The sequence below is a fragment of the Ascidia mentula genome, chromosome 2, assembly GCF_947561715.1.
Source record: "Ascidia mentula chromosome 2, kaAscMent1.1, whole genome shotgun sequence".
Classification (NCBI taxonomy): Eukaryota; Metazoa; Chordata; class Ascidiacea; order Phlebobranchia; family Ascidiidae; genus Ascidia; species Ascidia mentula.
This window is the reverse complement of record NC_138567.1, coordinates 19,148,353-19,220,441: the sequence shown is the minus strand read 5'-3', so window position 1 is coordinate 19,220,441 and position 72,089 is coordinate 19,148,353. Positions and strand designations below refer to the sequence as shown.

Sequence of the window (72,089 nt, the reverse complement as noted above, 5' to 3'; positions counted from 1 at the left end):
AGTGCGGTACCACAAAGTGGAGATTAGTGTGCCTGCTAGCACAGACCTAACGGGTCGAAACAGTGCGTGTACACACCCTGTCTGCAGCTTTCGAATAATATGGCTTTTTGTGCACATATACTTCCGTAACACGAAAAACGTAGTCATTTCGCCACAAGCTGTTTCAATGTTCACATGCCACTGTTCGATTTCTTTAATTTACTTTTAGCAGTGTTTGATTGTTGAAATGTATATTTCTCTATTTCCCAGGCACTGTGTTTTGTCGAATATTTGCACTGTTTTAATGAAATCGAAAAACGTAGTCATTTTGCCACGGCAAGCTGCCAGCTTCACTGTTGAAGTAGTTGCGGAAGTTGTCACGAACAGTATGTGCATCAGATAAACTTCTGCCGCGTAATGATGCAACCGGCAAGAAAGTGTTTTTGCTGAGAAAACGATTAATCATCAGTTTCAGCATGAACAGATTCTACACCTTTTCGCAAATAGCCATACTTCGGGGTCATCCGGATGGATCCCACCTGAAATCATATATTTTGTCGTTTGATTCATCTCCCACGAACACAAACGGCATATCAGGTGGTACCTGGTAAGTGCCTTGGGCTCAGAAACCATGTAAAACAGCTTTAAAGATTTTGTGAAGACCCCAGCATCCCCTTTGCGGCCATAAGTTGTGATTGGCAAAATGATACAGTGTTTACCTGAAAAGGCATATATCATGCACCAGCTTTGTTAGTGGTGCCTTTATGGTAAGTCAGTTTCTTGTAGTAAAACTGTACAATGAAAGTGTGGAGTATGATGATGTATTTTTTTTGCAAACACAATGAAAGCCCTGCTACTATTGAAAACTATTATTCTGGTGAATTTGTGAAATATGTAAACAATGATGGTTCATGCTGTAAATTAACCAACAATGTTCTTCAGCAAAAATGCGAATGTCTGGTGCACTTTAGTTACATATTTTCTGAATTCATCTCTTGGATTAAAAAAATGTGGAGGTGGGTTACACAGTTATACAAAGGTTACTTACCTATTACCATAATTCATAATTTGCACGTTACAATGACCTATTTACATTTGACACATGTCATTTGATAAGTATACACACGGTCTCCTCATCTACAAATTTTACTTTCTTCTTCAACATTCACAGACTCTCCTATTCGTTTAATACAATGTTTCACAACCTTCTGTAGTCGATTTTGTAGATAGGTGGGAATGTTTTTGTTGTAATTGCTTGATGACCGGCAGAAATTCCTGTGTAAAATAGTAATTAGGCCAGACAGTCCTAAATCTGACATTCTTTCAAAACATGCTACCTAACTAATTTGACAGGTTTTTGTGCTACATATTTGCACGATTTCTATGATCACAATTGCCGATTGACTAGAACCGTGCCTGTATGCCACAAAACGATTCCAGGTCTACGTCACAATTGTGCGTCACTGTAGCGCGTGTTGCATCACAAACGACATTGTCCTGTATTCTCACTGCAAGCTGTAATTGGACTTATTGTCGAGCATTTCGCCTTGCATACAAATGCCGAGACGTTTGAGTGTCTCTAACGGGATTGTTCCAACAAGGTAAAAACTTTATTTTGATTGAAATTGCGTCTAAAAACTTGTTTCATTCCAATGCGGTACTAAAGGTTGGTAAAAAATAATATGGAGTGAATTTTTAAATGTTTGAAGGAAAAAATATGTACTTACTACATCAGTTTAAAGGGTCATTTGCACTAACCTTTAAGACCACCACTGTCAAATCATATGGTGAGTTTAAATCCTTTTACACATTCGGATTGCTATACAAAAAGTACACATTAGGTTTACCAGATGAGTTTGGATATAACCATTTTATGAATAATTTAGAACAAGAGAACAAAGTACCATGTTGAGAAGACAAGTAAAGCAATTCGAGAAAGTCAAGTTTATTGCAGAACACAAGATATGTAGTTAAGTTTGTAAAGACTGAATTCAATCCAGAAAATCAATTCAATGAAATGGTTTGTGAAGCTGCTTGTTCTTTAAAAAAACTTTTATGTATATGTGGTATAGTTGTTGGTTATGGATCAAGCGAACGCCTTAGTTGAGAAACAACTAACAAAATTCATTTCATTGTCAAACAAATCTTTTGGTATATATGAATTTTACGTTATTGCTTTTGAGAGTGTTCTATTTGTTGTGTCCTTTTTCAAAAAGTCACATACATTGGGACAGCTCATTTACCCCCTACATTATTGAACAAAGCAAAATATTGGAATGTCAACATGCAAAAGATACAAGCAAAGGCGTCAAGCCTCCATTCCTGAGCAAGTATAACATTAGTATGAAGACAAAACAATGTGACATTTTTGAATGGTTTCAACTTTTAAAGTTGCAAGATCACCCGAACCCTTGTACAAAAAAAAAAGAACTGTAAGTGTTCAAGTAAAATGAACACAGTAAGTGCCGTTATTAGAGATTTGCTACAAAATAGTGATGGGAACAAAAGGAACAAGCTTGCAGTATTTGTTTCCCAAAAAAACGAGAATCATGCCGGCCATGTTGTAGAAGTAAGCATGTTGTAAAAGTCAATCAATTTTACTGTAAACTCAAACGTTTGTAATCATTCTTTTAAGGCGGCTGGATTCCTTCAACCTGTTCGCAGGTTAATTGCCAAAATAGATGAACTGGTTACAGAAGGTGTAAGCAGCATTGACGAAATTCAAAGAGGTCTGAGACACTATGTCTCCTATGAACTATTAAAGCATGAAAAACCATTGCCTACTTCGAATAGAAGATTTTTCCCCACTAAAAAGGACATTCAAAGTCATTATCACCATGCATTTTCTAAACACAGACTTGCAAAAATTGATCAAGCCAATGTCCAGTGCTTGGTAGATGAGTGGGTCAAGACTGGAGATGCTGAAGATAAAATATTCTTTCGGCCGTATTTTGCTGGCACTGAAACCAGTGTAGTTGGTGGAGAAACAGCACCTGTCATTCAATCAAAACAAATCAGAACATGCTGTTCATTCATCAATTTGCGTGGCAGCGAAATGTCTAATGGATGCTACCTACAAGACATCCAAATATGCACTCCCGCTATTTTTTCTCTGTGTTTTATAACACAGAATGAACGACAATTAGACATTAAGGAGGCACTGGCCATATTAAAAGAATGGAACCCATCATTTTTTATGGTCGATAAATGTGACGCAGAGATTCATGCCATTGAAAGTGTTTTTTCAGGTAAAAGCATTACATTAGACACTTTAAGGTTAAATGACATAATGCTTATTATTCCACAGATACCCATGTCCTTATTTGCGATTATCACCGGGAACAAGCATGGGAACGATGGGTAAAAAAATCTGAAAACCAATTTGGCTCAGACAAGGATGAAGTTCTTAGTCTTATGAGAGAGGTTGCTAGTGCCGAATGTGAAAATAGTTACAACAGGGCACTTCATCTCCTTCAATCAAGCTTGGTTTGGAAAAACAATTCAAAACTACAAAAATATTTTACAAACATTTGGCTCAAGGAAAAAGAATTGAATTCTTTTTTCAAGGATATCTTGATTTCATTAAAATTAATGCACCCTTTCTATAGCGATGGTTGTGGCTCTATAGGGCAGACAAGTTGAAGGTTTTGATTCGCACCAATAATGGTGTTGAGAGACAAAACCGTGTGCTGAAAGAATGCCATGTTCGATTTAGGACAGACAAGTCATTATCTGGCTTGATAACAATTTTGCACAAGGATTTTTTACCAAATGCATATGAGAAGTAAGTGTACATCATTTGTCAATTGGAATTGTTTAATATATAATTTTTTTTAGATACAGGCAAGAAAACTTGAGATCTACTGGAAATTACAGAAGTTACAATGCAGATATTCCCAACTTCCTTCGAAATCGACCAAAAAAGTTGGTAAAACATTGCATTAAACGTTTAGGTGAGTCTACAAACATTCAGACAAGTTCAATTTGTAGAAGCAGTTCATGTTCAGAAATATACAACATAAAATTTGGCAATGATGGGGATTTTCCAAAATGCACATGTCATGATTTTTTGCACAATTTTTTACCATGCAAACATATGTTTGCAATTTTTACCAAGTATGCAGATGTTGGATGGTATAGTCTGCCGGAATGGTACCACAACTCTGTTTAAAATCAAATATCGGTTGAAACTCTTCCTGATTCTGTGGTTGAAAATGAAGAAATCAATATTAAGAATACCACCACAAGCCAATTAAATACTCAACCTGAAAAAATAAAGCACTTGACAGACCTCTCTTATGATGTCAGTTCCAAGCAAGTTTTGGATGAAGGGATTTCAAATATTGAGTCAGTTATTACAAAATTTTCGAAAGCATGTTCTTATGATGCTGGTCTTCGAATAACTCGGCCCCCTGATCTGAAGTCTTTGAAAAGGAAGCGAAAATCAACATTCCCTAAAAAGGATTCTCATGATGAGTTGCCTCGCAAGCGACCCAAGCCAAACCCATTTCCTTCTCGAGTCGGGCAGTTTGCAAACCTCATGCGACTACTGCATCAAGTAACCACTTTGTTTCCCATACCCAAGAAAAAACAAAGAACAATAAAGGCAACCATCAGTGAACAAGCATGTGAAAAGCCGTTGGTGAATGATAGGAGCAAAAAATCAGGGGTACAACAACACAATACAGCTTCCAGTAAGGTTTTGCAAAATGGCCCTCATTTCCTATCGTTGTTGAAGTTAAAATCCCTTGACGACTCATTGCCGCCACAGGAAGTTTATAACTTGAAACAATTTGACGGCAGATTTAAAGTTGGTTGGTTTATGATGAAGTTATCAACAGGTATCTATGGCAATTAACAAGCATTTAACCACATACCTTGTATGTTTGTTCTAATGTGGCTCAAACATTGCAGAGGAAGGCTTCAATCAAAAAAGTTTGGAAGGAGTAAATTTGCAGGCAAAACAAGCAATTTTTATACCTTGGAACCCCTCCGGTTTTTGCTTGTTGTTGACATCTTTAGCCGAAAAATGTTCTACATAGACCCATTGACAATGCCTTGTTTGCAAACCGACAACAATGTTAAAACTGCAAAAGCCATGGTCAACTATTTGCTAACAACAAAATATGGTTGGAAAATTACTACTTTGGAAAGTCCACAAAGAACAAAACAACCTGATGGATCAAGTTGTGGAGTAATGATTTGTATGTATGCCAAATGGCTAGCAACTGGTAAAAGTCTCCAGGCTAAAACCAATAGTGCGCTCGCTCCAGTGGTTCGTCGTCTCTGTTGTTCGGTACCTAGTATAGGGTACCCTGCAGATCGACGTTGACCGAAAGGTGCCACAAAGTGGAGACTAGTGTGCCTGCTAGTGTGAAAGCTAGCACAGTGCCACACAACAGCTGCACTGATGAGACCTTACAGGTCGAAACAGTGCGTGTACACACCCTGTCTGCAGCTTTGCAATATTATGGCTTTTTTTGCACATATATTACATTGGTGTTTTTTGCCTTTTGCACTATCGGTTACCAAGCAGTTCCGTTTGGCCATAGTGCGCTCCACAGTGGTTCGTCGTCTCTGTTGTTCGGTACCTAGTATAGGGTACCCTGCAGATCGACGTTGACCGAAAGGTACCACAAAGTGGAGACTAGTGTGCCTGCTAGTGTGAAAGCTAGCACATACCACTCAACAGCTGCACTGATGAGACCTTACAGGTCGAAACAGTGCGTGTACACACCCTGTCTGCAGCTTTGCAATATTATGGCTTTTTTTGCACATATTACATTGGTGTTTTTTGCCTTTTGCACTATCGGTTTCCAAGCAGTTCCGTTTGGCCATAGTGTAGTTTTGATCAAATAGTGAAAGTTTGTGGTGTTATGGAAAAAGCCTCATTAACGGGATTTTTATGTTAAGGTTGTTTTGTTAGGAATTGACTAGAACCGTGCCTGTATGCCACAAAACGATTCCAGGTCTACGTCACAATTGTGCGTCACTGTAGCGCGTGTTGCATCACAAACGACGTTTGTAGGGTCTTGAAACAACAACTTGCTTTGTCGCATAAATTTGCTGTGGATGCAATATTGAATGTGTAGAGAAGTAATGTCTTAAATTTAACTTTACGGACGAATCCGGTTATAACTGTGGCCTCTTATTTTTCTAACAAATCCCGGTTAATCGCTTAATGCCATTGCTTTGAAAGCAATCCCGTTTCGAGATTATTTTCGCAAATTTATCAACTTGTGGTAAAAGCTTTTAGATTTGTTAATGTTTAATTACGGTCAAACGTCGTGCTATTTCAAAGCCTGCATATCAATGTCAAAATACGCGATCGACGTTGACTGAAAGGTACCACAAAGTGGAGACTAGTGTGCCTGCTAGTGTGAAAGCTAGCACAGTGCCACTCAACAGCTGCACTGATGAGACCTTACAGGTCGAAACTGTGCGTGTACACACCCTGTCTAAAGCAATATTGTTTCATTCACAAACAAAATATTACAAATTTTAGCAAATATTGGTTCATCATCAATTACATCCACTAATCCTTGAATGTATTCTCTGATGCAGTTTAGCAAGCATTGAAAAAGAATTGTGCGTTTATTACTTGCATCAGTTGTTGCATGTGCAGGGTTGCACGTCTCACGTTTGCGAAATGAAACACTCCTTGTATCTCGACTCTCAACCACTTACAACTAACTATTTTTCCGATATTTCGCATATGTTATGTTGTTTTCGTGGCATCAACTGTATTTTAATTAACGTCGAATAATAATCACGCCCTGAACCTGTATCAACTCATTTACGGCGAGCGTGCTTGTTACAGCGAGAATTTAACGCTTGGCTGATTTTACCTTTCACCGTGTTTTGTATTCATCCGCGCATGTGGCATTGTACTGCTGTTAGATTTTTGCTGTTAAAGAGCTAACTAAATTTTATCTGGTTTATAGTCGAAATAAGGGTTAATACGTTATAATATATTGTGAATTGAACGTTGATGAAACCACTAGCCGCAGGCTAATACAGACCTGGGTCACCCCACAGTTGGTACGTTTCTTTTTCCATGTGTTTTGAACTTGTGAAGTGCTTTGACTCGGCGACATAATTTCCGAGTCTTGTATATTTGAAATGTTAATGATTAACGTAGATACAATTTGTAAACTGAATAATGAGGCGTATGTTTGTTGTCCATAGTTTCACTACGTATATTGTGACGTGGCAATCTGCTATTTATGATTGTTGTGGTTGCAGAAAAACCGCTACGCAACCGAATACACAAGACGACCAGGAGTGGGTTGTCCTGTTGGTTATAAAGTTGGGTGGGCGGGTTTTTGCCTAGTGGGACGACAGCGCAGGACCAGGCTGCGCACAAGCGGTCGTAACAGTGCTATTCATTCGTTTGCACGGAAGACAATCGACAAGTCGAATTGGGGACCGCCCACACAGTCCAAACAGTAATACGGAGTACACTGCATACGTGTCATCTCGTAAGGAACAGAATATGAGCCGCACAACTAAACCTGCCGTGTTCTACCGAAGGTAATCAGATGTGGATCCGTTCCACAGTCAACGGCAAACGCATAGATTTCCAGTGGGATACTGGAGCTACCTGCTCAATGGTTGGACTAGTAGGATATCGCGAACTTGGATCACCGCCATGTTGTCCAACGGAAACTTCTTTGAAGGTATATTCGGGCAAACAGTTACCGCTAAAAGGCCAATGCTTCGTTTCCGCAACTGTGTCTGCTGGTGGTCGACGACGAAATAGCCACCAATTTGTTTGGTTTTACCTGGAGTGATGGCTTTGGATGGTTTCACAACAACCCAACGTCGCCAACGCAGCTTTCACAAAAAGCCATCGGATTTTCGTCTCTACGAGGTTAATATGTGTGCTTCCGTAAAGCAAAGCCCGACGGCAAAAGAACTAATTCGCCGTTATCCCAAGGTTTTTGCTTCCAAACATCTAGGTCTCTGCACGAAGATAAAAGTGCCAATGCGTTTAAAGCCTGGCACACGGCCGGCTTTTTCAAAGCATAGACCAATTCCTTACTCGAAGAGAAGCTGTAAAACAAGAAATTGAACAAAAAGTGAAGCTTGGCGTTTTGCATGACGTGGATTACAGTGTTAGCAAACCCAACGGTTCTGTGCGCATTTGTGGGGACTTTAAAGCACTGAATAAACAAATTGAAGTGGATCAGCATCCTCGACGAGTTGTTTTGAGAATTTGGTGTGCAGCTCGAGCTCGAAGAAAATGCAAAGAAACTTTGTGTGATCAACACACCTTTTGGGTTGTTCAAGTACAATCGCATGTGTTTCGGGGTGGCCTATAGCCCCGCACAGTTCCAGCGTTGCATGGACACTGTTATTGCTGGACTATCCGGTGTTGCGGCATACTTGGACGATCTCATTGTTACAGGTTTGACGGAAAATGAACACGCTCAGAACCTCGAAAATCTTCTTAAACGCCTGCAAGAATTTTCGTTTGGACAAATGTGAATTCTTCAAAGATTCAGTGGAATATCTTGGACATATCATGGACAAAGACGGAAAACGTCCGTCAGATTCATCAATCGAAGCCGTACGTGAGCTACCATGTCCCAAGGACCTTCACCAACTGAAGGTCTTCCTCGGGAAAGTCAACTATTATGGCCGTTTTATTGCAAGCCTCTCCGAGAAAGCAGCACCCCTATAAGCTCTCTACTGGAGCAAAGCGTGCAACGACGCCTTCCGACGTCTCAAGAACAATGTTGTCAATGCAACGACTCTTGGTCACTATGACGCATCAAAGCATCTCATCCTGGCAACCGACCTATCGCAGTACGGAATAGGTGCCGTGCTGATGCAGGAACAGAACGGAATCGAGCATCCGATCGCTCATGCGTCAAAGACGCTCAACGAGCATCAAAAACGGTACTCACAAATAGAAAAAGAAGCGCTCTCGATAATTTACGGTGTAACAAAGTTCCATCAGTTCCTGTACGGAAGGAAATTCACCTTGGCCACCGACCACAAACCGCTGCTGGCTATTTTCTCGCCAGACAAAAACATTCCCGTTCTCGCTGCGCAAAGATTGCAGCGATGGTCGATAAAGTTGATGGCGTACCAGTACGACATTCGATACAAGGCAACGCAAGAGCATGGGAATGCAGATGGCTTGTCACGTTTGCCTGTTGGTCCGGATAAAAAGTTCGACGACATGGACCGTCTACAAAATGAAGAAATTTCGCATGCTGTGGAAGATTCAATGGATGGCATGCCGCTTACACTTGAAACAATAGCAAAGAGCACCAAGCTTGACGCCAACTTGAATAAAGTTGCAAAGTGGATCTCTACTGGGAACTGGCCAGAACGCTCAACTACAAATGACGAGCTAAGTACTTACTATAATTATGCTCAGTCGCTTTGGATCCACGACAATGTGATTATATTGCAATGAGACAACAACACCCGAGTGGTTGTGCCAAAGGTACTTCGTTCCAAAATATTAGAAATGTTGCACCAAGCACATTGGGGCATTTCACGTATGAAACAAATGGCCCGCCGTTACGTCTGGTGGCCGCGTATCAATGCTGATATTGAGAATCTCGTGAAAGGCTGCACACCTTGTGGACAAGCAGCAAAAGCGCCAGACAAACAATACAGAAGTTGGCCGAAGATATCCAAGCCCTGGGAGCGCATACATGTGGATTATGCCGGGCCTTTCTTGAACAAGATGTGGTTGGTGTGCGTAGACGCGCACTCAAAGTATCCTTACGTGTCCCGATTTCAGTCCGGCCACACCACATCAGCGCACACCATTGCCGCACTGAAAGATATTTTTGCCATTGAAGGGTTTTCCACAACCATCGTAAGCGACAATGGACCTCAGTTTACGTCACAAGAGTTTCAAGATTTTTGTACCAAGTTGGATATTCGTCATGTCACTTCAACCCCATTTCACCCCGCTTCGAACGGAGAAGCAGAACGCTTCGTGCAGACATTTAAGCGGGGAATGCAGAAAATTTGTGTGGGAGGGAAGACATCAGGAGATGATCTTACTGCAGCAACACGATGTCTCATGACAACGTACAGGTGTACGCCCCATCCGACGCTGGAATTTAAAACTCCAGCAGGAATTCTACATGGGCGCCAACCGCGAACTCTGCTATCACTTTTCGCACCTCATCACAGGCGAGATCAATATACGCCAGAAATGAAGCAAGCCATCGGTCCGCTTGTGTATGCACGCAACTACTCGTCAAGACCAAATGGAAAAATCGTTGAAAAACGAGGAAATGTTCTCTACTTAGTACAAACCGACAGAGGTGTGTGGAAAAGTAAACCAACTTCAACCACGATTGCCGGAGATTTCCAGCGATACAAGTGACAATGCTGGTCAGGACCACCCAGAAACGTGTCCTAGTGAGGATGCCCAACAACACAACCGCGCTGGACGTTATCCTACACGCGAGCGAAGGCAACCCGATTTTTATTCTCCGCTGTAGTACTAAATTGTGCGGGAGGAATGATATACATCGCCTATAATACTATGTTTCGAGTTTTGTCCATGTATTTGGGCCATGTGACCAAATATGGAAGTGACGCAAATGACGCAGGCCGAGTACTTGGCCAAAACGGCTGAATTTTTGGGCCATCAAAATAGGTGGTCCTTAACTGACTTTGGCCAAGTAATTTTTAGGCCATGTAGTAATTGCAGCAAGGTTTGGTAGCTTTTTGCGCAGTAAACAGTAGTTTTTCGGATGTTTTGGCGCAGTTACGTATCGCATGATACAAGCAACGTCGTTGTCTCGTCGCAGACTGCACTAATTGCTTAATTTACGACATTAGTTTGATTTAAGTACATCGTTAAGTAGTAAAAGTCAAAGTATGTAGCTTTATTCCAATTAAATTTCCTGTTTCAGGAAAACAGGTTCACTACAGGCTTTTTTTGTGTGCCTGCCTGCCCTGTATTGCTGTGTGAATGTGTTGTAGCATAGCTTGTTGGTCAGCTCAGAAGTTCAATAGCTTGTTGGTCAGCTCAGAAGGAAGTGGAGACAAAAACAGTGGTTAAATGTGTTGTTGATGCAGTGATGATAACTATGTTAAATGATGCAAAAAATAGACAACTACAAAGAATTTTATGCATGTCGATGTTAGAAGATTGTCATACCAAGCAGCAGCGAAGATTTTGGATGAGAAACAGGTTGGCAATGATAATAATTTTGTTTAGGTTTTGTTTTAAAATTGTGCATAATATAGATCAACAGATTGGTGGCCAAAATTTAAAGTTTCAGTGTCTGACATTGAATGGATGGAAAGTTTTAGGATGAGAAAATCAACTTTTGATGAAATCGTGTCGTTGGTTGAGGATGATATGAAACCTGGTTAGTTTTAAGAAACTTCCAAAAATAACAGGGTGATGCATATACACAGTAGCCTATAAAATATATGTTGTGTTGCAGATGACTATTGGGTCAGAAAACCTGTTCCTGTTGACATGAGAGTTGCAATTGCAATTTTTAAATTAGCCTCAGCCTGTGAATTTAGAGTGGTTGGATCTTTATTTGGAGTTCATAAAACTTCAGTTCATCGCTTTTTGCACAGGTGTGTTAAATACGTTGTAAACATTTGCATAAAATGCCTAACCATTGTATGTTGTCAGTTTCTGTCAAGCACTTGCAAGAAGAAAAGAAACTTTCATAAAAATGCCCAATCAATCAGAAGCAAAACAACTTGCTGAAAGCAACTTTCAAAAAACAAGTTTTCCTCAAGTGTATGGGGCTATTGATGGTTGTCATATAGCAGTCCGTGCCCCAAGTGAAGGATCGAGGGATTATTTGAATAGAAAGCGATTTCATTCAATAGTTTTGCAAGCAGTAGCAGACAATCAGTACAGGTAAGGAATTAATGATGTTTGGCAATACTCACAAAAAATATAATGTTGCTTTCATTAATTTAAGGTTTAGAGATGTTTCCATAAAATGTCCTGGAAGTGAGCATGATGCATCTGTTTTGAAAAAATCATTCCTTTACAAAAACTCATCTAATCTGCCAAAGGTAATACGTAAATATGTCATTATGCACTGATTTACTTCATATACAATAACATTCTGTTGTTTTTTTTAGAGTGAGATTATTATTGGTGCCCAGGCAATCCCACTAATGATCTTGGGGGATGCAGCTTACCCAATGCTACCATGGTTAATGAGGCCTTACACAGGATCTACACTAACGAACAAGCAGGAAAAGTTCAACTTTCACCACAGCAGTAGCCGCATTGTTATTGAAAATGCTTTTGGTAGATTAAAAGCAAGATGGCGTTTTTTGAAAAGAGCCCTTGATGTTAAAATTGATAAAGTGCCGCTAATAGTTGGTGCATGCTGCATACTACATAATATATGTGAAGAGGCCCAAACGCCTGTACAAAGGGATGTTGATGAAGAAAATGTCCCCTCACAAACACTCTCTGACACAGCATCTGATAACACAATTAGAGCTACAATTGCCGATTATCTGTATAATATGTCGAACTGAGAAATGTCATGTTTTCAATAAAATTCATTGTTGCATTTTTGAGCATTTTATTTGAAAGGATATAACAATGAAACACAATTGCTTAACGGTGAGTGGAGTCTATAGTATCCACTAATCGTTCCAAAATGTTCAGCATTCTGTCTACTTGAGCACTTGATCTTGCCTCCACCTCTCTGAAGTGTGCAAGCAATTCTTCATGTCTTGCCTGTGGACTTCCAGTATCTTAAACATATATGTTCACAATTGATGTACTTTGATTTAATTATCCAAAGTCCCTTACCCTGAGCCCTAGTTGCTCTTGTTCTCCGTTGAAATGATCTCCTTGATGTTCCTAAGCAAAAAGAAACAATCAACAACAATACTACAGAATGTTGAAATCATAACCTACCTCTTGTTACTCCAGGGGTTGACTGAATGCTATCTTCTTGCGTTGCTTGTAGGTTTGGAACATTTTGTGATTCGACAAATGGCGGATCCACTCTGCTTGAGCTGCTTGCCTCTTCAAATCCCTGTCTTGCATTTTCGTCTAAATTGTCCTCTGCAGTACAAATGTTAGACATTAACACAAATTAATGCCCTTTATAATCACATGCCTACCTAGCAAAGTTGCAAAAACATTTTCTTGATGTTCTTGCTCATTTTCCATCTCTAAAACTTCTTGCAATGGTGGCCTATCAGAAGACTCAAATCCAAATGAGGAAGCTGATGACTTAACATAAACATTAAACTGTAACAATTAACATTATGTTCAAATTGATTATAAGTCTCACCATGGAACGAGGTCTCGTACCAAACAATTCATCCATTGGTTCAAAATATGGCCAATTGAATCCTTTTGATGAATGACCGGATGTTCCAAGACCAATTTTTATTTTATGATAATCACTTTTCAAGCTTTTCCACTTTCTTCGTACTTGTGAACTACAAAAAAACAAAGTTTTAATGAAAATTGCAAAGTAGACACATATATACAATAATATCTTACATGGTGAAGTTGTAGCCCTTTTCGTTCATCTTGATCACCACATCACTTAATAGATCTTTGTTTCTGCAGGATTTACTGTCAGACTTTTCTATTAACTTAACCTCCTTTGCAACTGAAATTAGGTCTAAAACCTGCTGTTTACTCCACCTTTGCCTTGTGTCCTCCATACTTTATAAACAAACGTTTTCTGATACTTGACAGAATCCTCTATTTATGTTCAAAAAGTGTCATAAAACTGTCTTTTTGATGACTAGACTGGAACAACACTTTTGAACCCTTTTTTTAAGTAAACTGGCCATTAAATACATAAAATGCAATTAACCTCCATACAACTGCCATATGGACCGTCATTTCACTCCTATTTGCCTGTTTTGGTGACCAACAGAGGCGATTTGCCAGGTTTTCGCACTTACACAAACCCCGGGAATTGATCAGCGAAGTGTGAAACACTGTTATGCTTGAATGCGTATGCGACATGGAAACACGACCCGTTTTTGGCCAAAAACGTAAGACATGGACCAAATATTTGGGCTAAGCCAAATCGCGACATGGAAACATAGTATTAGGAACTTTGGAATTAAATCATGTCTGCTTAGATCAGTGAAGTTTTTCAATTTGTGCAGAAATTTTTGGTTGATTGCATATTCATATGTGTATTCTTGGATAGGCCAATGGTGATTTTGTGTAACCTTTAAAAATACGGCCATATTTTAATAATTTCTGTGTCGTCACGTGGTCGGGGATACTTCGGTTCGGACATCAAGAAATCGCTAGAAGAACACACTTTTTGAGTTTTATCAAAAATTATCAGGTCATAGAAGAGAATATACAGAGGCTGGATGAAATGATCAAAGTTTGGCAGTAAAAAAAAGCCCCAAAGATAAAACATCGTATAAGTACACGAGTTACCCAAAGCATGAATGGCCACGCCCCGATTCCTGAAAGCTTGAATGATATTATATGCGCTAATGCCCCAATGGTGATATTGCGCCAAGTTTGATTTCAGATATTTGTTAAATAAATAAAAAACGTCTGTTCAAAACTTGCCGTCCGGTCATGTCCGATGTTACCCCGCTACCGGTTCAGCGTATACTGCTGGTGACACTCCCTGTTGCTTCATACTGACATGTCTACATCGCAGAGTTTTGTTTCAGATTTGAGATATCAGCGTGAGCTTCTTTAATCGTGTAATGGGAGCTCTCCATCTTTTTGATAAGCTGTGGCTGGATATTGACCGAAGACTCAAAACTTTGCAACACCATCGCCTTCAAACGAATTGACATTGTGGCGCACTTCCACGAGGTTCTTGGCGTAGTATTCTACAGCATTTAGCCACGTTCCCCAGCGAGTGAGCACTGGCTGTGGCGGACGCCGGCGCTTTACATTGTTTCTTTCGATGTCCAGCTTCTTGAGTGCGTCGTCAATCTTCATTGCCACTACGGTGGTTCACTGTCTCCACAATGCTGCAGTCTAAGATGTATGTCTTTTCTTGCACAGCAATGTCGCCGATGAGCATACTTGCTGCCAACAACTTCGCTCTCATCAACTTCAAGAAATACGTGCTTGCCATAGAGGCGCTCCTTGATTAGCATTACCTCGTTTGCAGCTTACAGCTGTCTGATCTTTAAGTTATGTAGCTTGTGCAAAGGGATGTCTGCCGCTAGGAAGGACCCAACCAACTTGCTCTTAAAGTCCTTCTTTGAACATTGAATGGTGGCCTTAAGTTGGCAGTCTTTGATGTTTTGCCGATCTGTAGATAACAATAGCGTTGGTCTGTTCGCGGTACTGCATATATCGGTAATAAACAGAGGGCCTTTTTTAATTGGCAAAGAGAAACTCCAAAACAGAGTATGAAGAGATTTCTGACAGTAGATAAATTAGACGACTTGCACGTGCTGACGGTTTCAAGGTTCGGTCCAAGGCCTTTCAAAACCGTTGTTAGTGCTTACTGCGAGAGTAATGGACATCCTACGTACAATGTGGCCAACGCACAAATTTTTCACGTTTTGACGTGCGTTGAGCATCACACCATATCAACCTATTTATTTCACTTAACAGTATAAAGTAGGCTGTAAGTGAAATGAAAAGTTTTACGACACCACAACAATGCAGTTCGTAAACAATTTTGACTTTTTTGACAAGTCAAAAAATAATCGTCCCTAATTATTAGGCAACTAAACAAGACATAATAGGTCGAAACAGCAGTCATCTGTCTGCAGCTCAAATGAACATCGAAATCCGTTTAATGCAAAACTATACTAAACCAGTTTTACAATGTTCCTAGGCCTGCTGCCGGCACTCGCACGACCAAAGCGCCTTTTATATTGACTTGTTTTATTTTAACGTGTCACATGCACTTTAATTACAAACAACAGAAAAATCGGAAGTCGGCAAGCAGACTGGGTCCCAAAAACAAGTAATATGCGAAATGTTTGTCCGTTTTGGGGCAAACATGTTTTCCAACTATCCGGTAAAATTATTATCTGGTGCAAGACAGACCAATCATGGCAAAGAAAGGTGTCAAGGTTTAAACAAGCAAGTTGCAGATTTGACTCGACAATGCTTGCAATGCTAACGTTGAAAAATTCAAACACGGGTACGTTCTCCTCTTTACCGTCATGAACTTCCAAAAGCACGATTGTGGTGACCTTACAGGTCGAAACAGTGTGTACACCTGTCTGCAGCTCTCATATACAGTTAGTTATTTTATTAATTCGAAGCATAATATTTGCACTTGAACGTCCCTCCAAAATGATATAGCACAGTTCTCACTAGATCTGGCATTGCTGCCAGATGGTGAAAGCTCACCAATTGCAATAATTTCAGAAATAATGTGTGATCAAGCTTTCGTTTTTCCAAAAACAATTCTTGGAAAGATATAGGTGCCATTTTCATTTTTGACCGTAGGTCAATCGAATTTAAGCCCAATTTGAACCTGCAAATTTGCCAAAACTTACAGTTGCATATAGTTAACAAAGTCTAATTGGTCCCTTAAGCGATCCTCACTGTAAAGTCTGATTGCCGAAACAATTCTTTTCTGTTTGTCTTTCGCAAACGTTGGACAACCACTAGTAATCTGTACTTTTCAAAAACAATACCACGGTTGTTTCGCTGAGTTTCCGCATCATTTCAAGTCCAAGTTCAATTGTTGTTTCGACGAATAATAACCGATTAAATTTTCACGCATATCTTGTCCAGTGTTTGCCCTTGGACTTTGGGTTTTCAAGGATAGTGTAGCAACTGGATAAACTCGAATTAACTTACCTTGCGGAATTTTCACAAAGCCTCTCTGTTGAGGTGAAGCAAAGGCCGATGTACAATTGATGTGAATCTCTGGTGTCTGGTTCTGAACAAACAATCCCATTGTTTAAGTAGCAAGCTGAAATGAAAAGTTTTAATACAGTGGTTCCCAACCTTTTGTGGTTAGTGACCCCCTATATTGATTTAAACTAACTTGCGACAATCAAAGTGCATTTATTGGCAATCACTTTGCTCCATAAGACGGCTGACTTGCAACTTCATAGCCAAGTTTGAAATCCGTGGTTGAGTATTTGACAACGCTAAAATCTGAAAACTACCTCCCAAGTCAAATCTCCGACGTTTCAAACCGGCTTCGTGACGTTTGAAGAATTCCTAATCTTTTTGTCACGTGTTGTGGGTGCATGGTGTGTAAATGGCGGTTTAATTTGACGGCTTGATTCAGCACAGCACCACAGCTTTTCAGTGCAAGTGCAGATTATGCGGGTAAATCCAAACTTCAAATATTCTTCAACATATTTACGCTTCTTCTCCATGACCAGAGTTAAAAACTACTTACAACTGCTACTTACAACTGAACGCTCTAAACTGCTTTTTGATACTTTCATTGTTGATGACAATAATTGCTGTGATGTTTCAATGACAATGCCTGTGCACAATGTTAGTGGCACATAGCCTACTGCTTATCGTCCCTGACAAGACAAAGCGATAGTAGGCCCAACTAGTTGTAGCCTATGTGTTGTAACAAGTTATAAAAACATCACATATCTGTAGCGACCCACAGATAGCCTTCCCGCGACCCCCAGGTTGGGAACCACTGTTGTGGCCCGAATAGCAGAGAAAAAAGGTTCCTCATAAACTTTGCCTCCATCGTAAACGTGTGCCAACGCATCTGACACAAAGGTTTCTTGGTTGATTGAGAGCTTTGGAATCGGAATATTTGTATTACTTGAATTTTGCAGCAACATTTCGCCACGTTTCCGAGTATTGGTGTAATAGTTTCGGTTTCCGCGAAGTTATTATTAATTTGGGACTCTGACACCAGAAAATTTCAAATCCAAGTCACAATAATATATTTTATGAAGGAAATATTAACATGTTCGCTTCAACTTAGTATAATCTTGTGAGAAATGATGCAGAATAAAACTTTAGTTTTAATAATTGTAAATAGCGCATATTAGTGGTATGCCAGTTGGAGGTAAGAGAAATGACCAAACCAAACATACCAAGATTCGTTTATTAAAACATTATTGGACGAAAAAGGTCCAGCTATAATCTTCCATATTATTTATGTGGGGATTAGAAATGGGGAACTTTCTAATCATGGCAATTGACAAAATGGTGACACGCCATGATGATGATCCTTATTTGTTTGCTCACGAAAAGTCAGTTCTAAATGCCAGTGGTGTCACATCTGGATATACTATGTGCCTTTTAATGTGATGCCACAAACCCTTCTGTTCGCACTTATTGACCAAACAAAAGAGCAACTGGAAAAACTAAAGAAATCTTTAAATTTGCAATGCAACAAAGAATAGGCCAAAAGCATTTGTTAGAACTTCGAATCATGGCAGGCCATCAACATTGAAGGATAATTCCAAATTGGCCGGGCAATTTTCAGGATTATAAAATCTTTTTATAACTTTCACAATTTAAAAATTTAGACCAAAATAAAAAGAATTCATCCCAGACTTGTTTTTGATGTCAATGGGATAATCTAAACCAAGCAATGTACGACAGGTGGCTGGGAGGTTTGTATGACCTTTTCTTCGCAACAGTTTATCTTCAGCTTTGTGTTTTATCTGAAACTGATTTATCCAAGTTACCAGTTCAGCTTTTAACGTAGTTTTAACATCATTTACATCAGAATCTGATGAATCAATATCGGAAAAGTCACAACTCATTTTTGAGACCAGAACCATCACTAGTTGTCTCGCTGCAGCTCCGTCTGTGTCCTTTCCGTCTGGCGTTCCAGCGTTTAAAATCGGGAAACATGCCTGTTGCCCCTACTTGTGAATATATAGTTTCTAGCAAATGACCAAGTGTTCAGGAAATTGGTTGCAAATTCAGGTTTTTGGCAGATACCTCTAACTGAGACTTCGAAGCTGTTGACTACTTTTATTACTCCGAGCAGGCGGTTTTGTTTTAACAGGCTGCCATTTGGTATTTGCTCCGCACCAACGACAGATGTCGGCTATCTTATCCGGCATGGGTGGTGTTGTGTGTCCGATGGACGATGTTCTGTTCAAGACAAGAGGAGCACAACCACCGTCTCATACATGTTCTAACACGTTTGCAAGATTCAGGTCTTACTTTAAATGACAAATGTGAGTTTGCAAAATCAAATATTCGTTTTCTGGGCCATTATGTTAGTTCTGAGGGCATTAAACCCGATCCTGATAAAATTTCAGCCATTACATCGATGAAGTCACCTTGCACTGTTACTAATGTTCGGGAATTTTTAGGAATGGCAAACCGGTTGTAAATAACATCTCCTTTGGGATATTTACTCAGGAAGCGAAGAAGAAAAAGCGTTTTGTCTAGTTAAGTCCAAGCTGACGACACCTCCAACATTAGGGCATTACAATCCAAACTTGAAAACAGTTGTTTCAGCCGATGCATCTTCCCACGGATTGGGAGCGGTGATCAGACAGGAGATGGATGGATTGCTGCGCCCGGTCATGTACGCTTCAAGGTCTTTGAACGCAACCGAGAAAAGGTACGCACAAATAGAAAAGGAAGCATTGGCAGTGACGTGGGCCTGTGAGCGGTTTCGGGATTACTTGATGGGTATGGACTTTTTACTTTAAACGGATCACAAACCTTTGAATCAATTGTCCCCCAGAATTCAACGATTTAGAATGCGACTGATGTGGTTTAAATATTCCATTACTTACGTTTGCGGAAATTTACAAATGTACCACTGGTTCTACTAGAGGACGAAAATCTCGAAGAGCGAACGCTATTGTCGCGTGAGGACATTGCTGAAGGGCTTAATTTATGCCTAAACGCGACATATTTCTCTTTACAAGGGGATTTTTACCAACATGTATTTGGCACGGCGATGGGTTCCCCCATCTCCGTTGTGATTGCCAATGTGGTAATGGAGACGAGTGAAAACAAAGCGCTGGCAACATTTTCACATCCTCCACGTTTTTGGAGACGTTACGTTGATGATACGTTTTGCATTGTCGATATTTCGGTCCTCAAGTCCTTACTTGCCCACAAAGTTTACTTTGGAGGAAGAAATTGATAAGAAACTACCATTCTTGGATGTGGAAGTATACCGGAACGTGGACGGCAAAATCGGCACTCGTGTCTACCGAAAGCCGACTCACACCAACCGCTACCTTTCCTTCCAGTCGGCGTATCCGCTACAACACGAAAAGTCGGTTGTCAGGTCCCTGATGGAAAGAGCTGATGCCTTGGTCTCAAGCAAAGAAGATTATTATGAAGAGATCACTATCATCCGGAATGCGCTAAGGAAAAACGCGTATCCCTCGTGGATATTACGTCGAAGATTGGCCGTCACACACAAAGACCCGACGCTAACCTACGGCACGGTGGTTCTTCCCTATGTCCCCACACTCACCGAGACTTTGCAGCGAATGCTGACAGATTATGGGATTAAGGTATACATTAGACCCCATACAACACTCAGTTTGGTGTCGCACCCCATTGTCATGGAGGTAGCGGAACCAAAAGGAGTGCTTTATTCAATTCCATGTGGAGAGGCCTTTGACAAGGCTAAGGTTTTGGAAAAGGAGGTGGACCATACAAAGCGCTCCACATCCACAAAAACAATCGCTGTGTTAATGATAGGGAACAGTGCGTTTACTTCCCGGTGCTCTATAACAACTTGCTGTAACTGTAGTTTTCCCGCCCATTTTTTATACATCACATGATTTTACAAGCGGTGTTAGCGTTATCCCCTTTTTCGTGTTGGCACGTTTTTTGGCGTTAGTTGTGTGCTTGTTGAATAACAGGTTGAATAACAGGCGTTAGTTGTGAGGAAGCCTTGTTGAATAACAGGCGAAACGTCGGTGAATAAAGTTACGTTTTATCTTTGCCAGAAGAACAGATTATTAAGTTACAATATGCCTGACAGCAACAAAAACATTATATTAAACAATTTAGACTACCCACAGGAAAATTCTGAGATATTGGTAAAATTACCACAACATATTGTTAATAAGTGGAGAGATGTCATGTGTCAATGGAAACGGCACAACCATTCACCATATCCAACTTTTGAACATTTTACAAATTTCGTAGTTGAACAGGCAGAAATGGAAAACCTGCCAGAGCTGCGTCATCTGACCATAAGGACCAGCAAAAGGATACAGCCTGAAACCAAAGAAACTGGACATGCATCAAGAACTGGTAGAGGATACAAAGGACCTACTGTAAGCTTTGAGCGCTTTAAAACTTTGGTGTACAAAAAAGATTTTTTAAGTAGAAACTGTAACGTTTATGCCGTGACGTAGTGTTCACATTTACGTAATTTTCCATTAGGTAATGGAGAGTGACTTGCAGTTACAGTTCTCGGAACTGCCCAGGGAGAATTGATCGTAATCGCATAATGATAGTATCGTAGCTCACGCGACGCATAATTCAAGTGCGTATAAGTTCTCTGTTCTTGCGGTCACAATTCATTTCCACATTGTGGAATCGCCACTCTGCGCTGGGCTTCTGCCTAGTGTAGTTTCACCATTCCATTCTACATTTTGGTACGCCTTTAGCGTAGAATCACCGTCTGTATATTCTACTCTGGGGCTGAGTTGTATTTCGTCTTGGTGAATAAAACAAACGTCTTGGTTAGTTACGAAGAGGAGTCCGGGAAACGCATATCGCAGTTGAACACGCAGTTCAAACAAACAAACAATATACATTCCTACAAAACCGCCTCTGCTTTAGTTGTGGAATGCACAGTAACCGCTAGAAACTGTCCATGTCCCATTAAATGTAAGCAATGTGCAAGAAATCATCTCACCTGTATACATTTGCAAAATGATAAAGGGGAAACTGTTTGTAGACGGGTGCAAAAAAGTTGTAATGTGCATACAGACTGTTCCATGATTGTTCCTGTGTGGGTCAGGTCAAAGAATAATCCGAGTAAAGATATTTTCACTTATTGCATTTTGGACGCACAATCAAATGGTAGTTTCATGTCTGAAGATTTGCAGAAATTGTTGGGAGTTAATGGAGTGAACACAACCCTGAATTTACCCACCATGTTAAACAGTAATTCAATACTAAACAGTAAAAAGGTTTCAGATCTACAAGTAAAGAGTTTTTGAAAACAAATAACAATTAACTTACCTGTTGTGTACACAAGACCCGTCATTCCATTTCAGTCCCACTCAAATTCCATCGCCACAAGTTGCCAAACAATGGGATCATTTGAAATTCCTGGATAAATTGTTGTTGCCAGTTTTACCCAATGCACATGTAGGAATTTTATTGGGCACCAATGTTCCTCGGGCAATAAGACCACGAGATATAGTTTCTGGCAGAGAAAATGATCCACATGCCCAACAGACACTTCTAGGATGGGGAATAGTAGGAACTGTTAACGGACCTGGTAACAAGTTTAATGGCATATTGTTGCGTTTAAAATTCGTGTTCTTCTGTAAACTCCGTAATCCGACACCAATCAGGAAAAACAATCTTGTATTAAGATGGCTGAAACGTACGCAGCAGTCCAAATGAATAATCATGCAAGCCAATGTGGCCCATATAAAGCATGAACACAAGTCACAAGTACCCGCTAGGCATGTCAGGGCGGACCAACAGGTTACATCACTTTATAGTCCTTTATTGTTTTAGAGCCAGGGCGGTCGTTGTTTGAAGGTCTGTAATTATTACTCTACCACGTTTAGTTTGACCTTTGTACGTGGAAACCCGGTCACGAATATAAACAGTTCCAATATTACAATTTTCATATTAATATACACTGTGTTCGCTACAATATCAAACCGAATTGTTTGTGAAACTCCAATTGGTATTTGTCGTCAAATTGCATCAGAGACCCAGACTAAAGAGGTTCTGTGCCCAAAGGTTATTAAAAACATATTAGAAGGTGACTTTATTGAATATACCACGGCCAAAGGCCTCTCTTTCGAGGATCGGCAATTTATGAAAATTATGGGAATGCCTCTCCCCTTCAAACCAATTCGAAGGCATTTGCCAAATAACCGTTCCCTGGCACTTAGACGTTTGTTGCAGCTAACAAGACGTTTCCTAAAAAACCCTCAGTATAGGAAGGATTATTCAAAGTTCATGGACAATATTACCTGCACCAAGGAGGCAAGTTACCTTCCACACACTGGTGTTTACCATCCAAAGAAGCCGAACAAGATCCGTGTTGTTTTTTATTGTTCTGCACATTATGATGGAATGTGATTGAATGATTGAAGATTGTTTGTTGCAAGGTCCGGACTTGACGAACAATTTGCTTGGTGTTTCATGTAGGTTCAGAATGGAATCCATTGCCCTAATTGGTGACATTAAAGGTATGTTCCACCAATTTTAGGTTTCTGAAGGCGATCGAGATTTTTTACGCTTTCTATGGTTCCGTGATGGAGATCCAAGTAAGGGCATCTTGGAACACAGGATGAAGGTTCACTTGTTTGGAGCCACAAGTTAACCTGGATGTGCCAACTTTGCTTTGAAGCGTGCAGCAGACGATGGGGAAGAAACCTTTGGAAGCAAAACTGCAAACTTTGTAAGGCACAATTTCTATGTAGACGATGCTATTATTTCTGTAGGTTCCAGTACTGAAGCAAAGGATTTAATCCTGTCCAGTTCTGGATTGTGTGCAAGGGCAGGACTTCTGCATAAGTTTTGTTCAAACAGTAGGGATGAGATCAAGGATATTCCGCAAGAATTTCGAACTGAATCCTTGAAGGATTTTGGTGAAAGTGTGCTGCCAATTTTTTTTTAGGTTTTAACATGGTGTTTTGAAAAGTGATTGTTTTAAGTTCCATGTTGTTTTTAAGGATTTGCCTTTTACAAGAAGGGGAACACTATCCACTTTTAGTTCTATTTATGATCCTTTGGGTTTTGTTGCTCCAGTGGTGTTGGAAGGAAAGCGGATACTGCAACAGCTGTGCAAAGAAAAGCTGAATTGGGATGAACCCATTCCGGATGAATTAAAAAGCCTGTGGGAAAGGTGGCGTAAGGAGGTTTTGTTGCTTGGCCAATTGAAAACAAAACGTTGTTACAAACCTGATATTTTTTCAATCCCCCAAACTTTTGAACTGCATCACTTTTCAGGTGCCTGCGAACATGGTTTAGGGCAGTGCTCCTACCTTCGTCAGGTTGATGAGAATGGTTTGGTGAGTTGCTCTTTTGTCATTGGCAAGGCAAGAGTTGCACCCTTAAGAAAGGTTACAATACCAAGGTTAGAGTTAAATGCTGCAGTAATATCAGCAAAAATGAGCACTTACCTCAAAAGAGAAATGTCTCTCCCTAATGTTAAAGAGTATTTCTGGACTGATAGCCAAGTAATTTTGGGTTATATAAATAATGAGGCTATTGCCAATCGGGTTCAGGATATACAAAATAACACTGATAAAAATTCCTGGTATTTTGTAAGTGGAAAAGATAACCAAAGTGATGGTGCAAGTAGAGGCATGACTGTTGAACAACTAAAACGGTCACCATGGTTAACTGGGCCTTCATTTTTGCAAAGTCCAGATGGTTGGGATAAAGATCAAAGCTGTATTGTCACAGACTTGCTTGCAAATATTTCGCTGTTGTCAAATACTACAGATGGTTTTGACATTACAAGACTATCGTACTTCTCCAAATGGCACAATGCGACGAGGGCAATAGCTAACTGTATTAGACTAAAAAATAAGTTGCTTTTAAAACAAACCTGTTTGCAGGAAATGAATGTTTCTCTTTTGCAGAAAGCTGAAAACATCATCGTCGTGAATTTACAGAAAAATCATTTCGATGATGATTATTTCAGGCTTCACAATTCCAAGGTTAATGCGAAGCTGAAGATGGCATCAAAGTTAAAAAAATGATGATGGTTTGTTGAGGGTTGGTAGTAGTAATTTTACCACAAAAAAGTCTACCATCACAACATTAATAATAAGGCACTTTCATGAAACTAACCATATGGGTAGAGGAATGTTGCTCAACACAATAAGACAAAATGGTTTTCGGATCATTGGTGGTTCATCTGCAGTGTTTAGGTTTTTAACAGAGTGTGTTATCTGCAAAAGGTTCAGATGGCTGATCTCCCAGAATGTCCTCCTTTTTCATACTGTGGAGTTGATTTATTTGTTATCAAAGAAAAATGGTCCAATTTAAAACGGTATGGAGTTTTATTTACATGCATGTCATCCAGACCAATACATTTGGAAACTGTTAACTCGCTTGAAACTGATGCTTTCATAAATGCCCTTAGACGTTTTCTTGCCCGCCGAGGTCCAGTTCGTTTTATGATGTGTGATAGAGGTACAAATTTTGTTGGGGGCACACAAAGAATTTTTCAAATTGCTTAATGAAAATGCCATACCGGACTTTCTTTTGAGGCATAATTGTGACTGGGTTGACTTTAAATTTAATGTTCCTTCTGCGAGTCATATGGGAGGTGTTTGGGAAAGACAAATGCGGACAGTCAGAAGTGTTCTTGAGCCTTTGTTAATGCAATATGGAGATCATTTGAATAATGAATCATTTCGAACATTTCTAACCGAAATGGAAAATATCGTTAATTGCCGACCACTCGGGAGTTAATTTTGTCAGTGAAGCTGGGGTACCCGAACCTATTACCCCAAATCATGTACTTACAATGAAATCTAAGGTACTACTTCCACTCCCAGGTGTTTTTCAGAAAGCGGATCTCTACTTAAAGCGACGCTGGAGAAGAGTTCAGTTCATGCTCAACCAGTTCTGGTTTCGTTGGCGGAGAGAGTAGGTCTTCCACAGAAATGTGTAAATCTTCCTGGATTGTGGAAGCAGCACTTTCATTGTAAAGTTTTACTACAAGAAACTGATTTGCCATAAATGCTTTGCGGAAGGCACCACTAACAAAGCTGGTGCATGATACTTGCAAAAGTAAATTGGCTTAACAGACTTCACTTCATTTTTTATCAATTTTCCATTTTCAAATAGAATGAGCAAACAAATAGTGCACAAAATTATAATTGAAACATGTGAGGCCATATGGGATGTGTTTCATGAAAAATATATGCCTTTACCTGACAAAAAAGGTTGCAAATGTGAAAGCAAAAATTGACATGTAAAAATACTATTTCAAGTAAACACTGTATCATTTAATCTCCTGCCAAGTCCGGATCTTATTTGTTTAATTACAAAAAAATTAGTGTTGTATTCTTCAGTCACAAACAGTTCAAGTGTATTGATACAAAACGGTGCGCAGGTTTTATAGGCAAAGCCAACACGCAAACAACGCCAGGAACGCAATTATTAGCCACTGAGGTGCGCAGTACATCCACAGGCGTGAGTCGCATTGCCAGACACGCTGATTGCACGGCGAGTCTTAAGCGCCGTTTTGTAAGGTCAACTTTGGGACACATAATGATACAATTACACAACACCTCCCCGCCAATATTGGGTTATGGAACAACGCAAAATGACACTAATAACCATAAAATTTGGGAGGCTTCGGACGCCGTTTCGAGCGCCGGGGTAAACTCTCCCCGTGTGACAACTCCTGCGCCGCAGGTGAATGAGTATTGTCAGGACTAACGATAGTCTCAGGGGTGACCGTGTCGCGCGTATCGGCACGACCGGACTCTTCATCATCGGATGCATCGCGTGATGTTGGGTGATCTGCTGGTTCATCTCCTGGCTCGTCATCTTGTGATGATGCATATCTGGGTCGAAGTTGGTCAATATGTCGTCTCCATATCGGACCTCGGGGAATAACTTTAACCCGAACACTTCGACTTCCGCAACGTTTGATGACCAGTGCGGGAACCCATCGTGGGTCTTTGTCATGCCGTGGTCCGTAATACAGTGCATAGCAAGGATCGCCGACGTTGTATGTCCTGTTAACGCGTGTAGTGGAAACACCGTGTTTAACTCCTTGCAACTGCTTTTTCTGGACATCATGTACTGGAGAAGGCATCATGGTGTCAATCTTTGTTCGTATTTGCCTTCCGTTTAAAAGTTCACTTGGGGAGTATCCGCTACTGTTTGGTATACGGCGGTATTGCATGAGAAAAGTTCTCAATGCGTTCATGGGCGGCTCAGAAGACTTTCGTAATGCCTTCTTGAAAGTTTGCACCAAGCGCTCCGCTGCCCCATTGGTCGCAGGATGATAAGGTGCGCCTGTAAGGTGAACAATCCCCCTTTCTTTGCAGTAGTTTCGGAAATCCTCCGATGTAAACGATGGTGCATTGTCGGACACTATTGAGTGTGGATATCCGAAATGCGCGAAATCTTGGTCGAGAAGATCCATTGTTGCTTTAGCGGTGATTGCTTGAGTGCGGTGAATGCATGGATACTTCGTATAAGCATCAATTACAACCAACCAGTTGTAACCCATAAAATTTATGGCATGGTCGACATGAATTCGACTCCATGGCTTCTCGGGTAGTATCCATGGATGTACGGGAGCCTTCGGCATTACGTTTCTGTGCTCATCACATGTGCCACACTTTCGACACATGTCCACAATGTCTCGATCTATGTTTGGCCAGTACACCACTGTCCTGGCCAGTTGCTTCATGCGCTGCATGCCGAAATGGCCCAAATGCAGTAGCTGCAAAACTTTGTCACGTAGTTTTGCTGGAATGACGATTCTGGAGCCATACATAAGAACTCCACATGACGTAGTGAGAAAATTACTCACTTTCCGGAATTCTTCCGTTGGTTCATCGGAAGATGGTCTTGGCCAACCTTCGTGCGTGTATTGAATTACCTTGCTCAATATTGGGTCTTTTGAAGATTCTTTTCGTAGTGCTGAGGAGTCCATTTGCACTTGCATTCCGACTGTTTCGATGGCACAAACGATGTCTACGTCATCAGCACTTTCCTCTCCGTCGAAAGTTGTATCATCGCCTTGTGGAAGTCGGCTTAAAACATCAGCATTATTGTGTTCGTTGGCTTTTTCTATACTCGATGGTGTACTGAAATTGGTTCAAGAAAAGTGCCCATCGAGCCAACCTGTTGGCTGCCAAAGCTGGTGTAGGCTTTTGCGGACCAAATAAAGACATCAGTGGTTTATGATCCGTTATCAGGATGAATCTTCTTCCAAACAAATATTGAAAGAACTTCTTTAGAGCGTAAACGATTGACAAAGCCTCCTTTTGAATTTGACTGTAATTCCTCTGGCGTTGTGTCAAAGTTTTAGAAACATTGGCAATTGGTCGCTCACTGCCGTCGGGAAAACGGTGAAACAACGTAGCACCAATTCCAACACTTGATGCGTCACAGGCAATACCCACAGGAATGGATGGATTGAAATGAACCAACACTTGGTCTCTGGATAGTAAGTCCTTCAGCTGATTGAAAGAACGTTCTTCTTTTTGACTCCATTTCCAAGGAATGCCTTGCTTTGTGAGACGGTAGAGTGGTTCTGCTACAGTTGAAAATTCTGCAGGCAAAAATTTTGCATAAAATTGTACAGATCCAAGGAAAGACCGCAGCGTCGGTACATCGTGCGGGGCAGGCATACGTTGTACAGCGTCGACTTTGGAACCCTTCGTGATGCCCTTGTTGGAGAGAACATGGCCAAGGTACTCAACCTGCTGTTGAGCAAATTTGCATTTTTGCTTCCTGCAACGTAAGCCTTTGTCTTGGAGCCGTTGCAACAAACATTTGAGATTGTGAAGGTGGTCCTTGGCAGACGAACCACTGACCAATATATCATCTAGATATACTGCTACACCCGGTAGGTCTTTAGTGATATCATTCATAATTTCTTGAAAATAAGCTGGCGCAGAACTGATACCAAAAGGCAATACGTTCTGTAATAAAACTCCGCGATGTGTGCTCAGAGCAAGCTTCTTCCGACTTTCTGGTCCCAACTTGATTTGATTGTACGCATCCGCCAAATCGATCTTCGTGAAGCCATAACCACCACCTAACTTCCGCATTAAATCTTCTGGTAATGGCAATGGGTGACGATGAACTTCCAATTGTGAATTGACAGTCACGGAATAATCACCACAAATTCTTAAAGCAGGCTTTTGCGAAGAAGTGATTGATTTGCGGACCGGAACTATTGGCGTACCCCAGTCGTTGAACTTCACTGGAGTCCAAATTCCTTTGCTTATCCCGGAATCTAAAACCTGGGACAAATCACTCTGCATAGCGAACGGAACTGAACGCGGTTTGCAGAAAACTGGTTTTGCGTCGTCCTTAAATTGTACCTCCAGTTCATAATCTTGAAGACAGCCTAAATTGGGCTTAAACAGTTCTGCGAATTCACTGCACAACTTGACACACTCTTCATGTAGTGATATGTCTTGCGGTTCTTGAGCGGTTACGGCTTGTAATACCTCTGCAGCTTGTAAGCTTGACTTGCCGTACAGAACTTTGTCCAACGAAATACCCATTTTCTGTATTCCGTTCCGCCCCACCAAATTCAAACGTGGAATGTCGCAGACGTTGAAATGAAGGTAAGCTACTTTTCCGGAATCTGCATAACTGGTAGCAGACGTAAATGTGCCCATTACCGGCAAGTTGTGCCTGCTTGCAGACTGATACTGGGACGTTGCTTTGTGCAGCTGTGGAGAACCAATCTTCTTCCATGTTTCTTTTGACAGAAAATTTCCGCCGGTAGCTGTATCAAGTTCTATGTTCAGCGAACGATCGTTGATGCAAATTGGAACTTCCAACTTGGGCGTGGCTGCTTCAATACTGGAAACGCAATTCAGTTTCTCAATTCTTTTAACGCCATGGGACGAGCGCTGTCGAATCTTTTTGCGGCAAACGGATTCCAAGTGTCCAGTTAGGTGACAAAAATGGCAGGTTGCATTCTTGAAACGACATTCGGAAGCCTGATGCGAAGTCTTGCCACATCGATAACATTTCCTCCCTTCAGGTAATTGCACCGTCCTCGAATCCACTTTACGTTTCTCCCACGGCTTAGCTGTAGCACGTACCTTGAACACCGAAGTCGATGGCTGCATCCCGTAAACAGTTTCTTTAGCCACTTTGGCAGCATCTTCGGTTTCAACCGCAATGTCAATCGCACGAGCAAAACTCAATTCGTCATCCTTTGTCCTAAACAGAGCTTTTAAAACCGCCTCGTTTTCAATTGAACAGATAAAACGAGTGCGTAAAGCTTCATCCAAGGGATCTGTGATGGATGCAAAGTCGCAAGTTGCTGCGCTTTGTCGAATGCGAACAGCGAGCTCTTGAATTGTTTCTCCCGGCTTGCGCTTCATGTCGGTCCAAAACTTGAACTATGAAACGTTTGGGGTCAAACTGAAACTTCATATGTTGGACGATTTCTTCTAACGTGAGCTCATTGATGTCTCTTGGTGGCGATTCCTGTGCAGCCAAATTGAAAAGCATCTTGTACACCGTTGAAGATTGATTCGTCAAAAATACCTTGGCCAGTCGATCGTCAGGTACCAAATGAGCTTTGGCAAACGTGCAAAACCGGGACCAGTAGTCAACCCACAGCTCTGAAGTCGAATCAAAAGGCAAAAAATTGGGCGTATTTAGGTGAGTTACCGTTGATGCCGTTCCTTCCGTCGATCCTTCACTCGAGCGAAGCTTTCCCAGAATTGCTATCATCGCCTCCATTTGTTCTTGGTGTCGACGTTGTTGTTCTTCATGTTGACGTTCTTGGGCTTCGTGTTGTTCTTGGTGTCGACGTTCTTGTGCTTCAAGTTGACGTTCTTGAACTTCACGTTGACGCTCTTGGGCTTTAAGTTGACGTTGCATCATCTCCACAAGCTTCTCCATGACCAGAAATCCCGTCCTCGTCGCCAAATAACTGTTGTATTCTTCAGTCACAAACAGTTCAAGTGTATTGATACAAAACGGTGCGCAGGTTTTGTAGGCAAAGCCAACACGCAAACAACGCCAGGAACGCAATTATTAGCCACTGAGGTGCGCAGTACATCCACAGGCGTGAAGCGGGATTCACACCAGACGCGGTTAACGGCTGGCGACGCGGTTTTGAAGCGGCGGGGGATTCACACCAGCCGGCGTCATGCCGGCGTGATTTTCTCACTCGAAGCGTCTGACGGCGGAGTTAAATCTGATTTAACTTTTCCGTCAGACGCTTTGTTTGCTAGTAGGTCTGCTGGCTGCAGAAACTTATTTTTGTGGGTTATTTGACTTATTTCAGACAATTTTAGCTAGTTTTGTATGTGAATTGATTGTTTTATGGTAAGTTGGCGTAAATTTTCTGGTTAAAGTTAATGGTTTTGACACTTGTTTTGTTATTTCATCATTATTTAGTCAAGATTACCAATTAAATTTTATAAATTAAATTGTGATTAATATTTGGTGGAGAAATTTTGTTTGCAGTTTGTTTGTTCAAAAGTTTAATAATGGAATTCAATGAAATGCTAATACAAATGGTACATGATTCTCCATGTATATATGACTCTGGAAGCAAACTATACAAAGACCAGAAGCGAAAAGAAAATGTTTGGAAAAACATTAGTGAGTGCACTGGACAGTCAGGTAGGTTAAATGTACTGTTGTTGTCTGGGCCAGCAACTAATTATAATTGTTGATTCAGTGGAGAATTGCATGAAACGATGGAAAAGCTTAAGAGACCGTTTTGCGAAAGAAAAGCGAAAAATTGAAAATGCACGGAAGAGTGGGGCTGCTGCTGAAAACCTGCAAATATGGGAGCATTATGAAGCATTAAAATTTTTGCAGGATCATTTGAGGCATAAAATGTGAGTGACTTTGGTATGGATTAAATATAAATATATTGCACTTCTAACAAGTATGGTTTGTTGCAGGACTGTTGGAAACTTTTCCCGACCATCAACACCTGTGGTTGATTTTACACAAGATGAACCTGTTCCAGAACAAGGTATTTATATATATTTATTTGTGTTTTTATTATTTTAAACAAACATACAAATGATGTTTGCAGAGGAGATAACCCTTGAGGAGGTGGAGGTGGAAGAAGATATAGCTACCCCACCAAGTACATCTCTGCCATCAACTTCAAGGCAGGGAATGAAACGGATACGCAATGATCGATTGGATTTTCAGGTTAGTGTTTTTAGGTTGAAATGTAATTTATGCCACTCATATATTTCATACTGCTTCAGGAAAGCATTTGCAGCATGCTTCGCCAAAATAGTGAAAGCATTTCAAAATTAACATCATCTAACACCGGACAAGATGATGAATTTACAGGCTTTGGCAATTTTGTTGCTTGCAGCTTAAGAGGCCTGCCAAAAAAAAGGCATACGAGGCCATGTCTGCAATTACAGAGCATCTGTCATCACTAAGAGCTAATTTAATTGACAATGCATAATGTGTTTTTTACTGTTTATTCTTCAATGGTTCTTTCTTTTCTACTTTTCTATTCCAGCAATTTTAAATTGTCATGCAGCATGTGTTACCTCACTGTATTCTCTGTTCACTTCTAAACATGAAACCAGATCAAAGAAATTGTGTGATTTATTGAGTGTGAAAAAGAAAAAATATACACCAAACAAGATACTGCACTGAATAGAAAAAAACAACTGAAAACAATTATGAACGATTTACAACAGCATTCTGCCAAGGCAGTGCACCATTCTCTGAAATGAAATAATCTTTGTAATGGTCTCGTACTGCAGCAGCACCTCTGGTATACATATTTGTACCCATGCGACCAATAGATTGAAAGTTTGAATAACTCTGCATTTCAGATCTCCATTCTCCCATAATTACATTACCCATTCTGTCTTCTCTGTCAACAAACGAAGCAGTGCAATAAAACTTTTCATTTCGCACACATTGCCTATTTTTGATCTGCAAAAAATTATGTAAACAGCATGCAGCTTTTGTTATAGCAACAACTCTGTTTGGCTCAGCAATAATGGGCCTTCGAAATATTCGCCAACGAGTGGCCAAAATCCCAAATGTATTTTCAATAACTCTTCTTGCACGAGAAAGTCTGTAATTAAAAATGTTCTTGTCAACAGGTAAATGTTTTCCGGGATAGGGTCTCATTAAGTTAGACCGCAATGGAAAGGCAGCATCACCAACAATACAATATGGTACAAATATATTGGTGTTTGGCAAGCATGCATGACTGGGAATATTTAATTCTCCATCCATAAACTTTTTACCAAATTCAGAATTGGCAAACACCCCACCATCACTGTGTCTTCCTGAGTCACCAATATCTATCATTGTAAAGCAATACTGTGCATCACATACTGCAAGCAAAACAATGCTATGTGTGCCTTTGTAGTTGTAATATTCGGAACCGGCATTTCCAGGTGCTTGAATAATGACATGTTTGCCATCAATGGCCCCTAAGCACATTGGAAAGTTCCACATGTCATTAAACTCATCAGAAATCCTCTTCCATTCTTCCTCCGTTGATGGTGGTTTGAGAACCTCTGGCATCAGCACATCCCAAAGAGCTTCACATGTTTCGAATATAATTTTGTTGACAGTTGAGTGCCCCACCCGGAAACTTAAGGAAATGGTTGACTGGGAATCACCAGTAGCAAGATATCTACACAATGTAAAGTTAAAATAATTAGTATTTCACATGACTATGCTGTTGTAAATTCTACTGCAGTTACCGTAAAGTTATTGCAAGCCTTTGTGCTGGCGAAATGGCTTTCCGGTAATGGGTGTCCTCTTTCACTATCAAATGTTCCACTTTGTGTAGCAACTCACAAAAAGTTGCTACATTCATTCGGCAATATTTTTGAAAACTTTCCTCATCTTCATACATGTCCTTCACCAAATTAAATTCCCCCAATCTGTCTCGGTCTTGAAAAATAGGTCTGACCCATTCCCTGTACAAATTACACATAATATGCATATAGACACATAAAGTTCATTTTGGAGCAACCAATATACAAACCAACTTACCTTCTGGGGTACAAAATGTTGTACATCAGTGCCACTAACAATATCACTTGCTGATTTAGCAGTAATATCACAACTAAATCAAAATTATTCATTTTTCACTTCTGCTAAGGAAACACACTAGACATAAGTATTTTATTTCATTACAGATTTAAACGTTCAAACGATAATTGGCTTTGTCACAACATTTTACGATGTAGAGACGCTGAAATTGGCTGGCACATTGGCCTAGTTTTCGTGGCAACAAAAAATGATTTATTGCCGTTAGCACCAACCGCTCTGCGGGTGTGAAGCCCCCTGCCGCTTCGAACGACGCGCGAAAAAACCGCGACGGCACCGCATCGCCAGCCGCTACCGTCAACCGCGTCTGGTGTGCAGAGCCCTTTTTAGTCGCATTGCCAGACACGCTGATTGCACGGCGAGTCTTAAGCGCCGTTTTGTAAGGTCAACTTTGGGACACATAATGATACAATTACACAACAATTAGTATCGTGCTCCTGGCAGCTGTGGATGCCAATTACAACTTTATGATGATATATGTTGGAAGTTATGGCCGCGAAGGGGATGCTGGGGTCTTCAGAAAGTCTTTGTCTGGTAAAGCTGTTTTAGATGGATATTTAGATCTTCCTGAGCCCAAGGCACTACCAGATGGGAGATGCTGCATTTGGTTTACATCCAAATTTGATGCGACCATATGGAGGTGCAAATCAAACGAGGGAGAACAAATATATGATTTCAGGTGGGATAATAAACTATTTTCAGCTTTGCCATACAAATAACTTTATGTGTGATAGGCACTTGCGAGCCCGAGTTGAAAACGCATTTGGAATGTTGGTTCAGAGGTTTCAAGTGTTGCGAGCACCAATCCGGATGGCCCCGAAGTATGCGGATCACGTCATAAAGGCTATTTGCGTCCTGCACAACCTTTTGCGCATTGAAAAAGGTGTAGAATCTGTCTGTGCTGAAACTGATGACTATTCGTGGCGAAGTTTGTTAGCAAAAACACTTTGTTGCCGGTTGCATCATTACGCGGCAGAAGTTTATCTGATGCACATAGTGTTAGTGACAACTTTCGCGACTATTTCAACAGTGAAGCTAGCAGCTTGCCGTGGCAAAATGACTACGTTTTTCGTGTCAACTAGTTTTCGATTTTAATAAAACAGTGCAATTTTATTTTTATGGTGGAAATATATGACATAACACAGTGCCTGGGAAATAGAGAAATATACATTTCAACAACAAAACACCCAAAATGTATTAAAAGTAAATTGGAGCATGTGAACATTGAAACGGAAGATACATTGACCACATAACGGGGGCATAGACGCAAACCAGATTATGACGTCACAATCGCTTTTAACAATGGACAAGGTTGTGCGTGCGTCAAATGTGCGCGAAGTGCACTGTAGTTTGAAACGCGTCAACTGAACTGTGAATGTTTTGAAGAATATAATGTGGTTTGGGCCTAGATTTCAGTTATGGTGTAGCGTGGAAGCATTAAATACTCTAATATGGGTTGGGCTTAGATTTAAGTAATGGTGTAGCTTGGAAGCATTAAATACTGTAATGTGGTTTGGGCCTAGATTTCAGTTATGGTGTAGCCTGGAAGCATTAAATACTGTAATGTGGGTTGGGCCTAGATTTCAGTTAGGGTGTAGCGTGGAAGCATTAAATACTCTAATGTGGGTTGGGCCTAGATTTCAGTTATGGTGTAGCCTGGAAGCATTAAATACTGTAATGTGGGTTGGGCCTAGATTTCAGTTATGGTGTAGCCTGGAAGCATTAAATACTGTAATGTGGGTTGGGCCTAGATTTCAGTTAGGGTGTAGCGTGGAAGCATTAAATACTGTAATGTGGTTTGGGCCTAGATTTCAGTTATGGTGTAGCCTGGAAGCATTAAATACTGTAATGTGGTTTGGGCCTAGATTTCAGTTAGGGTGTAGCGTGGAAGCATTAAATACTCTAATGTGGGTTGGGCCTAGATTTAAGTAATGGTGTAGCTTGGAAGCATTAAATACTGTAATGTGGTTTGGGCCTAGATTTCAGTTATGGTGTAGCCTGGAAGCATTAAATACTGTAATGTGGGTTGGGCCTAGATTTCAGTTAGGGTGTAGCGTGGAAGCATTAAATACTGTAATGTGGTTTGGGCCTAGATTTCAGTTATGGTGTAGCCTGGAAGCATTAAATACTGTAATGTGGGTTGGGCCTAGATTTCAGTTATGGTGTAGCGTGGAAGCATTAAATACTCTGATGTGGGTTGGGCCTAGATTTCAGTTATGGTGTAGCCTGGAAGCATTAAATACTGTAATGTGGGTTGGGCCCAGATTTCAGTTATGGTGTAGCGTGGAAGCATTAAATACTGTAATGTGGGTTGGGCCCAGATTTCAGTTATGGTGTAGCGTGGAAGCATTAAATACTCTAATGTGGGTTGGGCTTAGATTCCAGTTATGGTGTAGCCTGGAAGCTTTATGGTGTAAAATAGAAATTACTTCGATTTGGTTTATTTGTAGTGACCATTTGTATTTATTGTTTGATTAGGTTCTGTTCTACTACAAAACTCATAGATTTTGTGCGAAAAGATGTTTTTTTGTCAAAAAAGTTTCAGTCTTTTGAAAGATGTTGTTGACTCTCATGAGTCTCGGCAATTTAAAAATTGTGTGCCAATGCCAAAAAATTTAATAATCTCTGAAGATATTGTTCAACATTGGTAAGATGTAAAACTTTTCTAAATCCTAACAACTATTCTAATACTTGCTTTAGCAACCTAAATGAAGTGGCATTCGGTGAGAAGGAATTTACATTCTCAAACACTCTGGAGAAGGTTAGTTATTACGCTGTGAATATTAAAGAATGGAACTTGCATTGTCACAAATTAGTCTAAGAATGTGTTAAGTAGTAATAAAAGTTCTATGTTCAGGCCCATTAACACGTTTTTGGTGTATCATGTAAGTTTTTGATTTGTGCTTTTATTTATTAGTGGTATGGATCCAAACATGAAGCAACAAATATGCTGCATCAATTCAATTAAATCACACGGTGAGATTTGTTGTTTGTGGGTGCTTGTTTTCACAATGGTGCTGTTTTTTTTTCGAAACCTCTTTTTTTATGTTTAAAGATGCATGTAAAAGCTCAGTGCATTGGAATGATGCTGCCATACTATACATTATTACACGTTCAGAGTGCTTTGAATCACTGGCATTTTGACCGTCAGTCTGAACCAAACAAAGTTTATCAATATGTAATAACCATCTTTGATGTTTTGGTGTTTGCAAAGTTTGAGGGCTTAGTAAGTATACATTTAAATGTTATTAACTATAATTGCATTAGTATGTTGGGCACAGAACAAGCTATCAAAATACAATCTTGAAAAGGCAAGCAAAACAATAAGAGAAAGCCTTAATAGCCAAGGTACAGGTTTACAACAGGAAGAAAGATATTTTGTGAAGTTTGAGAAGAATGAATTCACTTGTTTAAGTAAAATGGTTGGTAAATTGCATAGCTTAACACAATGCTTTGTGCATATGTGTGGTTGTTTATTTTAGCAAAATATAACAGAAGCAGCAAAGGAGAACAGCAAACAAAATTTGCAGGTAATGTACAACTGGTAATTGGTGCAGTTTATAAATTTAAGTTTAGAGTAAATCCAACAATTGTTGCAGTGTGCTTGTTCAATGACTCAGGCAAATGATTTAGTTGAGAAATTTGAAATCTCCACATTGACAAAGTTCATTCAGTTCTCGAAGAATTCATTTGATATGATTAAGAAAGGCATGCTCTTCAGCTAAGTTTTACTTGTTAAAAGAAAGTTCATCAAGCCATAATTGTATGACAATACAAACTGATTACATTTGTGATTTTTTTAGATATTTTAAAAGGTCGCTTGCATTGGGACAGTACATCCACTCCCTACATCATAGTGCAAACAAAGGTCTTGGAATGCCAACATTCTGAAGATCGCAACAGGATTAAAAATGAAAGGCGTCATGTTGCACCACCTACACATGTAAGTGACTTTATGTTTTCTATAATAAAATATTAAAACCTCTTTGATTAGTTGCAAGATCATCCAAATCCTTGCAAAAAACATTTGTGTATTCAAGGGACCAAAAAAACTAACTGCAAGGCAAAAATTTTAATTCAGGAAATTATGAAGTTTCCACAGTTTCCGGTACTTTTTCAACTTGTTTGAATCTAATTTTATTTAGTTGGATATCAATAATTTCTTCTGTAATTTGATTAGATAATCTCGAAATTTTAGTTTTTATAAAATTCATGGTGCAAAATTGTAATTAAGCCAGAAAGCGACTTATCAGTCCTAAATCGCACATGGCATTCTTTTAAAACTCGGTTTTGTCTCTCAACACCATTGTTGGTGCGGATCAAAACCTTTAACTGGTCTGCTCGATAGAGCCACATCCAACGCTAGAAAACGTGCATGAACAGAAGTTACATTTAACATATATGTTTTGTAAATACTCAAACCTCTTTCTTTAATCCAAATATTTGTGAAGTATTTTTGTAGTTTTGGGTTGTTTTCCCAAACTGAACTTGACTGAAATATCTGCACTGCTTTGTTGCAGCTTTTTTCACATTCAGCGTTAGCAATTCCTCTCATAAATGTCAAAAGTTTGTCCTAGTCTGGACCTACTTGGTTTTCAGATTTTTTAACCCATCTTTCCCATGCCTGTTCACGATGAAAATCGCAAATGAGGACACGGACATCTATAAAATAGTTATTTTTACATTTGTGGTACATGTACATTTGATGTAGAACTTTAACCTGTAAAAATGCTTTCAATGGCATGGATCTCAGCATCACATTTGTCTACCATAAAAAATGATGGTTGCCATGCAGGAGTCCATTCTTTCAATATTTTCAGTGCCTCTTCAATGTCCAATTGTCTTTCATTCTGTGTAATGAAGCTGGCAACAACTTGATAACCAACATTTGTCTTCACACAGAGAAAAAACAATGGGAGAGCATATTTGGATGTCTTGTAGGTAGCATCCATTAGACAAATGTCTTGGCCGTAGCGCAGAAGCAATCTACGCTGCCATGCAAATTGATGGATAAACAGCATGGTTTGTTCAGATTGAATAAATGGTGCTGTTTCTCCATCAACTACTTCAGGTTCCATGTTAGCAATGAATGGCCGGAAATATATTTTGTCGTTGGCATCTCCTGCCTTCACCCATTCATCCACCAAGCACTGGACATTAGTTTGATCAATTTTTGCAAATCTGTGTTTACAAAATACTCATCTCCTGTTTGAAGTAGATGGTAGGGTATCATTTTTAAAAAGTTCATGGACAACATAATGTTTTAGGCTTCTAAGAATTTCCTCAATACTGCTTACTCCTTCCGTAACCAATTGATCTATTTTGGCAATTATTCTTTGATCAACAGGTTGAAGGAAACCGGCAGCCTTAAAATATGTAATATGGTGAATAAACAGTTCAAAAGTAAACATTTAATTTAAATAACATCCTTACTTCAACGGATGCATGCTATTTCACTAACTTACACAGCTTGGCAACCTCGTTCTGTTGTAGCAAGATACTGCGCTTTAGAATAAACAAACATGTAGTAGTGATTCCAAGCGTAACCTTTTGTTTCCACGACGGCTTGATATTTTGCAACTTCCGTGTTTTCTTTTTATATTGTGTTGTTCATGTAATTAGCACGGCTTGACATTGTACTTTATTGAGCGCGTTACGTAAACTAAACTGGAAATACTCACCATATTTGCAGCCAAATTACATTACTTCTTGTGCCTATTGGCCGATTCCTTTAATTTTCGTGTTTATTTTCAGGTTTTCTCTTTTTTGCGTTGTTCATGTAATTACAGGTGACGTTCTCCATATCTTTTAATCACCGTAATATTTACTGTCGTGATGGGTTATTCTGATGTGGAAGGGGGCCATGTGCAGCTTGCGTTTGTTCCATCATGTAGTCCTGTTAATGTCCTATCCCATGTGTTAATCTAGTACAGAGTGTGCACGTCTACTGTGACAGATTGCAGAAACGTTTCTCCAAGTAAGTTACTCTGTAGACCTGTCAAAACAAATCAACACAGCAGTACGGTGTACAGGACAGCTGACTATTAAACAAGCTAATACAAACTCAGAATTAAAAACCACTGTTTCCGATTACGTTTTACAACTGTGCAATACTGCCTTGAAAAAAGCATACGTAGTTGCCAAAGTCAAAATATCAAAGCTAATATGCTAGTCATTGTGTTTTTCATCAGTGCTAAGCAAGAAAGAGTTACAGCAGGGTGCATGCAGGTTTAAAAAGCATCTGCCAAATTAGTAGCACGTTAGCTTTGGCTTTTCTTTTTAAACATATTTAAATTTGTTGTTGTTTATCATGAAACATAAATTTAATATTACAAAAATCGGTAGGAAAAACAATTTCGGTGTAGTGTATAAAAACTGAACATTATTTTAGGAACATTTAATTTTGTCATTTTGTATGCTTAAATTAGTGAAAATCTTAAACATCAAACGCCTCTTCAGCAAACATGTCAAAAAGTCCAACTTCTGCATATGTCTGAATGTCAATGGTCGAAAAATTTTGGTCATTCAATCCAACAATTTGTGAGGACGTTTCAGCAGCTTCCTTACTTGAATTTTCATCTGTCAATACAAGGAAACAAACCTAAAATGCATTAAACTTTGTCTGATTGGTTCACTACACATAAGCGAAATTACTGTGTAGTATAATTCCTATTTGTTTTTTTCCTAATACCTTTAATCCTTACCAACTTAAGATTGTAATGGTGATCTCATCTTTGTAGCCTAAAATGTCTAAACACTGTTTTTTCCCATATGCTGATGGATATTTGATTTCTAAACCGGATGGAAGACCAGTCACTTGTAGTTTCCTCTAGTGGCTGTATGGCATTCTGGCCTTTACCCTTTTTGCTAAACCTCTGCGAGTTAAATTGTGTTAAAATAAGTTTATACAACAGCAACTATGTTTTGCAGGTTATCTGGACAAGCTACAAAGAGTGGCTATTGGTTTGCAGCTCACAGAAATCATACTTTTGGCTCCACTTTGCTAATATACGAACTACAAACTGTTTACCAAAACTTGTTTGGCTACTTACCATACTTTTCCTCAAGTCACTAATACTGTTGTCCATGCTGGCTTGTTCTGTGTCTAAAGCAAAACAGTCCTTTTAAATTTCTGTTCATCTGCAATTTTTATGATATTAAGAGGACAACCAACTTATGGTAGGGGCAGACAATGAGTAAATCCAGTAATCTGTTGTGTGTAAGGACCTTGAGTTGTCCCAGTATTTTGTTTTGCTGTACAACAAATTACATAGGGACATTTAATAATTGAAGCTGAACTGGCAAATAAAATACTCGTTTGGCCAATGTTTGGGTAGGTATGCAACAGACATTCAGCGGGACAAGTACGTAAAACACAACATGATGATAGACAGTAACATGCAAAAATAGGCCTGAATATCGAACATTACGCCTGGCCAACAACACACTTTACAACCAAAACCAGAATTCCACGTTGAATAAAACCACAAAGCACACCTTACAAAAACGATTCCTGTTTAAATGTGTAGCTTAGCTGCTATGGCACTTTTATCTCCAAATAAACAAAATTAAAATGTTAAGTAAATTAAATGTATACAGACCCAAATTAAAACATAATTCGCAACTAATACAAGAATCCCACTTAGAATCGAACCAAGGTATTTTACACCACTTCATTTTACATGTAGTTTGGCCACATTCATGCAAGGTTTAATAGAAACTATATATATTATACAAACTGATATCTGATATAAGCTAAAACACAAAAAAAAATAATAAATTTTGTTTACATACATTTTACTTAACTGGCCTTGTCAGAAAGCCGGTCATAAAAAAACGCAAAGAAAAATTGGAAAGAAATTTGGTATTTCTTTAACAGTTGTTATACTTTTCTATTTTCAAGTTTTATTTTTTTACTGATCAACTTTTACCCAAGGTAAATTTTATGAGGTTTGAACATCACAGCACATCAAGGATTGTGGTTGAAAATGCATTTGGAAGAATAAAGTCGAGGTGGAGAATTTAAAAAAAAAAATTTGATTCCTGTTTATCAAGCTCTGCTGATTATTGTTGTGATTTACACAACATTTGTGAGAATGAAGAAACAGCAGACCTTTTGGATTTTTAGGAAGTCGAACCAAGTATTAGTGAACTGAATGCAACCGACTCCAGGAAAAAAAGTGTTGTCAGAGATACTATCTGCCAATTTCGCGCAAAAAACTATCCTGCATATTTTAAAATGTTCAACTGTATTGTAGTGCTTTGTTAAATTCACAAAATAAACACTGAGAACAAGGAATGGTGCAAGGAGAAATAATATACAAATAAACAGTAGGGCACTTGAAGGTCAAACTCTATTCTGTAGTAAGTTTTTGAAGCAGAGCGTCAATGAACTTCTGATTTTCATCAGATACTGCTTTAAGGATCTTTTTATCTTCTGCTATTATCAATGCTTTGTCTTTCATGCTCATCTACAATCACTCTGGTTAATTTTTCCAATACTTCCCCCTCTGCTTAAGCAAAATAAAAGAGACTATTGGAATGAAAACACACAACATGTCTGAAACCTTTCTGTTTGTGTCTGCGCTTTGTTCTATTTAACTGCCGTGAAACATAGTTTGTTTAGGTACCAAATTTTTTCCATTAAACATGCATGTAACTCATTACCAGACACTCCCACTTCTTCAATTGTTGTATCTTGCACTGTTTTGCTTTGTACATCAAAACCACTTCGACTGATTTGGATTGTTTTAAACATTTATAAAACTTTTTTGGCCGCTGTTTTGACCTGTTAGGTTTCATTAGTGCAACTTGTGGTACTTTAACCCATTGGAAATACCGATGCTTCGAGGATCAAGTCTGCTCCACATTCTCCAAGTTAATAGCGCTTTCATCATTGATTGTCCAAGTTGGATTCGAACTGTCCGCATTTTTAATTATTTTTTTTTTAATTTTGTGCGTAGTACAATAACCATGCTTCAACCTTGAAAACAGATTGGCGAAGTGCTTCCAAACAACACAAGGTATGTTCAAGACTTTGAAAAAACAACCACTGTCAATCTAACAGATATTTGAGAATCATTGGAAAGAGATGATTACTGCAATACAAGTGCAAAACTGGACAAAATTATAAATGTTTTGCCCTGTCCTGACAAAGCTTTATTGCAAATAAAATAAACAAAATGGTCAGAACATGTTATCACAGTCCTTGCTTGTAAAAAAATTGGGTGTCTAGAGGCCAAACATATTGTGTATTTGCCACGAGCCATGTTGGATTCATTCGTGGGGAAATAAACTTAACTGGGTTGTAAATACCCAAAATACAGTTTGGGTAATATGACTTAGTCTTGACATGATTTTGGGTCACAGTATTCTGATAACAATCAATAAGAGCTGTAAACAGTAGTGCACACTGTTTCTACCGGTAAGGTCTCATCAGTGCTTCTGGTGACTGCAGCAGACACGGTGCCTACTGGTTAAAATGCTTGATTAGTGCTGCAGTTACAGGACCCAGGAATATAAATGCAACTGTAAAATGTGGTCAATATTCGTAATTGAGCACATGGTAGTACGCAAACTGTTACGACCGCTTGTGCGCAGCCTGGTCCTGCGCCGTTCGTCTCACTAAGCAAACGCGCCCACCCAATTCTCCACCACAACAGCCCACTCCTGGTCCGAATGGCCGTTTTGTTTATTTTGAGCGTAGCGGTTTTCTGCAACCACAAAATTCATAATAGCATATTGCTACGTCACAGTAGAATATTAAAACAATGCACAACGAGATATGCCTCCCAGCACAGTTAACAATTGCATCTTAGTTAATCGTTTACATTAAAAAGATTAAAGACTCGCAAACCACGTCGGGCACATCACTTGTTCAAACGTATATATAACTGAACATACCAACTGTGTGGGATCTAGGTACTTACTAGCCTGCGGCTAGTGGCTTCATCAACGTTCCATTCAGATTCAATAGGCAACGACACGTTTTACATTAATATGCCTTATTCAAATAGAAACAGGATCAAATTAGTTAACATAACAAAAGTTTAACAGTACAATTTCATCCTTACACACTACAAGCATGGCGTCCTAAAGACGCATGCGCGGATGAATACGAACGCTATACTGGTGAAGGGTAAAATCAGCGAAGCGTTAATTCTCGCTGTAACACAAACCGTGAAATGCTTGCCTGGCTTAATGACTTCACTTCTGAAGTTACCACCTTCTCATAAAAAATAATATTTATGAGGGCTATCAATTGATCCATAAACTACCAGAAATGACTGAAGACGATCAGGTACCTCATCGAAGATGTCATAATGAGTACTGTTGGAAAGTCAACCAAAAATAATTGCAGAAAAATGAATTACAACTACACCATTTCAGCCTTAGAAAATCAAATAGTTTAATCATGTAGCATCTCACCAGAACCGGCAAATTATGTACATATAAATATGATTTACCGGGCAAAGATCGATCAAGTATATTTCGAGTCTACATTTCTTTTTGGTGATGCAACACTTATACAGAAACCATACCCCAAAGCATGTCATAACTTTATGGTGTTCAATCTAACTCTTTACTTTTCAACAATATTTACACAAAAACATTTTTTATCAATGGTTTAACAACATTGACTTCTTTGGCCTAGCTTGAGGATATTACATTATTTTTGCACTGCTTTCACTTAAGGTGGCTGTACACAGAATGCGTAATGCGTGAACGTACGTAAATCGCATCCGAAAACGGACCGAATTTTCGTTCCGAACCATCCGTTAAAAGGCGCTGTACACAGAATCCGTTATCGTACGAATTTACGCTTGGTTGCGCATGTCAACAAAGGGCCGATGACTGCTGCTGCTGCGCACATGTACAATACAATTGCAGATCAGTGATTTTCCTTTGGTATCCTTGCTCGAAGATGGCGGATACTTAGATCAACAATAATGGCAAACGTTGAAACTGCAACTCAAGTTGTTAAGGCTACTGTGGTTTTACATAACTGGTTGCAGAGGAAAAATTTGAAGAAGTCTTTGGAAACTAGGGAATACAGTGCATTGGTGCCTATGAACTGTTGAACTTGTTGAGGGAGCTTGACGACAAGAGGAAACTGTATGTCTTCCCAACATCAAAGATTTCACCACCATTCATTGTATGCAAGGCAAATAAGAGACTTGCTGAAGACTACTTCAGCAGCAGCCAGGGGGAAGTTGCTTGGCATTACAACATTTTTTTCCCTGTTTCACAGGGAACAACCCTTGAGTAAGACCGACTGCTTTTCTTTTTTATGTTTATTGTTTTTTTTTGTAATAAAATAACAGTTAATGCATACTGAATGTTGGCATATATAACAATGCAAATTGAAGAGGTATTTGAAGGAAATAAAAAACACTACAGATGAATAGAACAGAACACTGGCAGTAAAATACTAAAGAAAGTGAACAGTGAAATGAAAAGAGCAGTACCAATACTTGTGTTTCAAGTAAATTGCAGTCAAACATGTGAAAAAGAACTGAAAGCAGTTTGATATTTGCATATATACAATGAATACAAAGCTATACAATCTCCGCAGTTTCCTGCATCTCAACTTTGTCATAATCTGCCAGTATTACAGTAATGGCTACAAAAGCTTTATGCATGTTGTTTGGCAATGCATCTAATCTTTGTTCAATAATTTTGGCGTAATGGAAAGCTGAGGTTTTTTTAGTTGTTCAGAAATCAAAGCATTGGTTGTGTGCAAAGTTTCACCCAATTGTTCCCATGCAAAATCATTGCAATTAAATGATATAAATTATTTTACATATCCTCTTGCTAGGTTTAAATAATATTACCGATAGATCCACACCCGCTGCCTTCCTCCTTCTCTTTTTACCAACTGAACTGGGTGAACGACCAGTTAATGCTTGTGGATTTCGTTTTTTTTGGGTTTCTAAACTTTCAGGTGTACCAATTTCATGTACTTCGGGCTGTTTACCTGAAGTATCAGGACTTATGCCTAAAAAATACAGGACCTTGTCCTAACAGTTTATTAACATGCTGTTGATTGTATTACCAATGTCTGCTGCCTCACAAAAAGCAGAGTAAACTTGTTGTTCTGCTGTCAAAGTTGGGTCCTCTTGCAAAATGTGAGACTCAGTCCTAAACATGTAGTAAGTTCAGATACAACCAAATAAGTTTAATAACAATATTGCATGCGAAGCTTTGTATAATTGTCCAAAAACATCATTGATGAAAAGTATGGCCAGGTTGGTGTAGGTATGTAACCAGATCCACTTGGTCTCTGCTTCTTTCTTTTTGCGTACATACGTATCTCTTAGGTTTCTCCAATTTTCTTTGGCACTTTTATCTTTCAAAGGCAGGCGAAAACATTATCTTTGCTTGGACAAATTGTACAACAATAAAATTTCGAAGTTTTATAATTTTTGTTACCTGTTATACCACACGCTTTGCCAACAGCATCCCATGCATTTTTGAAAATATATTTTGACACAATGTTTTGTATTTTTTAAATCATATAAAGCTGGTCTTTCACGGACAAGTTCAATCAGTTTTTTTCTTTACTATATTCCATTTTAGGGGCCTACCAGTTGTTATGCCATTGTAACAGCTATTATTACTGATAATCACTGCCTTAAAAAGATATTTATCCCCAAAAAAGGGTAAAAAATCAACTGTTGATCTTAAAAGTACCATTTTAACCTTTCAAGTATGCATAAACATTACAAAAACCCACTTTATTAAAGATGGGTATATTTTCACAGCAACAAAATCGCATGCGTACGTGCGTAAAAATCAAACATGTTTGATCGCGTCGGATGGCCTTGCGTTAACGCATGGTTCGCAAGTTTCGGACGTTACGCATTCTGTGTAAAGACCCGGTCGGAAAGCGACGGACCGAATTTTTACGCGCGTATGCGCTTACGGACGAAAACGGACCGAAACGCATCCTGTGTACAGCCACCTTTAATATTCCAGTCCGAAGCAATTCTTTTGCATGATAGCTAAAGTTACATAAGTCGATTGGAAACATTTTGGGATTGGTTTCACTGAATCACCGGACACAAAACTGCAATCTGAATGCTTTTCAAAGCTTTCATCAATTTTGGCGTCTTCAACAGGAATCATTATCTATGTCTGAAGGCATTTCATCTCCTGCATCTGAACTTTAAAAAAAATGCTGACTTTGTGTCAGGGCAAGATGCTGACTCCGTGTTAGCACTAGACAATGATCTAGTATAATCCCCCAAACTCATTTGTGCCTTAAATGCTGTAAACATCTTGATCATGTAACCACATGGTACATTGGGCAAAAGCTTTGCAAAAACATTAATGCTATTTATCATTGTCACTACTTGGCCGTCAATTTTTGCATCTGCATAAATAAGATGTATCATATTTGGGACACTATTTGAGAATGCCGTACCTTTAATCAAGTCGAAGTTCAAAAAAAGTTCACTTGTGTCACCACAGAAAAGTGTGCATTCAAGTAGGAACTGAGCAATGAAATAAGTTGACACAACAAGTGCTCGCCGAGGAAAACATAGCGAATGTATAACTCGGTATTGAATGATGTGCTTTATGCTATTAAGTTAAATAAAAGACTCCCAAACCAATTTGCAAGTCAGTGTGACTTGTTTTATGGACCTGCGTTGCAAAAGCTTCGAAGTGCTACTGAAAGTATTGAATGTTCTTCAAATGAAAAACACATCGCAGGTTGTGATTCCGAAGAGTACTCACCTACTCCAAGTTCTTCACACAATTCAGTTGAAGATCCAAGTACAAGCAGTGATGAAAGGTAAATGATTTTTTAAATGTAGGTGACAGAAACATTACACCAATTACTTGGTTTCACATTCACAACTTGTGCTGCATGACGAAGAAAGTCCTCTGTAAAAGTTGACAAATCATTCGTCAACATTGCGAAAGCTGTTGGTATAATTTTGTATGGCCAAGTCAAGGCTTCATCAAAAAGATACCAGTAGGCAACTTGGCAGTTTCAGCTTCAATTTTATTTTCTGGTTCGTCTCCCACTAAGGTTTTTTTTCAAAGTTTGCTTCTTTATGTTGAGAACTTACATGAGACTAGTGTGGAAAAACACTCAGCAACAAGAATGGAATAAGCTTAATAGTGCTGCAGAACCTTTATTGGTCGGTGGAGACGGAAGATGTGACAGCCCAGGACATACTAATAAATTTGGTTCTCATGTACTAATGCACTTGAACAACAATAACATCATTGATTTACAACTAGTTCAGGTGAGAATACACATGTACGAGACCAACATTGACCCTTTTATTGTCGCTGTGATGCTTTCCGATTTGATTACCAGAGGAAGCATGACATTCCTTTCCATTCGTGCAGGCCCTTTGTCAGTGGATCCGTCTTCTATGGCGGATGTAACAATGTGTGGTGAGTTTCGTTACAGTTATTCACGGTGCACGCCTTGGGGCTGTACGTAGCACTTTGTGGCATATCTAAAACGGTTGTTATCACAGTCTGCAGCGCCGAACTACGATGTTTTCCCGAACAGCACGGGCACGGAGGGTTTGTGAGGAACAGGGAAGGTCCGACTTAACAACAACATTGCTGGAAGCCTTCACATGACTTACCTTTTGTATTCTTGGCTTCGTTGCGATGCTCGTCCAGCATGCGACTAACTCGCAATCCGGTCCTCCGTTTCGAATCATGACTAAGGAAATTTTCGAATATGTTTGTTAATTAGGTGCATGAGGATACGTTATACGTTTTGCCACCAGGTTTGAATGGACACACTGTGTTAGAACACCATAATAACTATGGAAGCAAGATATGTATTCCCTTATTAGTAGTTTATTAAAGTTTACCCATTCATGCGTGTCACTCATTAGATGACGATTTTCTTCATCGTCGTTCGGCCAGTTACGTCGACCTTCAACCATTTCTCCGCTCTCTCTATCTGCAATTTAACTACCCTCCCCCTCCCAAATCCTTCGTCGGTACCTCCGAACTAAGGTCTATCCACCTTTGCTTAACACTACGCCAGGTTTCCAATGGAATGAATCCCTTGCTCTTAATGTCCGGTGCTCACATTGCGCTCCACCCCTTCCTTGTCCCGACCTTTTTTCTACCTGGGCCTTCCGATTGTGGCGCACAATCCGTCGTCCGTGGGTTCTCGCACATATCTGCAACAAATATGCGAGGGTTTCCCTACCGGGGCGGCCACGGGCCTCTGTGCTTGTGTCTCCAGGATGTTACCTCTAGAGCGCCGACAGCAGGTCAACATTCCCCCCAGAGCCTGACACAAGAGGGTAGACATGACGGGATTAAACTCCGAGTCAGTGCCCAAATTCTTTGTTGGGGCTTCAAAGGAGCCCTGGTAAGCTGTCTCAAGTCGTGCTCTAGCTTAAAATGGACTTAAATAGGAAATCATCAACTGCCAAGGTAGGCACAAAGTTCTCACTGATCGTTGTGGATTGTCGATAACGATTTGGAGGCAGACTTTTTTGGGGGGTTTCACATTTAGTCCCGACCTGCCAAGGTGGTCTGCAACCCACGCGGCGTGGAAGACACTGTGGCAAGGTCACTCTGAGTGCATTGGCTTTAAAGTGGGCAACGTATAGTCTTTCCATGCGGTGTTGCGATGGTCGGTCGTATCTATAATGGCCACGGCGAGGTCTATACGGCGCCTTGATGTTGAGGCATATTATGATGTTTTCACATCCTTCAACCGGGCGGTAGGCCTTCTGGCCAACACTCATCTGGAGACGCCGGGATAGGATCTTCGTATATACTCTTAGGATATGCGACCCGATGGTGATGGGCCGTCAATTCTCGACGTCGTGGAGGTCCGTGTTCTTTGGGATTAAGGCTCTCCTTGGTCCACTGTGGAGTGGCGCCGATGCGAATCCAATATATATTTTCAAGAACATTTCTACTATTCTTCCGGGGTCAGTAATGTCATAGAACTTTTCCTGCACTTGTACAGAATAATCTTCAGCGCGGGCTAGAGCCCTAAGAATATCTTTTGATTTCATGTTGAGTGACAGGAACAGGTTTTTCGAAACAATTGTCAGTAATTTTTTTGTATATCATAATGAACTCTAATGGCTTCATTTTTTTGCCTATATTACTGCCAAAGAATGCCGGAAACATTCTGACATATTTCATCAGATGGTGTGATGTCCAGACGTGTACTTTTTAGCTCCTTTATATTGAAGGGTCGCAGTTGGTATGTCGAAAGATTTTGCATCGCGAACCCAACATCCAACCTGTCCAGAAAGTACCAATGAGACAACATGTTGCCGGCAGGTCCTGTCAGAACAAAAGCCATGATCTGAGAGATCAAATTGGGATCTGTTAGATCGAACACCATGATCTAGGAGACCGAAGGATACGTTTATTTGTGGAAAGAGTCGCAAATATATAGGGATACATCAAAGACGAGATAGAAACAAATAGATAATTGCTGCGATTACGCGACAAAGGAGAATTGGAAGGAAGACGGGTGTAAATGTAAAAGCGTAGAAAGACCAAGTTTGAACAAAATATCAATAAATATTCGAATTACGACAAGCCAAAATCCCTACATAGCTTCCCCACCGGACAAGTGTCTTTTTTGCAGCGTGCGATTGCGTTTGTTTGCTTTTTGTAAGTATCCAATTTTTTTTGTCTACAAACACAGTTGAAAAGGTTTGTCAACAATGATGTACATTTAAAAAAAGTTTAAACCATTTTTTTGTTTCCTGTCGAAAGAATTTACACTCACATTTTGTTGAATGTGACTTTTAAACAGAAACTACGTAGACTTCCACTTTGCCAGTTTCGGCCGGCTGTCAATTGCCCTAGTTTGCAAAACTCCCCAAATGTAACAAATATTAAAATAAAATAAGTTTTGTGTGAACATAGTTACAAAAAAGTGGGTTGCTACAGTACATCTGTGAAATTCTTCCGAAGCTGGCACTGATTTTAGCTGATGACGGAAACGATGGTGATGCTTCTGGCAGCAACTTCGATCCACTATCTGAAGCCGAATTTGACTACACTGATGATCAGAGGAACAGGTACAGGTTGACGAAAATGATTAGTCAGAGACAGACCATGCAAAAAAAACACCAGAAAAGCCTTGTGCTTAAAAAAGAAAGGTACAAGCTCAGCCCTTCTGTTCTTCAGATAATCAATTGGAATTTAGAGCCTAATGGCAGTAGGATAGATAAAGGTGAAGAAAATTTTTTCAAGAAAGTACTGGAGGTCAAATAGCATACCAGCGACCTCGAAGTTTAAGTCAGCTTAAACCCAGTTGCGACAAGTGCCGCGAAGAAGTTAGGATTAGGTAATTTGTTTATGAGGTTGTGCGTTGAGGGTTTGCTGTTTACAATAAACCTTAAAAGTAATAAACTAGTTCTAGTACAACGAGTATGCTCTATGCTGCAGGGGCGAGAAGGATGTGCTTACTCGAGTTAATTTTGATAAATACTGCGCAAGTGTTAAATGAATTGTACAAGCAGCAAGATACAAAAAGCAACATTCGTTTTGAGGACCTAAGTTGCATTTTGGAGACCTGAAGGAAATAAATGCATTGCAGGAATGCCGACACTTGCTTGAAAGAAGAATGCACTTGTGTTAACTGTTTTCATTTGCTGCTGGATGTGCTATAATATAACAAGTCAATGCAAACTGGTTGTTTATTCATATTTAGGCTACTGCATCTTATTTATGAAAGGATTATGTGAACAACAATCAACAATAAAATACAAAAGCAGGCTTATATAAACCTTTTCTGTTTGTCAAAATAAAACAAATATGACAAGAATGCCACGACACAAGTTTATGTTATGTAACTATCACATCTTCTGTATTTTTGTTTCAAATTAATTCACATTGGGCTGGTATGAAACATTCCATTCAGTCTTTTCTGACACTCAATTTTACATGGGATTACGGGATTAGAGAGCTTCTGAAAGGGATCCTGTGAAGAAGGACAGAGATAATTAATACTACTAAACATGACATTTTCACTTGAATACTCTTACCATGGTGTTGTTATGAACACATTCCTGGAAAATGCAGCCTTTTAGTACAATTGCATTAACACTGAAATAAACATCAGGTACGTTTAAACACAATTGCACTAACACAGCAATAAACATGAAGAAGTACGTTAACAGATAATTGCATCAACACAGAAAAAGCATGCAGAATTACGTTAGTACACAATTACTTATTACACAAAGAAAATACAAGAAACGACTAAAACTCTTGTGCATCATAAACTAATTGCAAAATTTGTAGTTGCAAACTATTCCGCTTTTTTCTAGGTACGTTTTTTAGAGCCAAACTTAGACAGCTGCAAAATCTGTCAGTTTCGTCTAAAAAAACAAATCAGTTGTTAAAACACTAAACCGATTAACGAACTCCATTTTTTCACTTTAATCAATGTTTGCAAATAAAATTATGTTACAAACACCACCCGTTAATGGTTTTATAGGCCAGACTTGAGGAGTGACATGCAGACGTAATGCACACAAGTTGTGTGACACAACATTGTTGATTAATATAACCAGTTGACCTGTTAACCCGCAGTTAACATGCCAGCATGAAGGGGGCCAACATAATACAAATCATTGCGGGATACAATACATCGGGGAAATCGGAGAATGTTTTTAATAATATCCCGACGGCCGTGATAACGGATTATAGCAGGACCTGCTGGGAGGTTCATAAACTTGCCTCTGTTGTGATTTAAGTGGTTGAATTATCACTTCACAACCTCTGCATTATCACTTCAAAACGCTAATGGGGAAATAAATGGCTAATGGGGAAATAAAAGTGCCAGATATCTGACACTATTAAACCAACATCTTTAAAGCATACAATTGGTCTTTTATCCAAATCCAAAGTGAAGATACTTGCAAATGTTTATTTATATCATGGCAAAAATCACCTTCTTTTGATGATGATGAGCGTTCCAGATAGCTGGCACAGCTCGTCAATACATTGTCCATGTCTTTTTTGGTGAAATTGGGCTCCTTCCTTTCTTTTTAATTGGTGACCCTATATTCAAAACAGGTCTTTAAAAAAGCCTACCAAAAGTTTTGCCAGGTTTAAGCAGCTGCGGTTCTTGTATCTTTGGTTTAGGTAATTGTTTAATTCCTAAAAAATAGAAAACAAGCATTTGAGTTAAGTAAATCAAACAAATTGTTAATTCAAGTAAAAGGTTTTCAGGTTTGGCAGCCCAGCTGGATCAGCCACTTTTTCCTGACAAGTCGGAACAAGATTTGAAAAATCAAGCTCCCGGTGAGGTTTGAACTCACGACCCTGGGCTAACCAGGCCCAACGCTCTACCAACTGAGCTACAGGAGCTCAGTGGTTTCACGGGGTATATTGTGGCCAAGGTACACTGGTGCGCAAGCGCACAACTTGCCAGGCAACCTTCACATATACGTAGGGGATCTCTACCACCGTATCAGATAACGCAGTAATATTTCATGCAATGGCATGATAGGCAGGATCGCCCCACTGCGCAGGTCCTTGCTTGGCGATCACAGCTAACGTATCGCGATCATGAGGTTTTCAGGCTTGGCAGCCCAGGCAATGCAGCCCAGCTGGATCAGCCACTTTTTCCTGACAAGTCGGAACAAGATTTGAAAAATCAAGCTCCCGGTGAGGTTTGAACTCACGACCCTGGGCTAACCAGGCCCAACGCTCTACCAACTGAGCTACAGGAGCTCAGTGGTTTCACGGGGTATATTGTGGCCAAGGTACACTGGTGCGCAAGCGCACAACTTGCCAGGCAACCTTCACATATACGTAGGGGATCTCTACCACCGTATCAGATAACGCAGTAATATTTCATGCAATGGCATGATAGGCAGGATCGCCCCACTGCGCAGGTCCTTGCTTGGCGATCACAGCTAACGTATCGCGATCATGAGGTTTTCAGGCTTGGCAGCCCAGGCAATGCAGCCCAGCTGGATCAGCCACTTTTTCCTGACAAGTCGGAACAAGATTTGAAAAATCAAGCTCCCGGTGAGGTTTGAACTCACGACCCTGGGCTAACCAGGCCCAACGCTCTACCAACTGAGCTACAGGAGCTCAGTGGTTTCACGGGGTATATTGTGGCCAAGGTACACTGGTGCGCAAGCGCACAACTTGCCAGGCAACCTTCACATATACGTAGGGGATCTCTACCACCGTATCAGATAACGCAGTAATATTTCATGCAATGGCATGATAGGCAGGATCGCCCCACTGCGCAGGTCCTTGCTTGGCGATCACAGCTAACGTATCGCGATCATGAGGTTTTCAGGCTTGGCAGCCCAGGCAATGCAGCCCAGCTGGATCAGCCACTTTTTCCTGACAAGTCGGAACAAGATTTGAAAAATCAAGCTCCCGGTGAGGTTTGAACTCACGACCCTGGGCTAACCAGGCCCAACGCTCTACCAACTGAGCTACAGGAGCTCAGTGGTTTCACGGGGTATATTGTGGCCAAGGTACACTGGTGCGCAAGCGCACAACTTGCCAGGCAACCTTCACATATACGTAGGGGATCTCTACCACCGTATCAGATAACGCAGTAATATTTCATGCAATGGCATGATAGGCAGGATCGCCCCACTGCGCAGGTCCTTGCTTGGCGATCACAGCTAACGTATCGCGATCATGAGGTTTTCAGGCTTGGCAGCCCAGGCAATGCAGCCCAGCTGGATCAGCCACTTTTTCCTGACAAGTCGGAACAAGATTTGAAAAATCAAGCTCCCGGTGAGGTTTGAACTCACGACCCTGGGCTAACCAGGCCCAACGCTCTACCAACTGAGCTACAGGAGCTCAGTGGTTTCACGGGGTATATTGTGGCCAAGGTACACTGGTGCGCAAGCGCACAACTTGCCAGGCAACCTTCACATATACGTAGGGGATCTCTACCACCGTATCAGATAACGCAGTAATATTTCATGCAATGGCATGATAGGCAGGATCGCCCCACTGCGCAGGTCCTTGCTTGGCGATCACAGCTAACGTATCGCGATCATGAGGTTTTCAGGCTTGGCAGCCCAGGCAATGCAGCCCAGCTGGATCAGCCACTTTTTCCTGACAAGTCGGAACAAGATTTGAAAAATCAAGCTCCCGGTGAGGTTTGAACTCACGACCCTGGGCTAACCAGGCCCAACGCTCTACCAACTGAGCTACAGGAGCTCAGTGGTTTCACGGGGTATATTGTGGCCAAGGTACACTGGTGCGCAAGCGCACAACTTGCCAGGCAACCTTCACATATACGTAGGGGATCTCTATCACCGTATCAGCTGGGCTGCCAAGCCTGAAAACCTCATGATCGCGATACGTTAGCGGTGATCGCCAAGCAAGGACCTGCGCAGTGGGGCGATCCTGCCTATCATGCCATTGCATGAAATATTACTGCGTTCAAGTAAAAGGTTCCTGAAAAAAATGTACAAGTAGTGTCTTAAATCATTTGCAAACCAACTAAACTAAAAAAATTGACATCCATTCAGCTACTTCAGCTGCCAAAGATTGTTAAAAGTCATCAATTGTAGTACCTTTAGATGCATCCAACTTAATGACCCGCACCGGCTTTGTTTTTGTTTGCAATGTTCGGATTTCATCACTGATCTCTATTAAACACTGGATAGCGCACTGATTGGTCGAAAAATGAGGCAAATTGAACATCGTGTCCGCCATGTTGGAAGGACCCACTTTGCACAGAGCAGATGCGGAAAATGTGTTAAAGATTAAGGTTTTGTCCAATTGGCGTAAAAATTTTAAAATGCAAGTTGCTGTTTAGTCTAAATACAAATGTTTACTTTTTTTAGCTATTCACGACATAAAGGTTGAACTTCTGGAAGGTTGTGTGAATAAGTGAATTCAGGCAAATTGGACATAAAATACTTGCAATGCGTCACTGGCGTGATCAAACGTACCAACAATCTCAAGCATGTATTTGCTTTATACAGATCTCGTATTGTAAACAAACACAAAAACGAAATTGAACAGAAACAGAAATTTTAAAGCAGTTTTTATTTACTGGTGCTTAAATAGTACGAGTTTATTCAATTTTTTTTCTTATTTTCTCCCCTGTAACTTTTGTAGAGTATTCTTTGCCCAGGTGGTGCAACCTAATCTTGCAGTAGCATTTAGAAACAGTCTTGATCAGTCGAAAAGTATGGTTTTCCATAACTGCACATTCAAACATGTGTTCGTCTAAATTTCGGAAAAGCTGTGAGACATTAACATCATTCAGAACTGATGATGATATCAGGTAGACCTCTGCAGTGTGGTAAGTTTTTATCCAGTGTGTTTAGCATCCTTTGAAATCGTTTTTCTGTTTCTTCACAGATTTTAATTACACATGGTGTTGGTTTTACTAGCCCACCTCTGTCTTTGAATTTTAAAAAGCTTTGTTGTGCTGGGAAGTTTTCTGAGCCAAGGGAATTACAACATAGCGGACAGGAAATTATCTTTTTTGCCATTTTGGAAACATATCCTGCAATGTATGATATTGCACTTTGTTTATAATCTGACAAAACTGAAAAATTGGGAACGTCTGCATAGTCATGATCAATCATGGAAGGGTTTGGATCATTTAGGTTATATTTTCGCATAAGAATGCTTTCAGTTATGGTTATTGAACGGGTTGTGCTTTTGCAGGTATCATCCAAAATATTTAGAATGCCTGTACAATCTGGTGTGCAGTTTCCATTTTCACCTTTTATGCTACTACGTACAAGCAATCGCTTGTATGCTGCTGTGAACTGTTGTGCGGTAGGGTTGTTGTTACAGCCACCTGATGATCTGACTGCATTAAAAAACAATTCCAAATGATCTTGGCTGAATTTGTAAGTCAGAAGATATTTTAATGGTGAGTTTTGTTCCTCTACCAATTCGGAAAACAATCCTTTTATACTTGATATGCAAGTAAGAAACCCTACAAACCCAGTTTTTCTTTTAGATTTATAAAGTGGAACCCCATCTGAAGTTTTTAATCCAAATATGTAGGAGAAACATTTATCAAGAAAAGGAAACCAATAATTTTTGTTAGATGTGCGCAGTGGTGATTTATAGCCTTTGGCAAGTGGATTACGGGAATTCAAAATATCGAACAGACGGTCAAACATTTTGATGAACTTGACTGTCCCCTCGCACCCAGCAAACTGCTTGTAATGAAGGCTTGTTGAACAATAATCAATGGCATCTGCAACACTTGAGCTAAGAGTTTGCGCAGCAAGGTTAACTTTCATTTTTTGCTGCTTCCACTGAATATGTGCCAATTTTAATTTATTTCCTAGACGAAGACCCTCATCATCTTGAAGTTTGTGCAAATCAACCAAATATTGCCAACTGATTTTCCTGTTTTCAGAATCTACTAAAAGCTTCCAATCTACAAATGTATTGCGTACAAGTTTCAGCATATGGCACACATCCAGCAAGACATGGATTTTTTTGCTTGTGATGGATGGATGTGGAAAGTGAGATTGAATACTGTAAGGGTTTAAAGTTGCACCCAATTCTGTGAGCATGGCAAAGTGACCCATCACATGTTAAGGATGTGACGTTTGCACCAACATCTGCTAGCTTTGCTATGCAAACCTTTACCAAGTTTGCACGTACCGCACCACTCAGACCATCGATAAAAAAATAACCACACGGAACTTTCCATGCATCATTCAGACACACGGCCATAAGTACTAACACATCTTTGGCTATAGGCAAAGAGTCATCGTCATTAATTCCATTCCCAAGGTCAACAAAACCACGGAATTTATGACCATCCCAGGCAACATGCTTTTTTATACTCATCTCATCTAACATGAGTGGGCATACAACTTCTCTGCCCACCTCTTGTGCTCGTTTCACTTTTTCTCTAATCGCATCAAATGCAGGTCTGGTAAATCCTGGGTCTGCTGGTATACGCCCATACCACTTTCTTATTTGGGCCTGATGGGGTAAAGCCAAGTTGAATGTTTTACGTACAAACTCATATGCCTTTGCTGAATAAAACTGCAAAGTTGTTGCGAAGGCTCTCAGGGCAGGGGGATACTTCTCTTTTCTGCCTGATTGTCCTTTGACAATCCTTTGCATAATTGCCAATGGCACACCTGACAGACTTAGCGTGAGCATTTCCTCACATTGAGCAGTAATCATGTTCTTATCCCTTAAAATTCTTATTGCACTTTTTAATGAAGTTATTTTTTTCTGTTGGCGCTTGGCTGTTTGTTTTGCTCTTTTTAATTAGCAACTTAGTTTAATTTTCGTTGGGGATTCTGTCACACAATAATTGTGATCAAGCCTTATTCGCTTTTCTGCAGTCTCAGTTATGCTTTTGTTTTGCCTTTGAATTGTGTTTTCTTTTCCGCTTGCCAAACTTCGCTTTATTGGTTGCTTTCTTTCATTTGTTTGCTAGAATTACATTGTGTATAGTTAATAGTAAAAATTATAAAAAATGACTGATACCTTTCGGAGATGTTTGGGAAAGAGCTTAAACCTCGTCGGTACAGCACCTTCACGAAGCAACACTATCTGGCCTGTTCGGTTCATGTTTTTTTCAAAAAAATGGTCTGAGCAAACCACTGAGTTTTTTGTGCGTGACCACCCACTTCTGTGCAATTTACTCTGCCATTGTTTTCTTTGCACTGGATTTTTTGGAAATCTCTGATACATTTTTTGCTGCTACTGCATATTCTTTCACAACTAAGTATTTTATTTTCATTCATCATTGCATATACCTTGCATTAACATATTTGCAAAGGTGGCCCAAACACAAGTTTTTTCAGTTATTATTGAAAGCATTTATAAAGTCTGTTTTTGTTATTAACCTGCAACTTTGCACAACCACATAGAATACTGAATGAAACTTAAAAGTTGTTTTATTGTATATGAGCAGCTCCAAAAACACAGTGTATGTTTTTTGTACATCAAGAAAAAAAAACTTCAAAATAATGTAAAGGAAAATAAACAGCAGCACCAATGACATGGCAAATAATTAACTTTGGCCAACATGTAATGTTTCACATCACTCATACTTGTGAAAAGTTCTTGGTTGTTGTCGTTTAATTGCCGACTCCTCATCCTCACTCCCTTCACTATCACTCCTATCTACGTTTTTTTCTTTTTGTGCAACCAAATGCACAACACTGTGTTCCTCTTTTTGAAGCCATGGTCTATAAACAGGATTATCAGAATTATCTGTATAACTTATCAATTTATTTGTTTTTTAATACAACAGTTTGCAGAGCATAGACTTAAAATAAATATCCAGTCTACACAGGCATGAAAGTTACTGATTACCAACGATGCAAAAATTCTAGATTATAACACTTTCATCAACGTTCATGTAAATGAACAAAGACTAAACAAAATTTTACAATGCTAAACTTCTTCAAAAAAGCCAAATTAACAAAATTAGGCCTTAAAACGTCTAATCTGGCAACTAAGCCTGGGCGAAGTGGGACCTTCCAATATGGCCGCCGCCTTGTTCAATTTGCCTCAAAAATCGCTCATGCGCATAACGGTGTTGCGCTATTCAGTGGATTTCATCCAAACTTACAATTTTTATTTTTGGGCTTTGTTTCTCCGGAGTGACAACTGCAATGGTAAAGTGTTCAAACAAAAGTATTTATTTTTATCATAGTTTTACAAACTAACAAAGCTTATACCTGGTTCCAAATGAAAAGTTTCATCATCTTTAGGATTCATATCAGATGCAGTCGAAGTCCAAAGTCACAGGTGCGTGAAATGTAACAAACTAGAATAGAATATTTATTGACCATACGTAGACTGTTACGACAGTGACGAATACAGCTCCCAAACTTTGTGGTTTAAAGCAGATGACCCAGAAGGAGAATTTATAATATCTTTTTCACGTTTGTACTTTTCTTCGATTCTTTTCCAAATTTTTTTTGCCACAGCTACATCACCTATGTCAAAACCTTTATAGAGGGATTTTATTGATAAACGGAATCCAGGTTTTAATAAAGTTGAACTTCGAGTAACAAACAATAACACCTGTAAAAGAAAGACAAAAGTAAGACCGCACACAGAGAACACCAAGAACAACTAAAGAAACACAGGGCGCTGGCAACTACACGCGCCCGTGTAAGTGTTGCGTTCGATCACCACAATCACCCCCGCCAATTTTTGTATACAACTAGGCTATAGCACACATAAGACACAAGGGAAATAATAAGTTCAATTTCATGTGGTCCACTCTCCGAACCTCTGTGGAGGTTTGCGTTCACGGGTAGAACGCCTGGGACCAGGCGGCGTTGACGCAGTTTCTTCGTGATGGGAAGGTTCCTCGTTAAGTTCTTGTATGTAATCTTCGCCACTATCTACTTCATCGCCATCATTCGATCCCTGTTGCGGACTTGTAGGTTCATCTGCTTCAAAGCTTTCGTGTATCGGTGTTTCTGCGACTGGATAAGGGGCCAGATCAGAGGTTGACCTGTGCTTTCCCGGCCATTTGCGTATCGGACACGAGCATACGTGGGGTTTGCAGATAACAACTCCACAGGATCGTAAACGGGTTCTCCTTTATTGCGTACGAAACGACGCAGCAACACAGTATACACCTCCTTAACACAAGAAATAGTTCCTCACAATCGCGTTGATTTTTTTTATCGCAGTTAGAGATAATCGCTATGGTATCCTCACTTAGCAGTTTTACATATTGTCTCCAGCGCGAATATGAAAGCAAAAAAATGTTTATTATATCATTATGTCTCTCAATCAACTCGGTGAACAAAGTATATTGTTGTCACGTATATTCTACATTTATTCCCCGTTATATTTTTAATATTGTATTATATTAGTTTGGTATTAGGTTTACCGCCGTATGTTTGAGTTTGCTTTACAGAAATGTTAAGACACATGGATGTCTTAACGAGTGCAGCGATGATCTTGGGAGTACGAGCAAAAATTTACATAAGGAGAAGACGTTCCATCTCAATCAACTCCACCAGTTCTACTATTCAACGACCTCAATCGAGTACGTGGAGTTGAGAGAGATTTCACGATAACAACAACTCAGCTAAGAGTCATCAAGAAAAAGATCATCTGGAAGAACGGAAAAGTCACAACAAACAATTAACGTGAACGGTCATCGAACAACAAACGAAATTCTCCACATCAGCTAATCATTGGATTCCACCGGTAGACAAGAACATCCAAGTGATTTTACTGAAACAAAACTTTTCCGGAAAACACTTTGGTGGAAGGGAAGTTATTATAGTACTATTGTTAACAAGCAATTGCTTTGTCCCTACAACAACCGGTTACAATTCATCAATTATGCGGACTGACAAGCGCCTCGTCTACGTCATCTAGACGTTCGACAACAATCTTGTCATCACCTTTTCCAACGTCAGTTCTTTCTTTTACCTGAGCTATCTCTGGCTATATATATTACGTGCATATTCATCATGGGTCGGGAGATGACCAGGGAGAGAATCAACAGGGGGAAAATCACCAGAGAGAGAGAGAGACACAAACTAAACCAGTGCCAAACAAGACCATAAGTCAAAGAGTAAATCAAAAGAAACAATTGTGTTGATTGTCGCCAAGCTATACGAGTTTTATTGTTTTAGAACCGATTGATGCGTGGTTTGTAAGTTGTCGATGGTTTTTGTTTGAGTTTTAACGAATTAAATTGAAGGATCAAGGTCTACAGTCTTTGTTTGAACAGTAACCAGGAGTCAGATATACGGCAGTGTTACATTTTGTACTACGTTCCACGAACGGTCAGTGCAGCTGCAAAAAAGGGATTGAAGTTTGGTATAGTGAATAGAGGACCGAAACTGTTTACACCAAACTCAATGGAATCCTTCAGAAAGCATTGGTGTCCAACGCTTTCACAATGGACATCAATGTGTGACCTTTCTATAAAGAAATTTGTGTTGATAAGGAATCATCCCATGCAATGTCTGCATTTTCCCCTTTCGAAACCTACACCTTTTTTATATCCAATTTATATATGAATTCAATCGTTTGCAACTGCTTTATCTCCGAAACAAACTATTTAAGTATTAAAGACATCTTTTTTAACTTTTTTATGTCAGTGGAAAGGGCAGCATATAGCAAAAACACACTGCTGGTTTTTGACCTATACTTTGTTTCAATGTTGCCAATTGCAACATAAAATAATCAGAGTTTGTTTTTATTAACTTTGCTTCCCAATGGATTGCAAAGTTCCACTTCATCATAGTACAGAATTATCATCAAAGCTTTCTTATCCAAAGAAAATAATGGATGGTTTCCTGCAAAATTGCCATCATCAAAGTTACACAATGATTAACCTGCTGTTTGCCTGGCATAATTGGAAAGTTGATTTGGTAAATTGGTATTGTCATAAAGAGCCACTATTGTTGACTCTAATGGGATATAGTGTGCTTTGTGCGAGACCCTGTAAAATTCTTGTTTCTGTTGCACTTTCTTCACCCCTGTACTGTGCCCTACTGTCAGTTTTACAACTTCAATTTGCTGCATATCATTTGAAAATGTCTTGGACTGAAAATAAGTAGACATTTGACTGTGCTGGGTAAATGTATTTTGGACAGATTTATACATTGAAGATTTTGCTTGGTCAGCAATGTCATGTGGAAGAGCATTGCACATTTCTTCCCACAAACTAATTTATGCAGCACCTAGAGAAAAAAAGGAATAAAAACATGTTTCAAACAATGAAAAAATACAAACCTGTGTTAAATGATGTTTCTCCTTGATCTGCATAACTTCAGAAACAATGTTGAAGTGTTTTTGAATTTTTTGGGCGTCATCTTCAGAAGACAGAATTTGGTTTTCTTGATCTAAACTAGTATCTTGTTCTAAAATTCTTTCGTCCATTGATGACCCACTTGACAGCACAGTATCAGCAACTCATTTGACTGTGGTTTTTAAACCCAACAAAACTTGCAAAACTGGCTGGACAGTTTTTATATTGACAAGTAATTGGTGTTTTTTTTAACTGAGCAGTATTGTGACACTTCAGATGGCACAAAAAATCCTTGAACAGATTGGACACTTAAACATGGTGTCAAAAAATGTTTTGGAATCTTATAACAGCTGTTATGCCCCTTTTAGGGGCCTCAAGCCGTTGTACGCACAAATGTTCAGGGTACTCGTTAAATTGCACTCCAAAAAAATGTAGCTAACCGCAATATTGTTGAACGTATTATAAACCTTACAGTGAATTATCGCGAAAGCAAAAATGGCGGTACCTAGTTATATTTGTCTATTATAGGTCGAGTGTGGTTAAGTGTGATAATAAAAATATATAAAAATATTCTTTTTAAATTGTTTGTAAATTAGTAGAGCAACAATATGCTATTACATAAGTATTTCACAAACTATGTGCGAAATTCCCATATCGCTTTTAGGTGATGTTCTGTCCATGGAAAAGTGCTGAGCAATTATGTGAGTCGCCTTTAGCAGCAATAAAAGCTTTTTACCAGGTTCACCAACTTTGATTTGCCAAGTTTGCCTAATGAAAACCATGTGTCTTCAAGTGACGAGTTTTAAGATTCTGCTGTTTACAGTAAAGCAACCGTTAACAGTAACTGAAAGAATTACTGAAATGGGCTTCAAGTACATGTACATAAAGTTGCTGTAACTGCAATGTAAACATGCCTAATGGGATATCATCGTTAAAATCTTTGTTGGGTTATTTTTTTAGCACTGCAACTGGTTGTGTACAGTATTGCCCAGTAATAAATATAGATGGTTTGCCTTTATTTCGACATTCACCTAATTTCAAGTTATACCCAATCTTGGTGTCAGTGTATAAAACAAAGATGCGGCCAATTTGTGCTGGTATCTATTGCTCAGAAAAATCTCGTAACCGTGAGATGCCAGATCTAAAGGAAATCATTTTCAATCCCATGGTAATTAATGATGTTGTCTTCAATCTCAGCAAAAATTGCATTTTTGTTTGTGATGCCCCAGCCAGGTTATCTTTAAAAAAATTAAGGCTCACATAGGTTATAGCAGTTGTGAGCGATGCCAAATTGTGGGAAAATATGATTCTTTGTCAAGACATGTATGTTTTTTGGAAACTAACTGTCAGCCTAGAACTGATGAATTGTTTGCCTCACATTCGTGCTCTTCTCACCACAATGGGACTTCTGTACTAATGGAGTTCATGCACCTTGCCTGTCTTGGTGTTATGAAACGTTTACTTTCCTTTTGGAATGGATCTACTCGGTAATAAACAGTTTTAATGGCTTTTGACCTGGAATACATTGTATGAAATTATTTACTTTTGTATATTTTGCAGAAAACTCACCACGGCAGATCGAAATCACCATGTGCTGCAAATGCAGATATTGGTATGTCCCGAAATTTTTTTAATGATTTTTGTATTGATTGCCCCAAGCATTACGGGGATGGATTCATGTCATATAATGTGCACAGTTTAGTTCACTTGCCAGACGACTGTGATCTTTATGGTTCTTTGGAACTAATTAACTGTTTTCCTTTTGAAAGTTATTTGGGGATGTTAAAACAATGTTTGCATTCAGGCTATAAACCATTTTTGAAGGAAGAAATGTGCAGAAAAAGGTCAAGTTGCTAAATGGTTGTATTATTTCTGTAGCAAATATTGCAAATTCAACCATTAGAAGGGGATCAGTAATTGCTGAAGTAAATGATATTGTTTCAATTAATATATCCCATTTTTTTGTGGTTAAAAAATATTTAACAATGAAAGAACTGTTTTCCCCAGCAATGTTTGGAAAGTGGCAAAGTAACCTCATGCAAAGAAAAGAGTTACTGTAAAGTTTAGTGGTGACTGTTACAGTTCAGCTAACACTAAAACCAGGAAGAAAGAATTTGGATAAAATTGCACATAGAACTGTTTCGAGGTATCCCAAATCCTTCCGTGATGTGGTAGATAGTGTACCAATAGGAAATGGCCATAATTCAGTTTCCAACCAGTTATTTTATCGCTGGGAAAATGTGATGAGAAAAAAGAGAAAATTGTGTGAATTTGAAGATCAGATTTCCACAGAACCCTCTACTAGCAGTAGTGGCTATAAAAATGATACCACTTTTCAAAAATGGCTCCAAGAGGAATTTACCAAAAAAGAAAGAAACATGAAAGAAGTGATGGAACGAATGAAGAGTACCTTTTCGAAACAACGAAAAGACATCAACGCCAATGCCAGAGAAGCGAATTTTTTAAAAAATGGCCATTCTTGGCAACCTCACAATGTCTCGTGCAACACTATGTTCAACTTATGGCTTTAAGTTATGATCCAAAGGAAATTCCTGTGAGAATGACCAATCGCAGCCATCACACATAATACAAGTAATAATTTGATTTTATTAAAAACACATGCTTGTGGGGAAACTGCATGTTTTGCAGAGAAAGCGATGGCAAAACCGTCTGTTGCTGCTTGCATTAAAGAGATTAGGCTTGAATGCAAAACAATAGGAAATAAAACTCCAAAAGTCCACTTCAATTTTGGAACTTTTGGGAAGTTATTTCAAAGAAGATACCTCAACTGTTTTAAAATGCATCGAAGTGATCAGAATGCATTTTTAGGCCTCCGAATGCTTATGCACCGAAATGTTCTCAACAGGATAACTTGCTGCTGCAAGAAACGATTGAGAATGGCAGCGCAACACAACCGGAAGGCTGCCTGCCACAGGAGATAAAATAAAAAATACTGCTTTGGCTCAACGGCAGTCAGCTTCAAACGCACAAATCTTTCCACCAAATTGTTTGTATTATTTGTGAGCAATGTGGAAACTGAAAATAAAACACAAACACGTCACCAAGTCATTCTCATTACATCACAGCATAAACGTTACAATCCCCTGAACCTTTTGCAGATAACGCACTCTGTTGAAAACTTACAAACACTGTAGATGAACCACCAATGATCCAAAAACCATTTTGCCTTACTGTGTTCAGCAACATTCCTCTACCCATATGGTTAGTTTCATTAAAGTGCCTTATTATTAATGTTGTGATGTGACTTGTTTGTGGCAAAATTACTGGATGCTTTTCTGATAGGGTCCACGCAGCCCTTTGGAGCCTACCACCAACCCTCGACAAACCATCATCTCCCATGAAAGGGTTTAATTTCTTTAACTTCGATGCAGTCTTCAGCTTCGCATCAACCTTGGAATTGTGAAGCCTGAAATAATTATCATCGAAATGATTTTCCTTTGGCAATAGCCTCATTATTTATGTAACCCAAAATTACTTGGCTATCAGTCCAGAAATACTCTTTAACATTGGGGAGAGACATTTCTCTTTTGAGGTAAGTGCTCATTTTTGCTGATATTACTGCAGCATTTAACTCTAACCTTGGTATTGTAACCTTTCTTAAGGGTGCAACTCTTGCCTTGCCAATGACAAAAGAGCAACTCACCGAACCATTCTCATCAACCTGACGAAGGTAGGAGGAGCACTGCCCTAAACCATGTTCACAGGCATCTGAAAAGTGATGCAGTTCAAAAATTTGGGGTGTTGAAAAATTATCAACAACGTTTTGTTTTCAATTGGCCAAGCAACAAAACCTCGTTTGGCCGTGGTATATTCAATAAAGTCACATTCTAATGTGTTTTGAATAACCTTTGGGCACAGAACCTCTTTAGTCTGGGTCTCTGATACAATTTGACGACAAATACCTTTTTACTGTTTAACATGGTGGATAAATTTAGGGTTGTGTCCACTCCATTAACTCCCAACAATTTCTGCAAATCTTCAGACATGAAACTACCATTTGATTGTGCGTCCAAAATGCAATAAGTGAAAATATCTTTACTCGGATTATTCTTTGACCTGACCCACACAGGAACAATCATGGAACAGTCTGTATGCACATTACAACTTTTTTGCACCCGTCTACAAACAGTTTCCCCTTTATCATTTTGCAAATGTATACAGGTGAGATGATTTCTTGCACATTGCTTACATTTAATGGGACATGGACAGTTTCTAGCGGTTACTGTGCATTCCACAACTAAAGCAGAGGCGGTTTCTACTTCACAAGACTCTATGTGGTGGTTTGACTTGCAATATGAACAAGTAACAGTACCTTGAGTAAAGCTTACAGTAGGTCCTTTGTATCCTCTACCAGTTCTTGATGCATGTCCAGTTTCTTTGGTTTCAGGCTGCATCCTTTTGCTGGTCCTTATGGTCAGATGACGCAGCTCTGGCAGGTTTTCCCTTTCTGCCTGTTCAACTACGAAATTTGTAAAATGTTCAAAAGTTGGATATGCTGAATGGTTGTGCCGTTTCCATGGACACACGACATCTCTCCACTTATTAACAATATGTTGGGGTAATTGTGCCAATATCTTAGAATTTTCCTGTGGGTAGTCTAAATGTTTAAACTGTAAATGTTTTTCTTAGCAACCACTACTTGACAAAGAAAGTCACCTAGTTTCCGCAAACCGGAAGGATCATATGATTAGACTTTTGGCCAGGAAGAAAGCTTATCTGAAAATGCTTGAGCGATTTGCCTCTTAAGTAAGCGTTCTCTGTTTGCAACATAAGAAAGCCCTTTACTAAGTTTTTTGGTTCACCGGAGAGATGACTCCCTAACAAGTTCAACTTCTGTTCAACACAGATGTATTTACTTTCAACAAAAGCGTTAAAGGCAGTTTCCCATGACGGAAAATCTAATGGATCGCCTGAGAATATCGGAATATTAATTCGTGGCAGCTGATTCGAGTTTGTGCCTCTACACGACCGTGTACTTCGGAAGACATGATATTTCCCTCCAACGTGTAACATGGCTCTATGTTTCTATCAGGAGCACAACTAAATATAAGCGGAGGTACCACGTGGTCGAAGGTCACAGGGTCAGCGGTGGCGGCGTTCAAATAGTTATGTACAAGGTCACCGTAATTTTTCCATTTTGCGTCAAAATGAACGTAAGTTTTTACGGTGAAAGTCGCAGTAGATTTTACGTGTTGAACATGTAAAAACTGCTGCCAGTGGTTTTCACAGTAAAATTTTTTAACAGTGTAGATTATTGCGTAATAATCAAAAAAGCGTAATTGTGAGAAAACATATATTTCGAGCTTAAAACAACATCAGTATTCTAACAACAACAATGAGACAATGTAGCTGTCGACTTTTCTAGTAAGAAATTGTCGTTGGTGGTGATACCTAGCGTTACGTATACAGGCTCTCATGGAGCGATTTGTAACTTTAACAATGCCCTCATGCGAGTGAATGATGCTAATTCCTGGATAGACTTTATGGATATTCTAGAGGATTACAATTACACTGAGCTATTTGATATTTCTTGCCTTTGACAGGTGTAATTTACCACTAGATACGAAACATCGAAACCGGAATTTTTCGTCACTTGTTGTAAATTCGATGATTGAGAAATATTTTGATTTCAACTCTAGTTGGGATTCTTGTACTCACTACCAGCAACAGGGTTTATTGCGAACAAACCATAAATGTTTGGTGTAAGATTAAAATAGAAAACTTATGAAAAGGGCGCCTAGTAAAGTGTATATTATTTAAATTAATTTGTTTTGTGTCACATTTCCATAATAACTAGGTTACAATAAAAACATCAGCGAGCAATTAAAATTTTAGTGTTTAGACCGAAATCCAATAGTATTTTTTGCAGCAAATTACATGGGGTGGGGTCGGATATGACATTGTTATGTTGCAAATACGGTTGTTCATTGCATGGAGTAAATCGGTTGGCATACAGGAAGCAAGTCACATTTATGTGAGTGGTGTGATTCGTCGACGTTTATTGATTTGCTAAATAAGCGTTACGTCACAATTCAACCAGGTTATTTATGCAACAAAACAAGTTTCGCCCCCAAGGGAGGCGATATCGCCCACTTTAAGAACCACTGTTTTTGTACTTTTTGTTCTACTCAATATAAAACTAATCAACATTTATTTTTTAAATGCACCCAGATTCAACCACTTCTTTGCTTAGTTATATTAGTTCTTAGAGCACTCCACAAAACCCCTATTATTTCGAAAATCCTACTTATTTACAACTCCCTAACGACAATACACCTGAACACGGATTATTATTTTGAACACCACCCACACAATATGGAAAACTCGAAATAAAGTTTAAAAAAAAATCCCAACGTTGTTGTAAATATCCCCAGAAAACTGACCCAATCCTTCCGACAATCTCTCAACTTTAAATATGCGGACATGGCCAGACCCCCTCCTCGAGGTGGTACTTGCCAAAGCCAGAGATTTTTTAAATAATTAACAGAACCTCACAGAGTGTACCACTTTTTTAGCGCTTTCTTCCCTTCCCGTTAATATTGCGCTCTCTTCTTGTACATATTGTAAATACGTGTTCAATCAAGTGTCCAAATAAATAAAAAAAGGGGAAGGTGCAGCATCTGATGCTGATGGGTTCAAAGGTCCTTTGCAGGATCTTCAGCATCTGGATGCGTGCAGGAATAGTCCCCATGCAACTGAAAGCGAGCTAGACTACTTTGATTCTGAAGTCCAATAAAGACCTCGAGGATTTCGGAAAGTGGCGACCAATTAACATCGGGTCGCACTTGGTGAGGCTCTACACCAAGATCCTGGCAAGACGGCTTCAAGGAACAGGAAACCTGAATTACCATAAGAAGGCATTCAGACTCGTGGAGGGTTGTGCCGAGATTATCAAAGACGCTTCAACAGCCAGGCGTCGCACGAACTTGGCAGTGGCAATCCTAGATCTTGCCAAAGCCTTCGATACCGTGAGCCATCACTCTGTTATCCGGGCGCTTGAAAGGCAAAATGTGCCGCAGTTGCTTATTAGCATTGTGGAAGATCTGTATCAAGATTGTTGGACCGTAATAAGTCTTGGTACAGATTCCACTTCGAAAATCCGCGTAAATAGGGGAGTGAAGTAGGGATGCCCGCTGTCGCCTCTTCTTTTCAACTTGGTGATAGACGAACTGTTGGACGAGCTGCCTGATCGCTTGGGCTTCGCTGATGATCTAGTGAATTTTTGAAGAAATGAGGCCTGCGGCTCCAGAAAAAGAAGTGTACAACCCTCGGGATTACCCACACCCGAGGCAGAACGAGCACGACGAGAATTCGAACCTCTCCATTCGTGACGGTTGGAGAAAATCCGGTTCCCGTTATCCTTCCTGGCGAGTGGACGAAGTACCTGGTTGTAACGTAATTTTAACGTTGCATTAATGGACGTAGGTTGCATGGTCAGTATGTCATAGTTCGGAATTTCTCATCATTTGGTTGGGTAAAGTCATATGTAGGTCGTCTTGTCAGGCGTGTTCATTTCAAACTGTAGCGGTAGCAACGGTTGCGTATTCACGTGATTTGTGTCCTTTCCAACTGTTTTGGTGTCATATTAATGTTAAGACATGTGTAGTTTCCAAGCAACTGTTGCGTTGTCAAATGATTTCATTGGCCAGTTTGAAGTGTTTGGTAGCTTAGAGCCGTTAAGTTTTCCTGTGTGACTGTCCTGTATCGTCTTTCAAACGACCTGTCTTTGTTAAACGGACCGTTGGTCTTTTGTATTCTCGCTTCATATAATGGGTGTGCGTTAGTAGTTACTATTTTGTGATTCGGTTTTGTTCAACTCTGTTTGGGCGTAAATTCACTTAGTTTGGCGTTGCATCGAGAGTTAATTACAGTCAGGTTAGGAAAACACAACAATTAGAACTCAAATGCGATCTAATGTCAAATGCGCTAATCAAATAGGATTCCGATCAATCATAAATAATATTGTTAAGAACCGATTCGAGACTCATATTTGGCACAATAGGTCGCAAAACTGGGGGTGCAAATAGGCCCTCAGGGAACATGCAAGTTTCAAAAAAATGCGGACAGAGAGAACTTGGACAGGCAAGACGCAAGCCTCAGCAAAAGGTGTTCATGCTGCGATTCCACTTCATCCCGAGGTGGAGTTACAGTCTGGCGATAACGTCCCAAACGGTGAACACCTCGAACTTCATCGATCGTGAAATGTGGAGGTGCGTGAGATCAGAGGTGTTACAGGAAAATATTTATCTTTCGTAGGATCAAAATTCCGTATAATTCAACCTTGTATGAAATGTTCGTGATCCTCTTCTTTGTTGAAGTTTGTATACTGATGGTGGAATTTTGCGTCAACAAGTCAAAATTATTGTGAAAAAGATCTGCACAGCACTCGAGTTTTCCAAGTTTCATAAACATACTCCTGAGTCGTGACTAATTATAATTTGCAAACTTGTGGAGTTTCACCTGTTGACTGTGCAGGCGACATACCAGAAACCCCTGCAAGTTGAGGGTTGTTAATGGTGGGAGACATTAAACTGAGATATTTTGTGACCTACATTTTTGTTTGTAGGTATTAATGTTGAGACATCTTCCACAGTAACTAAGTGAAACTAACAGAAGTTTCAAATTGCAGTCAGCTGATTTATTTGTAATCATGACAAATCGATTTCGCCTGCACGGGCATCCTCCAAGTAAACACAGATTGAACTAAAATAAATAACATGAATTAAAATAAAACTACTAAAGTAAAAAGCAAGAAATCCTGTACTGCTGCCTTCACTATGCACTACACTGCAATAAAAAGTGTTTAGACTTCTGTGGCGCAAAGATAAGACTAGCCGATTGACATGACACGCAACGCAACAACACCTGCAGCACGAACTTACGCCGTAAACACAACACATGAGAACGTAGAAAGGGCGATGATAAAAACCAATGAACAGAAATACGTTGCAACCGTGGAACACATCAATAAAACGTCAACAAGATATAATTCACCGAATTCTGGGAATGATCATTTTTGCTCATGACAAATTTGTCACGTTGCAACATAATCTAGTTTTGGGTTTGTCACCAAAAACTTTGCTAAGGAGACAGTAAAAGAGCCGGACACATTTACAAGTCCATTATTGTAGGTAAAGCATGTCGTTTGCGTCACCTGAATGAAAGACAAAACCACTACCAACGAAGCCATAATCGACTTCAGGACAAGTTCATAAAATCGGGCTTCTCGAAGACGGTTATTAGTGCAAATATTGCACAGACACGAACTTGGACACAACGCTTTCGTGGTGCCACCGACAAGGGCAAAATCTCAATGATTGCTTGGGGCACCGCCTTTCCTCAAGTGCTTAAACTAACACAAAAAGTCAAGCAAGAATTGTTTACAAACGACCGCCGTCTTTGGGAAATATTCTGACCAATTACCGGCAATTGAAATTGAAACGATCAATTTAACGACAAACACAGGTAAAGAATACAAACTAACGCAACACCTAACCTGTGCAAATTATGGCATTTACGTTGCAACGTGCCAAATCTGTCATGAGCAGTACGTTCGTCAGACTGGAACATGACAAT

General features: G+C 39.6%; 2 protein-coding genes, 6 non-coding genes and 3 pseudogenes across 8 annotated transcripts; 2 read left to right on the top strand and 9 right to left on the bottom strand.

The window, feature by feature from the left end:
* Positions 1-12,554: 12,554 nt before the first annotated feature.
* Positions 12,555-13,907, bottom strand: LOC145889576 (uncharacterized). The gene is made up of 6 exons (XM_082980555.1): positions 13,472-13,907; positions 13,257-13,407; positions 13,084-13,195; positions 12,875-13,024; positions 12,767-12,817; positions 12,555-12,708 (listed from the first exon to the last, which is right to left on the bottom strand). The coding sequence occupies exons 1-6, from the start codon at positions 13,636-13,638 to the stop codon at positions 12,569-12,571; spliced, it is 771 nt and encodes a 256-aa protein (XP_082836681.1). The 5' UTR covers positions 13,639-13,907; the 3' UTR covers positions 12,555-12,568.
* An 11,688-nt stretch (positions 13,908-25,595) lies between these two features.
* LOC145890334 (uncharacterized) lies at positions 25,596-33,831 on the bottom strand. The gene is made up of 5 exons (XM_082981326.1): positions 33,740-33,831; positions 33,445-33,663; positions 33,164-33,374; positions 25,948-25,968; positions 25,596-25,691 (listed from the first exon to the last, which is right to left on the bottom strand). The coding sequence occupies exons 1-5, from the start codon at positions 33,829-33,831 to the stop codon at positions 25,596-25,598; spliced, it is 639 nt and encodes a 212-aa protein (XP_082837452.1).
* On the top strand, positions 31,228-32,177 carry LOC145888982 (uncharacterized; annotated as a pseudogene).
* Positions 33,832-53,063: 19,232 nt separating the features above from the next.
* Trnat-ggu (transfer RNA threonine (anticodon GGU)) lies at positions 53,064-53,137 on the bottom strand. The gene has a single exon. It is a non-coding gene; the product is annotated as a tRNA-Thr (tRNA).
* Positions 53,138-53,429: 292 nt separating this feature from the next.
* Trnat-ggu (transfer RNA threonine (anticodon GGU)) lies at positions 53,430-53,503 on the bottom strand. The gene has a single exon. It is a non-coding gene; the product is annotated as a tRNA-Thr (tRNA).
* Positions 53,504-53,795: 292 nt separating this feature from the next.
* Positions 53,796-53,869, bottom strand: Trnat-ggu (transfer RNA threonine (anticodon GGU)). The gene has a single exon. It is a non-coding gene; the product is annotated as a tRNA-Thr (tRNA).
* A 292-nt stretch (positions 53,870-54,161) lies between these two features.
* Positions 54,162-54,235, bottom strand: Trnat-ggu (transfer RNA threonine (anticodon GGU)). The gene has a single exon. It is a non-coding gene; the product is annotated as a tRNA-Thr (tRNA).
* A 292-nt stretch (positions 54,236-54,527) lies between these two features.
* Trnat-ggu (transfer RNA threonine (anticodon GGU)) lies at positions 54,528-54,601 on the bottom strand. The gene has a single exon. It is a non-coding gene; the product is annotated as a tRNA-Thr (tRNA).
* Positions 54,602-54,893: 292 nt separating this feature from the next.
* Trnat-ggu (transfer RNA threonine (anticodon GGU)) lies at positions 54,894-54,967 on the bottom strand. The gene has a single exon. It is a non-coding gene; the product is annotated as a tRNA-Thr (tRNA).
* Positions 54,968-58,015: 3,048 nt separating this feature from the next.
* Positions 58,016-59,479, bottom strand: LOC145890333 (uncharacterized; annotated as a pseudogene).
* Positions 59,480-63,402: 3,923 nt separating this feature from the next.
* On the top strand, positions 63,403-63,983 carry LOC145890331 (uncharacterized; annotated as a pseudogene).
* Positions 63,984-72,089: the final 8,106 nt, after the last annotated feature.

Bases quoted from the DNA above. Each gene is read 5' to 3' on its own strand.
- LOC145889576 (XM_082980555.1), bottom strand. From the start codon at position 13,638: ATGGAGGACACAAGGCAAAGGTGGAGTAAACAGCAGGTTTTAGACCTA. The intron at 13,408-13,471 runs GTAAGATATTAT...GTTTTTTTGTAG, and splicing joins AAGGGCTACAACTTCACCAT to TTCACAAGTACGAAGAAAGT. The intron at 13,196-13,256 runs GTGAGACTTATA...GTTTATGTTAAG, and splicing joins GTACGAGACCTCGTTCCATG to TCATCAGCTTCCTCATTTGG.
- LOC145890334 (XM_082981326.1), bottom strand. From the start codon at position 33,831: ATGAATAATTTTGATTTAGTTGTGATATTACTGCTAAATCAGCAAGTG. The intron at 25,969-33,163 runs ATTGATGGCAAA...TTTTGCTTTCAC, and splicing joins TTCCAATGTGCTTAGGGGCC to ATTTGCAACCTTTTTTGTCA. The intron at 25,692-25,947 runs GTAAAGGCATAT...TCCACAATCCAG, and splicing joins TTTGCAACCTTTTTTGTCAG to GAAGATTTACACATTTCTGT.